Source organism: Capsicum annuum, chromosome 10, assembly GCF_002878395.1.
Source record: "Capsicum annuum cultivar UCD-10X-F1 chromosome 10, UCD10Xv1.1, whole genome shotgun sequence".
Lineage (NCBI taxonomy): Eukaryota > Viridiplantae > Streptophyta > Magnoliopsida > Solanales > Solanaceae > Capsicum > Capsicum annuum.
Genome location: NC_061120.1, coordinates 78,613,813 through 78,685,901, shown reverse-complemented (window position 1 = coordinate 78,685,901; position 72,089 = coordinate 78,613,813). Strand labels below are relative to the sequence as shown.

The window sequence follows — 72,089 nt, the reverse complement described above, 5'->3', positions numbered from 1 at the left end:
TTATGCATACTAGAAATGAATTGGTCTGTGTATATAGGTGTACCTATAGCACTAGCAACCTTGATAAGAGCTTCACAAGACTAATAACCTACTGGCAAACCCGGGAAGGTAACACAAAGAGGGATGGTAGTGATATAGTCTAGATTGAACTTAAAATCAATGTCCCAAGCCTAAACAATAAACGACTAATTGTGGAAGGTGTAAGGTCCCTCCGTCAACACCTTACTACACTCATCAGTCAAATCAAAATGAAAAATGAAATTCCCAGCATCAGGACTCAATATCTAGGGTTTCACAGCACAATTCCAAATATTTTAGAAGTAATTCTCCATTGATTTCAAGTAGGGAGTGTCACCAATTACATAACGTATCAATGCAAATTTCCAATAATCTGCTTGACTGCGGATATCATACCCAACAATACTCACAGAAACCTAACCTTATTTTATAGGCGGAGAAACATGGGAGAGAGATTTTCCTTTGCGAGTTGCTCGATTCTCACCATTCTCCATCTTCACTATAGGGGTCGTATGAGTAGAGGTTGCCACAGCAGAAAACTAAAGACAACGGTTTGCCAGAGGACCATCAGCCATAGTCCCGCAGATGCAACGAGTGTGGAGAGTCAGATTTAGTCCCCCTCAGGAATAAGTTGAAACATAGGAGGGAGAAAGTTAACCAACGTAGTCGAAGGTCGGTTATAGCTAAATCCATCTTGTGGTATCACTAATTTCGCCGGCGAACCAGCTGTTTTTCCCAATTTTCCCGATCGGATCATGGTTTCACAGCAGGTGCACGGTAGCAGCCTTGCTAAAATGCACCGAGAGTATTTTCATGACCTCCCTAGAGCACTCTTCCTCTCCCAAATTCATCTGTTATCGAGACAAAGCATGATCATTTCTGTGGCTAATAGTGTAATGGCATTTCAAAGGTATGATGGTTAACAGTACAATATGCATGACAATGTAAATCATTTCTGTGTGGATTCCACAAATTTCAACAATACATATTTCAGTAACAATTTCTCTATCTACACTTACCTCCTCTAAATAAAGGAATTTTAAAGAAATTTGAGGAAAGTTTACAGGCTACATCAGTTGAACAAAAATAATTCTACTATACCAACTTTTAAGTTTCCACGTGCGACCAACACTATAACTGTCTGTCCCGAATATCAAACTGCTGAGACTAAACACCAACAAGAATAGTCATCCGAAAGCTCCTTAAGAGAATTGAGCTTCAAGTAGAGATAGCTCACCACACCAACCGAGGATAGGTCATACAGTCTCTTTTGCGAAAGAAGGCCATGTTTTGCATCTCTAAACCAGCTGAAAAAGTGACTCATGAATAACTAACGTCAATGCAACTGAAATGTGAATGTATATTCATGGCCTTCAAGTAATTAAGAACTTCAGCGTCATCTGCATAACCTAATAAGTTGCATCAAGCAAAATTTACAAACAGCTCCAATTTCATTGTGACATCAAAATATCATAGTGCTATTATCAATCAAGTAATTTGAACCAAACACCAAGGAAGCTATGAAGAAGAATGCTATCATAGTTAATACTCCAGCAAAGCCAAGAGAGGACGGATATTTTAGACAGCAATGATATAATGGGTTGGCAAGTATGGTAAGGACGAAGGCGTCTCAAAAATGAAACTGTTGGTATAACCCACAAGTATTCTTCATGTTATCATTTATCATAGGTCTGTATAAAGTTCATAACTTTAATCATCTATAAATACAAGTTACATAATGTGAATTAACATAATAACATTTCACCTCATGCATAAGAATATTGAGCAGACGGATCGGACTAAATTGAATTGAAAAAGTGGTTTTCCAAATGGTTTGAATTTGCATACACAATTACATAATGCAATTAAGAAAAGGAGAAAACATATGAAAAGTTACCTTGAATACAGAGCTTAGATACCAACACTACGATCACAGATATTTTCTATATTAGAGATATCTAGAAGAGTTTGTTTGCTTAACATGTGGTAGTAATTAAAAAAGCATGTCCTAAAATTCCGAAGGACCATGAACCATCCAAATTGATGTTGGCATAAAGAGACTACTATACTTAAATTAACTAATTATGGAAAGATGCAGTCCGTCCTTACATGCATAGTGTGTCTATATATCTGATTCATATGCCCGTATATACAAACAATTGAAGGGGAGAACATTTTCGCTCGAATTAATCTCTGAATAATAACCTTGTGGAATACTTAGCTTGATCAGTCTCTTTTTTACCCAAGGTGTTTATTCATTCAGAAGTAAAAGAGTAAGCAATTCTTAAGATAACCATTTCATTTTAGCAAGTATTTCTTTCCCATATATCTTGTTATGGCCTAACATTACATCACTGTATGTACTTTATTTCTTGCAATAATTGCATGCCATCAAGGCATATTCATTAAGGAAAGGAAACTGAAGAAACAACAATTTAGTTTACAAACTAAAGAAACAGATAATAGCCCTGATATGGACATTCCTCTAAAGGACCTAAATCAAATAGTAATTGTAAGCAACTAATTGAAGACACTTCGACTGTTGAAGGAGATGACTGCCAAGACACATGATACAACCCCGAAAATGTATTCTTCTCATAACAATAAGAACAGTGGTCCTATAGTCTAGGCAGTGTTAATATATTTGTGAATTAATATTTCTTTCTACTATTTTCTGTATTTTCAAAATCCATCTACTTAATCCCTTTTATTAGAAATGTTGCTCCAATTTGAAAGCAGATATTAGATGTCTAAATCCTTATATTCAATTATTGTGAAATTGGAAACTTAAATAACAACAGCGGAAGTGAAAATCATCATACCTCTGCCAACTAGTAGATATCCTCAACATACTCCACAGCGGATAAATGAATGATCACCAACAATCATAACAACGAGAATCGGATTATCTGATTTTCTTGAAAGTCCACAAACAGCGTGAAAATAGAATATTCAATCTGACCACGTGCAGTTGAAATTACTCGGTATACCTTTCATTTAGGCAAGCAAAGGCATCATATCCTTACTTCCTTGGTACAATGAGGACATAAGTGAGTTTTTTCTCTTGAAAAGTTTTGACTTCCTCATTCAACCTTCTTTAACAAAGCTATAGATTTCTATAGTTGCATTGTGCTGTAGAATGTTTACGTTGTTCTTCTCTGCTACTGCTTGTGCATTAGGCACTAATTGCGCGAAAACGAGCTCATAAAAATAAAGTTATTAATTAGTTGGAGAGGCCCATATCAAATTTGTACAAAAAGGTTGACAAAGTAATTTGTTTTCATTATCAACTGAAGTAAGCATAAGGTTTCTATTGTTTGTGTTCCCACTCCTTCAGTTGTGGAGGCAATAGCTTGATTTGTCATGCCTCCAAGAGCCAGATTCGAGCATAGATGCGCACACACGATCTATTTCTATTTTTGAAAATGGAAATATATATATAACACAAGATACCTCCCAAGATCAGCAAGCAATTCAAGGTTCGTCACCCACTGATCGGTTTTTAACCACTTGGTGATTATATAACATAACGAATCATATTGTCCATCATTAACAGAAACAAATTAAAATCCTCAGAGCTTGCTTTGTCTTCCCAGAGACAAAGACTGTTAGTGCTTTTAGTGCTGTCTCCTGGAATTGGCACATCATATGCAACAACCTGTATGACCTCTCCACCAACCCATTTTCGCTTGTGATAAATTCCGCGAATAATTGAGTTTGAATTACAGAGTGTAAACTGACAAGACAATCTAGGGATTTTCTGTATGTCTTATTCCATGATGCAAAAGATATATATACACACACATTATGTTCTTTATAAGGAAAAATCATGTTAAAAACTACATAGATAATGGAAGAGGATGAACGGAAAGAAGAGAAAATTTTATTCTCATTATTGAAAAAACTGTCTACATAATGCTAAGAGCTAATATATATACACATCTGGAAAATGTGCAACTAACTACCCTATTGTGCCAACTGCCCTATCATTACTTTAAATTAGTTACAACTAACTATTAGCTGGCAGCTGGCAGCTCACGTGGCTAATTCCTTTCTCTCAACACTTCCCCTCAAGTTGAGATTTGAAAACATCGAACAACCTCAACTTGCTCATCAAATAACTATGTTGTTGTCCTCCCAATGCCTTGGTCAGTATATCAGCTTCTTGTTCAGTTCCTGCAACATGCATTGCATTGATTAATGTCTTCTGTATTTTCTCCCTCACAAAGTGGCAATCTATTTCTATGTGTTTGGTTAATAGCTGCTTTATTGTCACAAAATAAGTCCACTGGCATCTTCACTTTCACATTCATTTCTTCCAAAAGTCCTACCAACCATACAATCTCTGCCACAGCAGAAGCCATACTCCTATATTCAGCTTTTGCTGTGCTTCTGGAGATGGTTTCTTGTTTTTTGATTTCCATGAAATCAAGGATTGTCCCAGCTTTATGCAATATCCTGTTACTGACTTCCTTGTAACTGCACAAGATGCCCAATTAAAGTCACAAAATACCTTCAATGTGTCATCCATATCACTGCTTAAGAGAATACCCAAACCAGGTCTTCCTTTGAGATATCTTACTACATGAAGTGCAGTAACCAAGTGAGACTGTTTGGGATCATGCATGAACTGGCTTAAAGCTTGATAACTCAAGCTAAAATGAGCGTATTGAATCACATTTGCAAAGAAATGAGGGGAAACCCGAGAAGAAGGCATGGAATGTACATAGTCAACAACCAGATAGATGGTTTGGTAGCCCTGGTAAGTCTTCTAAGGGGTGAACAATGATGAGAAGGTGTGGGTTCTAGAGATGGAAAAGATGAAGAAGGAAAAGGACTTGCAGGTTATGATGGTGCAGTGTCATGCAACTATTGATGATGGAATGGATTTACATCATGAGAGGATGTAGGAGTATGATGAATTGGAATAGAACAGATTACATCATCTGTCTCTATCAAATAAGTAGGAGGAAAAGAAGTGGGAGTAGAATGACTAGGATGATGTTTAAAAGGAAAAATATGTTCTCTGAAGTGAACATCTCTACTAATAAAGAAAGTATGAGACTGTAGATTGTACAACCTTTAACCTTTCTGGGTTGGAGAGTATCCCATGAAAACTGCAGGAATAGCTCTAGGAGAGAACTTGTCATGTGGTGTGAGAGCAGTAGCATAACATAAACATCCTAAGGTTCTCATGTGACTTAAAGGAGGGGGTGCATTATGAAGCTTCTCATAAGGAGAAATCCCATTTAGGACTGGAATGGAGAGCCTATTAATGATGTAGGTGGCTGCAAGTATACATTCTCCCCAAAATTTGATAGGGATGTGACCTTGAAATCTCAATGCTCTAGCCACATCTAAAAGATGTTTCTGTTTTCTCTAAGCCACCCCATTTTGTTGTGGGGGTGTAGACACAAGTTCTCTGATGTATGATGCCAAGGGATTGAAACAAAGATGTACACTGTGAATTGAGAAATTCAAGCTCATTATCTGATCTAACAGTTTTGATAGTAGTATTGAATTGATTATCAATAAGTTGAATAAAGGTTCTTAAATGCAACAAACAATCATTTTTGAATTTGAGAAGAAAAAATCCATGTCATTCAACTAAAATCATCCACAAGAGTAAGAAAGTATCTGTTAAGTATCACACATCGGAAAAAGGATGGGTAATTGGTCTCCTTATATGAACTTGGGCAATCCTCCCCTCATGAGCTACCTTTTAAGGTTGAGTTAGGTCTAAGATCCACTCTTTACATGGTATCAGAGTCAGGCCCATCCCAAATCTTTGTTTACCGATGTTAGGCCCCCATATTATATTGTTCACGCTCCAGTTAACGAGGCCTGGGTATGCAGGGGAGTGTTAAGTATCCCACATCAGAAAAGGGATGGGTAATCGGTCTCCTTATAAGGACTTGGGCAATCCTCCCCTTATGAGCTAACTTTGGTTTGTTTAGCAACAAGGCAAATAGGACAATTACAAATCAAGGAACTATCTAGAGTATGCTTGATGGAAAGAATCTGATTGAGAACATGAACTAATGCATGTCCCAGTCTTTGATGCCACACAGAACTCTTAGAGTTGAGTTGGGAAGACAAGCAAATAGTTGAAGATTGTGATCCAACAGGTGATAGTGATTTGGTATAGAGAAGATAGAGGCTATCTTTTTCCTTACCAATCCCCTTCACCTTGCCAGTGTAGAGGTCCTAAAGAAGAAAGAAATCAGGATAAAATGAGACAAAACAATGAAAGTCTTTTGTGAGTTTGGAGACGGACAGTAAATTGAATTTGAAGAATGGGATGTAGAGAACGTCCTGAAGGAGTTAATCTTTGCCAAAAAGGCAAGTCCCTTTATAAGCGATTCTAGCTGAATCACCATTAGGTAAATGAACTTGATGTTTATCAAAAGATGAGAGTGGAAACTTAGATAACAACAGATCCATGGATGAAACCATGTGATTTGATGCTCCTATATCAGCAACCCAGAGATTAGTCATAAAACTAGCTGAGAAACAGTTAATTGTACCTGCCATATTAGCAACATTCTCAAGAAATTTCTCTTTATCAATCAGATTAAAAATCTTCTGAAATTGGTCTACTGTGAATGATTTGAAGGAGCTTGGTACCCATATTCATCATTATAATTCGCATTAGCAGTATGAGCACTATAGCCACCATTTCTTTGACTTGGTGCACTTCTAAAGTCTGAACTATTATAGTTACTTCCCCTGATGAATCCATGTTGTTCTCTCTCCCTATTCCTGGTGAATTTGAGGTCAAATGGATATCCAATGAGCTTGTAACACTGATCCTTAATGTGTCCTCTGAGATGACAAAAATCACATTGAACACTGGAATTTCTCTTCATTCGCAAGTTGTGAGTAGTGTTGCCTTTTGTAAAGTTTGCTACAACAGCTGGTGTGCCTAATGAGTCTCCCTCAAAATGAGAGGCCAGTGTGTATTTCCGTTTCAAGCTAGCCATGCCTCGTGAACTGGTGAACACATTCAAGGCTGAGGATCCACCATCTTCATAGTGTGAAACTGATGAATTTGTGTTTAAGAGTGCATGTTGACCTTCTTCATGAATAATCAGAGAATAAGATGGATTTACAGAAGGAGTGGGTGTTATCATTAAGATTTGGCTCCTAGACTGATTATAATGTTCATTCAACCTTACTAAAAACTGCACAAGTTTTTGCTGCTCCAAATTACTAATGAATTCACGAGATGAATCACATGTACATGTGGAAGGAGGTACTAGGGATTCATATTCTTCCCAAAGCTCGCTCAATTTCGAGAAATAGGCAAAAACAGTAGATGTACCTTGAACAAGTGTAGCAATTCCTCTGTGCGCGTGATAGATTTTGGTAGCATTCACCTTATCAAAATGCTCTTTGAGGTCCATCCACACATTGGAAGAATACACAATTCTATTCACTAAATCCTTCGAAACTGAACTCATAATCCAGGAAAGCACAATCGCATTCTCACGCTCCCACTAGTATGTCATTTGATCTTCATACATCTCATTTTTGCATGTACCATCCACAAAACCAATTTTGTTCTTTTCAAGCAAAGAAATGCGCATTGATTTGCTCCAGAGAATATAGTTCTCCATACCAGTGAGAATATAGTGAGCTTGATTAACACCAGAAATATTGGATAATTGTAAAAACAAAGGATCAAATGAAGCCAAAACTGCAAGTGATCGAGAATTTGCTGCTTGCCGTGATCCACTAGCATCAACACCATCATCAAAGGAGGAATTTTCATCAATTGCAATGAATGAACACCAATTTGATCAAGAAAAATGAATGAACACCAAATAGATCGAGAAAAAAACTGGAGAAACAGTGAATATAACCCAAAAAATGGAGAACTTGAGAACAACTTGGGCATGCAAAGAAACAAAGGCTGGAGAAAGGGGAATTTAATCGAAAGAGATGAAATCAACTTGAATCGCCATTGTTGGCTCCGATACCATGTTAAAAACTACACAGATAATGGAAGAGGATGAACTAAAAGAAGAGAATTTTATTCTCATTACTGAAAAAACTATCTACACAATGCTAAGAGCTAAGATATATACACGTGGAAAATGTGCAACTAACTACCCTATTGTGCCAATTACCCTATCATTACTTTAAGTTAGTTACAACTAACTATTAGCTAGCTGGCAGCTGCCAGCTCACCTAGCTAATTCCTTTCTCTCAAAAAATCATAAAGGAAGATATTCTCTGAATCTCTAGAGATAAAGGGAGATTCTATGAATCTCTACAGATTTCCTAGGCTATATACAAAACAGTAAATGTAGTCTCTATTTATTCTGTAATACTCCCCCTCAAGTTGGAGCATAGAAATTGATCATGCCTAACTTGTTACAAAAATAATCAACTCGAGTTCTACTCAACGCCTTTGTGAATAAATCAGCTAGTTGCTCTCCAATCTTGACGGAGTTGGTGAAAATCACGTTCTCCTGGATCTTCTGACGAATGAAATGATAGTCCACTTCTATGTGTTTAGTTCTTCCATGATACACTGGATTTGAGGCGATATGAAGAGCAGCTTGATTATCATACTAGAGAATTACTGTTATTGGATGCTCCAACCCAATTTCAGTCAAAAGATGATGTACCCACATAATCTCACATGTAGACTGTGATATAGATGTATACTTAGATTCAGCACTAGATTGAGATACAACATTTTGCTTCTTACTCCACAACATCAGGTTCCCTCCAACAAAGATAAAAAAGCTTGTACTAGATCTCCTTTCAATTTTGGATCCAGCCCAATCTGCATCTGCAAAACAGTCAACATGGGTATGGTTGTGAATACTTTACAATATGCCAAGTCCAGGAGCTCCTTTTAAGTAACATAGAATCTGTTCCAAGGCTATCCAATATTTGACCATTGGCGGAGACATGAACTGGATAACAACACTAACCGAATCACAGCAAGATAGTTTAATTTTCCAACTAACCTCTTGTATCTCTCTGAATCATCAAAAGGATCACCATAATATGCACATTAGGAACCATTAGAGTACTGTAGGGTTTGATTGCCAGCTTTCCAGTTTCTGCATGTAGATCACATATATACTTTCACTGAGATAGAAAAATTCCTTTCTTGCTTCTATTTACTTCTATTACCAAAAAGTATATCAACTGACCTAAGTACTTCTTACAAAACCTAGTATGCTGGAAAGACTTGAAGGTAGAGATCCCCACATAATCACTTCCTGTGATACAATGTCATCTACATATAAAACATAATGCAACCTGATGATTGCCTATAGAAGACGAGTGATCACATTTGCCTATTTTCAACCCAAATTGATAAACTACTTGGCTAAACTTGCCAAACCATGTCCGGGACTTTGCTTCACGCCATATAAGGACTTCTTCAAGTGACTAACTTTTCCATACTACCCCTGAGCAACAAAACTGGGTGGTTGCTTCATATACACTTCTTCGTGAAGATCACCAAGAAGGAAGACATTCTTGATATCCAACTGATAGACCAATTTCTTGAAGCAGCTAGAGAAATAAACAAGCGAACTGAAGTGAGTTTGGCAACTGTGGAGAAAGTATCTAAATAATCTACCCCATAAGCCTGAGCATACCCTAAAGCCACAAGTCTGACATTAAGTCTTGCCACGGAACCATCTGGATTAACTTTAACTGTGAAAACCCACTTACATCCCACTGATTTCTTTCCCTTGGGTAAATTGACCAAATCCCAGCAATCGAGCATTGCCTCAAACCATCCAAAATGATTCAAAGCCTCATTCACTGTTTTGGGTAGAGTGATGGAGTCTAGAGAAACAATCAAAGAACTAGACGTAGGGGATAACCAGTCATAGGAAACAAAATTAGCAACGGAATATGTGGACTTGCAAGTGCATGTACCTATGCGAAAAGCAGTAGGGAGGTCAAGATTTTCTGGAGGATCAGGTGGAGGAGGTTCTGATGGCCCAAGAACTGGTGTAGGACATATATCACTCCTATCTTGTCAGAACAATCAGCAGTCTTATAGGTGTAGATGGATCATGAACTGAAGGCACAATAGTCGAATGGTGCTCAATAGGAGAACTAATAGATGAAGGAACAACTTCATCCAATTCTTCTGTCAAGCACGATTTACCTAATAAATTAACCACTCATCTTCCTCTGCTTGACTAGGAGAAATGGGAGGTAAATAGAAGAATTGTTTAGTCTCTGAAAATACCACATCAGTTGACAACATATATTTTCCAAGTTCAGTAGAATAACACTAATATCCCCTCTGAAGGCGAGAATATCCCAAGAAAACACACTCCAACACCTTAGGATCCAATTTGGCAAGAATGGTCGGACATCTAGAACATAGTATGTGCTGCCAAACACCTTAGGTTCCAGCGGAAATAACGTCTTGGTTGGAAAAAGAACACTGGAAGGCACATTACCAATGAGCACAGTCAATGGCATATGATTAATCAGAAAACAAGTCGTAGAAACCGCATCAGCCCAAAATAGTTTAGGAACCTTCATTTGGAACAAACGGGCCCAAGCTGTCTCAAGTAGATGTCCATTCTTCCTCTCAACAACTCCATTTTGAGAGGGGGGTATCAATAAATCATGACTGATGAAGAATACCATGTTGTCTCATGTAGGATTGAAATAATTCATACATCTACTCTTTAGCGTTATCACTCCTTAGAATACGCAACGAAGCATTGAATTGAGTCTTGATTTCAGCATAAAAGGCACAAAAATGAGCAAACACTCCTGAGCGACTCTTCATAAAATATATTCAAGTAATCATCTACAAAAGTGACAAAGTACTTGCGAACAATTTTGGAAACAACTGGACATGGGCCCCAAACAACAGAATGAACTAACTAAAAGTCGACTCAGCTCACTTATTAACCCTTGGACTTAACGAGCTACGATGGTGTTTTGCAAATCGACATGACTCACACTCCAATGAAGAAATATTCTGAAACTGAGGACAAAGTTTGTCCAACATAGGTAGAGAAAGATATCTCAATCGACAATGTGCTTCTAATGGGGGACAAGACAGTAGAGCAGGCAATGGACCGAGGCTCCCATTCATCAAGGATATAGAGATCATCAGATACATGTCTCTTACCAATAACCTGATTCGTCACAAGATCACGACACAGAAAAAAATTCAGAAAGGGAGAGATATAACAATTAAGGTCTCTTATAAGTCCACTGACTGAAATCAAATTGGAAGCCAATTCGGTACACTTAGAACAGATGATAAGGTAATTGAAGAGGTTGGTTTAACTGTCCCAGATCACACACTATTATAGGTTGATCCATCAACTATAATAACTTCAAAAGCTGCTTCACGTGACCGAAAGCGAGAAAAAAATTTAGAATTGCCTGTTATATATGATGTGTGGCACCAGAAGCAATAACACATTTGGTTGAAGTGGAGATAAGACATGTTTTTCCTGAATCAACAAGGGTATTAACTAAAGTAGATTCCTACCGTGACTTTTGATGCTGAGAGAATTTAGCAAACTCAGCAAGGGTATTAATTGAAGAGGATTCTTTTAATAGTTTTTGATACTGAGAGAATTCATCAAACTCCTCAGCTGAAACCAGAATCATTTTATCAGAAGATGGACCACTACGATTACCCCCTTGAGTTCTCTGATTGCGACCTAGCAGTTTCTTAAAGTACCATTTCATATGTCCCGGTTTTTGGCAGTAATGATAGACAACACCAATAAAGTCATTGTTACGTGCAGCCTTTCCTCCTTTATTCATTTTCCAACAAATTGATCCTTTTCTTTTTTTGGGTGGGCAAAATTGCAACATCTTAAGACAATCAAAACACCAATAACCAACAAAGCAATGGCAACAAAGACCAACCGCTTAGCACCAAAGAGAAATTGAACAAACTTATAGATCCGAACAAATATAGACCACACTTATGAAGTTTTGCATGACCAAGAGTCAGAGTAATAAAAAAAACAGCTTTCTTTGATATTGGAAAAATTCCCAGCAAAAAATTTCAAAAAGCAACAGGATCAAACAATAACCGTAAAGTTTCCGACTCAATCAATAGCAGTTGTAACGCAATAGTATTCTCAAGAAAATCGGGAGACAGCAGGAAAAGCAGATTCAAAATTAAAACCTTTCAAGAAAGAACCTGGTTCGAACAACAGCAAAAGAACACGAATATGTTCAAGAATGAATCTGGTTCGTGGTGTTTAATCTTCAAAGCGTGGTTTGTTGATCATGAGACTACAACAAATATGCCACAAACTTCAGTGCAAAATCAGAGACAAAATATTAGATCAAAGTGGACATCCACGTGTCCACACGCAATTCACGGAATAATCCTGCTGGAGCTTTATGAATCTAAAATTTGGCCACCAAATTCTGGATAGATGTAGATCAGAAAAGGCCGCTCCAATACCATATAAACTGACAAGACAATGTAGGGATTTTTTGTATGTCTTATTCCATGAAGTAAAAGATATTGCCGAATGAGCTGGCAGATTGCAAATTCTGCTCCACAATGACTGATAAATTTCAATCAAATCTGCTCCACAAATAAACTAACAGATTGACGTAATCAGCTCTTGTAAATATGGGATAGCATGTATCTTAGGAAAATACATTATTTTAGGAAATAGATTAGGGAAAATACCTTGATTTAAGAATCTCCCAAGAATCAGGGATTGATTAATTCATTCTGATCTTACTTTTCTCTTATAAATACTATACAATTCTATGAATAAAAAAATATACTTTTGCAGTATCTAAACTTAGATGGTATCAGAGCAGGATGTTTTCCCCTAGTATCACATGGAAAAAAAACAGCTTTTCAAGGAGATCATCTTTCTGGAACATCAAAAGAAGACAAAAGTTCTTCTCTAGAAGTTCCGACTGAAAATATGATGACTCAAGGAGACAATGTTTCTCACATGTCCTTCCAATTAACTTCTCATTGATTTCATGGAAAACCACCGAACTGGAAGCAGAAGGGAGTGGATAATCGTGCTTTCAATATCAACATGGCCAAGCCCTCCAAACAATTCATTTCGAGCAGGAGCATCCTTCTCCTCCTCCAGATTCGTCTCCATTTACAAGGGAACAACTAGAGATTCTGCACAAACTCCTTCAATTTCCCCAGTTCTGTGCAAATGCACCAAATCCTTCTAATCCTTCTTGTTCTTTTGCTGAAACTACCGTACTATCTGTTTTTCTTAGTGCCAACTCCAACCGAAATAATTCTTGGATCATAGATTCAGGAGCTACTGATCACATGACTAAAAGTTCCCGTGCTTTCTCTACTTATACTCCTTGAGCAGGGAATAATGAAATCAAGATAGCTGATGGTTCCTTATCCGCAGTCGCTAGAAAAGGAACTATTAAACTATCACCATCCCTCACACTTAATGATATTCTTCATGTTCCAAAACTGTCTTGTAATCTGGTTTCTGTCAATAAATTAAACCGTTCTCTTAATTGTCGTGCTATTTTTTACTCTGATTTGTGTGAATATTAGGAAAAGGTCTCGGGGAAGATAATTGGCAGTGCTAGAGAATATGGAGGTCTTTATTTTCTTAACAATGGGGGCAACTCTCTACAACTGAATCCTACTTGTTTGAACTCTACTTCTGTTTTGAATAAAGTTATGCTTTCGCACTATAGGGTTGGACATCCAAGTTTTTATTATTTAAGACATTTATTACCTCAGTTATTTGAAAATAAAAATCCTTCCTTATTGCAGTGTAAATTTTGTGAATTGGCTAAGCATCACTGATCGTTATTTTCCTCTCAAAAGTATCAGGCTTCTAAACCTTTTATACCTTTTATGATGATTCATAATGATGTTTGGGGACCGTCTAGAATTTCAATAATGTCTGGAAAATGGTGGTTGTAACTTTTATAGACGATCATACTAGACTGAGTTGGGTTTTTTTATTGCAGGATAAATCTGAGGCTAAAATGTGTTTGAGACTTACTATGTAATGGTGGAAACACAGTTTAATGAGAAAATCAAGATTTTTCGAAGTGACAATGGTCGGGAATTTTTTAACGATCAATTAAGAAGTTTTTTCAGAAAAACTAGGGTAGTACACCAAAGTTCTTGTCCGAATACACCCCAACAAAATGACATCGCAGAAAGAAAGAATAGGCACCTGTTAGAGGTAACTAGGGCCTTAATGTTTACCAGTAAGGTTCCACAGTACCTTTGGGGAGAGGCTCTCTTGACTGCTACTTATCTTATTAATAGGATGTCATCTCGTCCTCTCAAATTTAAAACACCTTTAACATATTCAGAGAGAGTTTTCCTAGTTCTAGGTTAACTACAAATCTGTCATTGAAAGTTTTTGGGTGTACAACTTTTGTTCATGTTCATAATTGCAGTAAACTTGAACCAAGGGCTAAGAAGTGTGTTTTTGTAGGATATGCTTCAAATCAAAATGGATATAAGTGTTATGATCCTTAAACGAGGAGGATAATTGTCACAATAGATCTAACTTTCTTTGAATCCCAACTCTATTTTACTGCTCATCTTCAGGGGGAGTACCACATAGGTGAAGATTCATCTTTTTGGGATATTAAGGAAACTAGATATCAGGCAAATGATGGGCTAGATTTTACAATAAATACTGATGAATAGGTGTGATGCAAGAGATGAAAAGGACAGTGATTCGAGAGATGATAGGGACTTAAGTGACTTAAATGATAAAAACTTTGATATTGAACCTATAAAGCCTTCAAATGACAAAAATAAAAATGGGAACAAAGAATAAATAAAACAAATACAGGTGTATTCGAGAAGGAACCGAACTCAAGAAAAAAAGACCGACGATCCTCAACACTGTCGAAAGTCACCTCCGCAAGACCTTCCTGAAATTCAAGGTAATCTTTCAACTGATTCTATTTCTAATTCCTTATTAGATCTGGACCTACTTATTGCAAAATGCAAAGGTGTTAGAAATGTTTCTAAATATCCCATTTCTATGTTTGTTTCCTATAAAAAGTTGTCTCCTAGTTATTCAGCCTTTACTTCACAACTTTCTAGTGTGGAGATCTCAAAAAATGTGCAGGATGCTCTACGAGTTCCCGAGTGGAAGGAGGCTATTTTGGAGGAATTATGAGCTCTTCGAAAAAATGAGATATGGGAGATGGTAGATTTTCCTAAGGAAAAGAAACCAGTAGGCTGCAAATGGGTGTTCACTACCAAATTCAAGTCAGACGGATCCTTGGAGAAGTATAAAACCGTCTAGTAGCTAAGGGGTTCACGCAGACATATGGCACTGATTATCTTGAGACGTTTGCTCCAGTAGCTAAGCTAAACTCAATTAGAGTTTTGTTGACAGTTGCGATAAACCTTGATTGGTCTCTTCAACAGTTGGATGCGAAAAATGCTTTCTTAAATGGGCAACTAAAGGAAGAAGTCTATATAGATCCCCCACCAGAAGAAAAGTACAAGTCAAAGGTATGCAGACTTAGAAGATCTCTTTACGGTCTAAGACAGTCTCCAAGTGCTTGATTTGAAAGGTTTACTCAATTTGTCAAAAGACAAGGATATGTGCAAGGACAAGCAAATCACACAATCTTCACTCGGCATTCACTAGAAGGAAAAGTAGCAGCTCTTATAGTGTATGTTGATGATATCATCCTCACAGGCGATGATGTGGTTGAAATAAAAAACCTAAAGAAGTGTCTTGCCTCAGAATTTGAGATAAAAGACTTAGGCCCGCTGAAGTATTTTCTCGGCATGGAGGTTGCACAATCGAAACAAGGAATTACTATATCACAAAGGAAGTATGTTCTTGATCTGTTAAAAGAAACGGGAATGAGTGGCTGTAGACCAACTGAAACTCCAATTGACCCAAATCTAAAGTTTGCGATGGATGGGAAATCAATTAATAAGGGCCGATACCAGAGATTGGTAGGGAAGTTGATTTACCTGTCATATGCTAGGCTTGTTATTGCCTTTGTTGTGAGCCTAGTTAGTCAGTTTATGTATTCTCCACGAGAAGAACAACAAGAAGTTGTGTATCGAATCCTAAGGTATCTAAAGAGCTCTCCTGGAAAAGGAATGTTCTTTAAAAAGAATGAGCAAATAAGTGTTGAAGCTTATATAGATGCGGACTGGGCTAGTTCTTCTATTGATAGAAGGTCTACGTCCAGATATTATATATCTGTTTGAGGAAATTTAGTAACATGGAGGAGTAAGAAGCAAAATGTGGTGGCTCGAAATAGTGTTGAGGCGAGTATCGATCCATGGCACATGGAATTTGTGAAATGCTGTGGCTCAAGAGATTTTTGAAAGAACTAAGAACACCTATGAGTTTTCCAATAAAGTTGTACTGTGACAATAAAGCTGCCATAAGCATTGCTCATAATCCAGTTCAGCATGATAGAACAAAGCATGTTGAAGTGGACAGAAACTTCATTAAAGAGAAGATTGAAGATGGATGTGTGTGCATCCCTTTCGTTCCAACAACAGAACAAGTAGCAGATATTTTCACAAAAGGCCTCTTCAAAACTACCTTTGAGACATTAATTAGCAAGTTAGGCATGTTCGATTTTTACATGCCAACTTGAGGGGGAGTGTTGAATAAGCTGGCAGATTGCAAAATCTGCTCCACAATGACTGAAAACTTAGGCCTCATTTGTTTCATTAATATTAAAGACGTCTGAATCTGAATATGTATTTGAATGATTAAGATGTTGTCTCTAGATCTAAACACTGCATGACTAAGACCTTTTGTTTTTCAACACCTGAATGGACATAATTTATGTATTTGTAAACAGAATAATATACAATTCAAATAAAAAAGATTAAACATTAGGAAAATATATAAATTTAATAATATAAAAACATGTGATGAATAAAATGAAATATCTATGTTCACTAATGTTGGTGGAGATGGTTTGTAGTGGTGGTGGTGATGGCTAGTGTTAATAGCTAGTAATGGTGATGGTGACAGTTGTGATGGTAGAGGTGGTTGGAGTCGTATTGACAGGTGTGATAGTGGCAGCTGGTGCTGGTGGTATGTGAAGGTGAAGTTGATTGATGTTCGTAGTAGGTAGAGTCTATAATGGTGGCCGGAGAATGTGTGGTGGTACTTCATCGCAGTGCTAGTTGTGATGGTGGAGGTGGTTGGTAGTAGCTAGGGATTAACCATAATGATGTTAGTGGTTGATAGTGGTAGGGAAGGTGGCGTCGGTGGTGGTGGCAGTGGATATAATTATAATGGTGGAGGTGGTAGGTTTGGCAGCGACTAGCAGTAGTAGTTGGCTGTGGTAGTTGTGATGACAAAGGTGGTTGGTGGTTGTGCCTTGTGTTTGACAATGGTGGTGGTGTTTGTGATGACAAAGGTGGTGGTGGCTAGAGATAGTGGATAGAGTGGTAATAAAACTAATCCACATAAAAATGCATCTAAATGACATTAAGACTTTGTTCAAGATCTTAGTGATTAAGACCAATACATACCAAATAATTGGTTAAATCTTAATGTACACAAATGCACGAAATGGCCTAAGATCTGAACTACTCAGATTCAGACCTTCGTTAAGTGCAAACAAATGAGATCTTCGACTAGGACTTGAGGAAGAATCTTTTCACCCACTTCATCCATCCTTCATCTTGAAACCATTCTTAAGAAAACATGCGCATTAGATGATTTTGTAGCTTATATAGTAACAAAGTACATGTAACCTACTAACTTATCAAAAAAAAAAAAAGAAGGGTACACGTAACCCACTAGATATAAAAAGTAACAATTCAGCCTATTGATATAAAAAAGGAAGCTTTTGTCAGGCCCCCGGGGCCTAGATTCACTGGAATTCATGTAGCCTTCAAAATTAAAGAGAGACCTAAGAAACTAATTAATATCATAGCATACCAGTCAGCAGCTTCAAGGCAAAGAAAAAGTACAACTGTCCCAAAGAGTGAAGATAATTCAACTCAAACATATTCCACAATCTAATTGACAGCTTGACAAGCATGGATTTCGGGAAGGTCCACCGAGCTATTGTTGTTTTAATACGATAACAAACCATTGAAGAACACTAATTCATGCCAAAGATTCTAACGTTTTACTACCTGCTCAACGACCTCCTCAAGCTCATGACCCAGTATCTTTAAAGCATCGGCATATGCATTGTGGATGTCTAAGTTTCCAAATGCATTTGTCAAAGTTCGTCCTTGGAGATACTCCATTGATCAGTAGTATGTTTGCTTTGGATTAACTTTGTCAAAATGAAGATAGGTGCCATTGCATTGCTGCAAAAGAATGAAAAAACTAACGACATTGAGATTAGCAACAATGATTAATAGCACAAGAATGATGCTGAAATATTAGAAATAAAACTTCCATGCTCCCCATCAAACTCAATGTTACTGTTCTGTAGAGGGAAAAGCTTGTCACCGTACTTCTTAGAAGAAACAATACATCTAGGTTTCAAACATAGATCACTGAATGAAGAGTAAGGTTCTCAATTTCAAAACATAGGTAAGGTTCTCAATTTCAAAACATAGGTTGCTGAATGCATCTTGTATTTGATAGTGATCCTATATGCAACTGTACCTTGATATCCTAATGCCATTAAGTAGAAGTATTGGAATCTTAAAATGCAGACAGCCAAGCCAGCAGATTGGTGTCATCCAAGTAGGTTACAGTACTGCTTATCCCATTGGAAGTTCGACCTTCCTTGGTGAATAAATACAATCTAAAACTACACAGTAAGCTTCCATAAAAAATGGTGAAAGCAAGAGAATGAAAAATGTTTTGTTTCTATTTAAAAGGGTATAAGGAGATACGTAGTTTTGTTTCCCAAAAATAACGACTTAGTTGGCTTCAAAAATCCTATCCACACAGAACTGTGTACAACCATAAAACCTGGCAACTTATCTCCCATGCATATGTAGGGCTTTCATTCATCCTATATCAATTAGGACATACACACACATAGAGAATGCAAATTATTTACATTTGAGCACACCTACATTGGGAAATTTGCCTTTTAGAAAGCAATGGCTTTCCCTTCCCCTATCTACATCCACTTGTATAAGCATACTCCTTGTCATCCTGATATTCAAATTCCTTTAATAATGATCAAGCATCGCCTAAATTTTCAGTAGGGGAAGTAACATTCTAAAATCAAGAGACTTAAAATAAGGGTGTATGATGGATCAACTTTCCTCTCCTGCATAAAACCATGTTACATAAGGTACTGTACATTATTTAAAAAATTGCCTAGGATAAATAGATGACAAACTCAATATTAAAGATATTTATTGTCATGACCCGAACTAGGGCCTAGCCGTGACAGACATCCCGAACCATGAAGGCCTGGAACGCCCTTTTCTATCTGGTAATCATGCACAACATTCATATAATAAAAGAAGATGCGGAAACATAATCTGCTACGGAAACATGATCAATTTTGAATTCATCATAAGTATGGAAACTGTAAATCAACTACATCTAAATAACATCTGACTCAATCTGCGAAATCTGTACTACATGAAAATCTGACAACTGTCTGAAACTGGGATAAGGCCCCCAGTAGACCAAAACCATATCTAATAATAGTTGTCTGAAAGTAAACAGGCCTTCTGGAATAAAGAAGGCTCACCAACTGGGCACTGCAACTCTGTCTGATAAAATCTATTGCTTTTCCGGACCCCTAGACTGAGCCTCAGAACCTGGAGGTAGGAGGGGGGTCAATACAGATGTACTGGTACGCAAAGTAATCCAAAATAAAACTTTTATATAAGTGAAATAGTGGACAGCAATTTGTTAAAACATCATGCACAAACAGTTCTCAAAATACATGGGCACTTTCTGAAAATCATAAGTCATTCTTGTTGGCACTGTCTGTTCTTTGTATTACTTCTGAGTTACGTGGTACGCCCCTACAATTCTAAAATTCCACGGGCTATATGGAATCCGCCATTGACTCGGAGGAGAAGGCCCCAACTCGAGTGTGCCGCAAGGGTTGGAGTTTCTATTTCTGATACGCCACACGACACTAGGCCAGAGTAATATAATATACCCGGATCGGCAAATCACGGTTTCGGGCAATGAGTTGTCTGAACTCAAGCCTCCTTTGGGGAACCACCTAACGTCTCTTTATGCCCAGTTTTAACCACTTCTAAACATACATCATTCTGAATCTTAAAATCTGAAAGTCTGATTTCAAGCATGCATTCTATTCTGTTCTGAATTATCATGGCATAATCTGAATTGGTGTCGTCACACCAAGACTTGCAAGTCCTATTTCTGAGCCATATTATAATAAGCATGATATTTCATTAAAACATAGTTCAGACCACCCAAACATGCAAATAGTACAACAGATTTCATGTTCTGAAGCATAAATCAAAACTATGCAAAAATCCTTTAAACATATGGTGGTCATGTGCTTTTGGCAAAATCATGCACTCTTTCCTTATATGAATATTTTCAACATTTATCAACACAACTACCCTCTCTTTTGAAATCCAAATCTTAATCCAATCATAACACAATTCAAGACATTTTAAACCATGCTTTTCAAGGATGCATTCAAAACATCTATAGCATATGATAAGTAAAGGAAAATCAAAACAAGAGAGGGATTTTACATAAGTCATGCTCTCAATTAAATCATCAACCTTAAAACACAAGCATACATATATAGACAATTTCGAATCAATGTGGGGGAAGGTCAAAAGACCAAAACAATACCGTCAAGATTTCTAAAACATGAATGTATTCATAAATCTGAAAACCCCTTTCTTAAAATCATGATTTCTATGTCCATGAGATTTTAGAAAAACCCCGCATACCTCTATTTCGAAGAATAATGAATGATTCTTGAAGCTTACGGATTGGGGATTCCAAATCTCTAATTATCTTCAAAAACTCACGGTTGAATCTTGAGTTACGAGGATTTTTAGTTTGAAACTCTAATGGAATTTCTTGAGAGATTTTGATGAAAATAATCTTACTTTGGTGTTCTTGGGATTAAATCCCGTGTTAGAGATGATAAGGGGTTGGAGAAGTACCATTTTACCCTTAATGAGACGGAGTAAAAATATAACTAGTGCCCGATTTTATGGGCCACCACGACGCGTCACTATCGCGGTGGCTCACTGAAAATTGATGAATGCGAAATTAGGATCCTCCGCGACGCACCACTATCGCGAGGTTCTACTGAAATTTGACAATTGCAAATTAAACCGTCTCCGCGATGCGCTAAACACCAAAATGGTGATTTTTTACGACTAGCAAATAAAATAGCCATTACTTCTTCACCGAGTGTCCGTTTTGGACGAATCTTATATCGACGGAAAGCTTATTCAGTCATCTACGTAATGAAAAGTTGAAATTTACGGAATTCCACAGGAAAATAAGTGTAAATCATTCTAGAAGCCAAAGCTTGACACTTTAGGGACAAAATTTAGCTAGAAAAAGTTTGGGGGCGTTACAATATCACCCCCTTGGGAACATTCGTCCCTGAATGTTGACGCCGGACACAGACAAGACTAATTTCAAGCATATTAAGGCATAGAGAGAATAAGGCAAGGATTGAACCTTCCATTTCGTCATTCATTGGATCAAACAGGTTTGGGTATCTAGCTCTCATGTCAACTTCTGATTCCCAAGTTGCTTCTTCAATTTTCTGGTTTCTCCACAACAGTTTAACTAAGGCTATCTCTTTGTTTCTCAATCTTCTAACTTGGCGATCCAAAATTTCTACAGGCTCTTCTTCATAGGACAAGGAGTCTGTCACTTTGATTTCTTCGGTGGGCAATACTAAAGAATGGTCTCCAATACACTTCTTCAATATAGATATATGAAATACCGGATGGACAGACCTAAACTAGATGGCAATTCTAACTTATACGCAACTCCACCTATCCTTTTCACAATCTGATATGGTCCTATATAGCAAGGACTCAGCTTACCTTTCTTCCCGAATCGCATGACTCCCTTCATGGGAGAAACCTTGAGAAACACCCAATCTCCAACCTTAAACTCTAGATCTCTTCTCCTAACATCAGCGTAAGATTTCTAACGACTCTGAGCTGTCTTAAGTCGTTCTCTAATAACTTTCACGTCCTCCATTGCCTGATGAACAAGATCAGGCCCAAGTATCTGCATCTCACCTACTTCATACCATTCTATTGGAGACCTATATTTTCTCCCATACAATGCCTTAAATTGTGCCATCTTAATACTGGAATGGAAACTGTTATTATATGCGAACTCTATCAATGGGAAGTGCTCTACCCAACTACCTCTAAAATCAATCACCCAGGCCCTCAACATATCTTCAAGGGTCCGGATGGTGCGCTCGGCTTGCTTGTCTGTCCGAGGGTGGAAAGTCATGCTCAAATTCACTTGGGTACCTAAACCCTTATGAACGATCTCCAAAACTGTAAAGAAAACTGTGTACCTCGGTCAGATATGATGGACACAGGTGCCCCATGCAAACGAACTATTTCTGCAATGAAAAGCTTGGCATAATCCTCTCTCGAATAATTAGTCTTGACAGGTAGAAAGTGAGCTAACTTGGTCAGCCTATCTACAATCACCCAAATGGAATCATACTGGTTTCGGAACCTCGAAAGTCCTGTAATGAAGTCCATATTAATCATCTCCCACTTCCACAAGGGCAAGGCTATCTCTTGGGAAGAACCACCTGGCCTCATATGTTCCACTTTAACTTGCTGATAATTCAAACACTTGGCAACATAGTTAGCCACATCACGTTTCATATTATTCCACCAATACATAGATTTCAGATCATGGTACATCTTAGTAGAGCCTGGGTGAACAACATACCTTGAAGTGTGAGCTTTGTCAAGAATTCTCTTCTGCAAACCATCAGCATCTGGCACACACAACCTACCCTGATATCTCAAAATACCATCACCACCAATTTCAAAGGACATCACCTTCTGTTGACCCACATCTTTCTTGATCCGCATCAAGATGGGATCTTCAATCTATTTCTCCTTAACTTCTGTACAAAGGGAAGATTTAGCTATCTCATGAACAACCATTCCCCCATCTTCGGAGTCCAAAAGTCGCACTCCTAGATTTGCAAGTCGGTGAATATCCTTCACCATCTCCCTCTTTTCTTTCCCAACATGAGAAAGGCTACCCATTGACAACCTGCTAAGGGCGTCGACTACCACATTTTCCTTGCCCGGATGATAGTGCAGGCTCATGTCATAGTCTTTTAGCAATTCCATCCAGCGCCTCTGCCTGAGATTCAATTCTTTCTGCGAAAAAACATACTATAAACTCTTGTGGTCGGTGAAAATATTGTGTACCCCATACAAATAGTGCTGCCAGATCTTAAGTGCAAAAACCACAGCCGCTAACTCTAAGTCATGAGTAGGGTAGTTCCGCTCATGCACCTTCAACTACACCCAAGTCCCACTCGGCACGCATCATAATATACAACAAAACCTTCTATACCTTCCGGAAGAGTCAAACAGAAGCAGTAGTCAACTTGTCTTTTAACTTCTCAAAACTATTCTCACAAGAGTCAGACCACAAAAACTTCACCTTTTTCTGAGTCAACTTAGTAAGTGGTGCCGCTATGGAAGAAAAACTCTCTACGAACCTTCTGTAATAACCCGCCAAACCCAAGAAGCTCCACATGTCAGTTGGAGTCCTGGGTCTGGGCCATTTCCTCACTGCCTCAACCTTTTGGGGATCAACCTTTATCCCCTCACTAGACACAATATGCCCCAAGAAAGCAATAGTATTTAACCAGAATTCACACTTGGAGAACTTTGCATGCAACCTATGATTTTTGAGTCTAGAGGATAATTCGGAGGTGATTGGCATGGTCCTCACTTTTGGAATAAATCAAGATATCATCAATGAGGGGGCGAAGACTCGAGTAAGGACGGTGGGAGGAGATTCTGAGCACTTTTCGATCTTGACAGGGTTGCATCAGGGATCAGCTCTTAGTCCATTCTTATTTGCCGTGGTGATGGAGGTGCTGACGCGGAGTTTACAAGGCGAGGTGCCTTGGTGTATGCTTTTTACGGATGATGTAGTTTTGATTGATGAGTTGCGGCAAGGTGTTAATGATAAGCTGGAGGTTTGGAGACAAATTCTGGAGTCTAAAGGTTTCAGATTGAGTAGGACCAAGACGGAGTATTTGGAGTGCAAGTTTAGTGACTCGAGGCAAGAGAAGGAGATGGTGGTGAAGTTGGACTCTCGGGCAGTTTGCAAGAGGGATAGTTTAAGGTATCTTGGGTCTACGATCCAGGGAAATAGAGAGATAGATGAGGATGTCTCGCACTGTATTGGGGCAGGTTGGATGAAATAGAGGCTCGCTTTGGGAATTTTACGCGATAAGAAGGTGTCTCCCAAGCTTAAAGGCAAATTCTATAGAGTTGTAGTTCGTCCGACTATGTTGTACGGAGCGGAGTGTTGGCCAGTTAAGACTTCCCATATCCAAAAGTTGATGGTAGCGGAAATGAGGATGTTGCGTTGGATGTGTGGTCTTACAAGGGCTGATAAGGTTAGGAATGAGATTATTCGGGAGAAGGTGAGAGTGATATTGGTGGAGGAAAAAATATGGGAAGTGAGGTTGAGTTGGTTTGGTCATGTGATGAGGAGGGGCACGGATACCCCAGTTCATAGGTGTGAGAGACTAACGTTAGATGGTTTTAAGCGGGGTAGGGGTAGACTGAAGAAATACTGGAGAGAAGTGATTAGACGTGACAAGGAGCAGTTACGTCTTACTGAGGACATGACGCTGGATAGGAAGGTTTGGAGGAAAAGCACTAGGATAGAGCGATAAGGTGGGCGGATGAACATAGTCCGTAGTTAGGAGGGTTTTGGTATCTTTTATTTGGTATTGTACATTACTTTTGTGGATATTGTATCTATGTAAGTTTTATCATGTTTCATGCTTTGAATATTTTTGTATATTGTCCTGTGTCTTGAGCCGAGGGTCTATCGGAAACAGCCTCTCTAATTCTTTAGAGGTAGTGGTATGGACTGCGTACATTCTACCCTCCCCAGACCCCACTAGGTGGGAATATACTGGGTTTGTTGTTGTTGTTGTTGTTATCATCAATGAACACTATGACAAACAAGTCTAGAAACTGACGAAAGACCCTATTCATTAGGTCCATGAAAGCTGCAGAAACATTAGTCATCCCGAAGGACATGACTAAGAATTCATAATGACCATATCTAGTTCGGAAAGCTGTTTTAGGAGAATGTCTGACTCCCTAACTTTCAACTGATGATATCCCGAACGAAGGTCTATTTTAGAAAAACACATAGCACCCTGAAGTTGATCAAAGAGGTCATCACTCCTAGGAAGAGGATATTTATTCTTAACAGTGACCTTATTCAGCTGACGGTAATCTATGCACATACGCAGGGAACCATCTTTCTTTCGCGTGAAGAGTACAGGTGCACCCCAGGGCGAAACACTAGGTCTGATAAAACCTTTATCTAGGAGATCTGCTAGCTGTTCTTTCAACTCTTTTAGCTCTGCAGGAGACATTCTATATGGCGAAATAGAAATAGGATGGGTATCTGGCAACACATCAATGCCAAAATCTATCTCCCTATCAGGCGGTATTCTTGGGAAATCATCTGGAAAGACTTTCGAGAATTCATTTACTACAGGGATAGACTGAAGAGGAAGACTTTTGGCATTAGAATCTTTAACCCAAATAAGATGAAACAAGCAACCCTTGGAAATAAGTTTACGGGCTCTGAGGTAAGATATGAAGTGCCCTCTAGGTGCTAAAGAGTGCCCTTCCCACTCTATTGTTGGATCATTTGGAAAAGAAAAGGTAAACTTTTGGGTTCTACAATCTAGTGTGGCATAACATCGATGGAGCCAGTCCATCCCTATGATAGCATCAAAAACAACCATATCAAGTTCTATGAGGTCTGCCATAATATCCCTACTAAGATTAGACATAACACAATTTTTATACACCCTCCTAGCCACAACCGAATCACCCACTAGAGTGGAAACAGAGAGGTTCAGCAATCACATCGGGCCCAAACCCAAAACCAACAGTCATATATGGGGTCACATAAGATAAGATAGACTCGGGATCAAGCAACACATATACATCATGGGAAAAGATTCGTAACGTATCGGTGACAACATCTGGTGAGGCTTCCGCCTCCTGGCGGTTGGTCAAAGCATATAACCGATTGCACCGCTCCTGACAGCTGATGTGGCGCCCTTCTGAGGCAGTGGTGGTGCGGAGGAATTTGCCTGAGATTTTGTCCCACCAACATTCTTCCTAGCAGACGGACAATCCCTCTGGAAGTGACCCGTCTGACCACAAGAATAACAAAAATGCGCCTAGCTGACACCTTCCCGGATGATGCCTACCACAAGTTTCGCACCGCAGATAAGGGCGGTACTGCTGAGCCACACTGCCCTGTGAGTGGGTATCCTGAGCCCTAGGTTTGCGACTAGTCTGAAAACTCTGAGATCGTCTATCAACGGGGGGTCTGGGCACTGGGGCGCTAGCTGCAGACTGTGCGTTACTCCAAAACTTCTTCTTTTGCCACTTACTGCCCCAGTTACCGCTCTGTGGTTGACTGTGGTTCTGATCCGCTGTTCTGGCTCTCTTTGCCTGCCTGTCTTTTTCTCTAGATTTGGCAATTTTCTTTTTCTTCTCTTCTACCTGCTGCATGTGGACTGACAGCCTAGCAAAGTCCATATCCCTATTTAGCATCGCCCCTTGGCATTCAAGAGCTAGATCATCGAAAAGGCCGGATGCAAACTTCCTCATCCGAGCTCTCATATTACTTGTCATTTCTGGTCCATAACGAGCCAGTTGGTTAAACTTCAGAGTGTACTCCTGGACACTTATTTTCCCCTGTTTAAGATTCATAAATTCCTCTGCCTTGGCTTCCCTCAACTCTAGAGAAAAGAACCGATCAAGAAAAACTTCCACAAATTCACCCCAAACTCTGGGCTAAAACTCTTACCCTTTGCCTCATCCCACTCATTATACCATTGGTTCGCTACATCTTTAAGTTGGTACGCTGCTAACTCAACCCTTTCCACCTGATCCAAAGGCATTACTCTAAAAATCTTCTCTATTTCGTCCACGAACTCCTGTGGGTCCTCGTCTACCTTAGTGCCCGAAAATTTGGGCGGGTTCATCCTCATAAACTGGCCTACCCTACTAGCCTCCGAAGTAATAGATGCAGACCCAGTATCCTCTGACCTCTAAGTCTGTGCGGCTACCAGCTGTGCAAGCATGTGAATGAATTGCCTAAATTCTACATTCGATATGTCCCTCTGAGAAGACTGAGGACGGTTAACATTTGTCCTTAGAGCTTGAGGAGGACTGGTCGAGACTGGAGGCACTCCCGGAGTAGAAACAGGTTTTGCGATGTGTGCTCTATTTCGGGTCCGCATCCCAGGGTAGGGCGGACTTCATCATCCTGAGTATCCTGCTTGTTGGAACGACGAGGAGGCATAACTGCTTACTGAAATATGATAGATCACTGATTAGGGGACAATTCTATCTCAGACTCTAAAGCACGAACTAAATCACAAAGAGAGGAAACATTCCTAAACACCCAGTAGCCTCTTGCTTATAAGTGTGGCGCGCTACAAACCCATAAATAAGACTCTACCCGACACAATTTCGCAGACACCTTAGGACCATGAACCGTGCTCTGATACCAAGTTTGTCACGACCCGAATAGGGCCTGGCCGTGACGGACATCCCGAACCATGAAGGACCAAAACGCCCTTCTCTATCTGGTAATCATGCACAACATTCATATAATAAAAGAAAATGCGGAAACATAATCTGCTACGGAAACATGGTCAATTCTGAATTCATCATAAGTATGGAAACTGTAAATCAACTACATCTAAATAACATCTGACTCAATCTGCGAAATCTGTACTACATGAAAATCTGACAGTAAGGCCCCCAGTAGACCAAAACCATATCTAATAATAGTTGTCTGAAAGTAAACAGGCCTTCTGGAATAAAGAAGGCTCACCAACTGGGCACTGCAACTCTGTCTGATAAAATCTATTGCTTTTCCGGACCCCTAGACTGAGCCTCAGAACCTGGAGGTAGGAGGGGGGGTCAATACAGATGTACTGGTACGCAAAGTAATCCAAAATAAAACTTTTATATATGTGAAATAGTGGAGAGCAATTTGTTAAAACGTCATGCATAAACAGTTCTCAAAACACATGGGCACTTTCTGAAAATCATAAGTCATTCTTGTCAATACACTGTCTGTTCTTTGTATTACTTCTGAGTTAGGTGGTACGCCCCTACAATTTTAAAATCCCACGGGTTGTATGGAATCCGCCATTGAATCGGTGGGAAAGACCCCAACCCGAGTGTGCCGCAAAGGTTGGAGTTTCTATTTCTGATACGCCACAAGGCACTAGGCCAGCGTAATATAATATACCCGGATCGGCAAATCACGATTTGGGGCACTGAGTTGTCTGAACTCATGCCTCCTTCAGGGAACCACCTAACGTATCTTTATGCCCAGTTTTAACCACTTCTAAACATACATCATTCTAAATCTTAAAATCTGAAAGTCTGATTTCAAGCATGCATTCTATTCTGTTCTGAATTATCATGGCATAATCTGAATTGGTGTCGTCACACCAAGACTTGCAAGTCCTATTTCTGAGCCATATTATAATAAGCATGATCTTTCATTAAAACATAGTTCAGACCACCCAAACATGCAAATAGTCCAAGAGATTTCATGTTCTGAAGCATAAATCAAAACTATGAAAAATCCTTTAAACATATGGTGGTCATGTGCTTTTGGAAAAATCATACACTCTTTCCTTATATGAATATTTTCAACATTTATCAACACAACTAACCTCTCTTTTGAAATCCAAATCTTAATCCAATCATAGCACAATTCAAGACATTTTAAACCATGCTTTTCAAGGATGCATTCAAAACATCTATAGCATATGATAAGTAAAGAAAAATCGAAACAAGAGAGGGATTTTACATAAGTCATGCTCTCAATTAAATCATCAACCTTAAAACACAAGCATACATATATATACAATTTCGAATCAATGTAGGGAAGGTCAAAAGACCAAAACAATACCGTCAAGATTTCTAAAACATGAATGTATTCATAAATCTGAAAACCCCTTTCTTAAAATCATAATTTCTATGCCCATGAGATTTTAGGAAAACCCCGCATACCTCTATTTCGAAGAATAATAAATGATTCTTGAAGCTTACGGATTGGGGATTCCAAATCTCTAATTGTCTTCAAAAACTCACGGTTGAATCTTGAGTTACGAGGATATTTAGTTTGAAACCCTAATGGAGTTTCTTGAGAGATTTTGATGAAAATAATCTTACTTTGGTGTTCTTGGGATTAAATCCCGTGTTAGAGATGATAAGGGGTTGGAGAAGTACCATTTTACCCTTAATGAGACGGAGTAAAAATATAAATGGTGCCCGATTTTATGGGCCACTGCGACGCGCCACTATCGCGGTGGCTCACTGAAAATTGATGAATGCGAAAATGGGATCCTCCGCGATGCGCCACTATCGCGAGGTTCCACTGGAATTTGACAATTGCTAATTAAACCATCTCCGCGACGCGCTAAACACCAAAATAACGATGTTTTACGACTAGCACATAAAATAGCCATAACTTCACCGAGTGTCCATTTTGGATGAATTTTATATCGACGGAAAGCTTATTCAGTCATCTACCTAATGAAAAGTTGAAATCTACGGAATTCCACAGGAAAATAAGTGTAAATCATTCTAGAAGCCAAAGTTTGACACTTTAGGGACAAAATTTAGCTAGGAAAAGTTTGGGGGCGTTACATTTATTAAACACGATTAAACAATCCATAAATCAGTTGCGCAAAATAGAAAGAGACAAGACATAATGAAGTAGAAGTAGAGCTTCAAATCAATGAACTCACTTTGATCAAGCGATCACGAACACTGTCAGCAGTAGAATAGTTCAGGCTTAAACTTGAAAGGAGAGAAATGAGGACTAAAATGAGCATGATACTTGATGTTAGATGTAATCTCAGTAGGTTCTTCAGAAAGTGGTTGAGCAATAGCTGGAATGCTCTCTTCCAGTAGTACTATTGGATTTTGCACTAGTTTCCATCACTCAACTTGGAAAACAAACCTATACAGTGAATTATTCAAAATGTGAATTCAGTTATATTTTACTGTTCAAAATAAACTGAATAAACAGAAGCCACCATAGAATAACTGAATAAAAATAAAGCCAACAATCAACTAAAGAGATAACAAAGATACCAAACAGACAGTATACCTTTTATTCAAAAACGGAATATATTGAGTGCCAAATTGTTAGCTGATAATAAAAGTAATAATAATACACAATTTGCAAGAGTATTCAAGAATATCTGGTCCACAACTGGAAGTGGAAGGTATTTTTAAATAGGAGAGAAAATAGTGATATAGAATACGCAAGGACGATATTTATTGTCTGTCAATGAATGGTGCCAAAGTAGGCAAGGAAAGGAGAAAAATATCATAGGAGAAAGGACAAGGACAAAGACAAAAGAGTGCTCACCTTGATTTTGACATAAATAAATCATAACAGAGCAACACCACAAATAAAAAATACCAAAGCCACTTGTAAAACTTCTCTTCCTCTAAAAATAAAAAATAAAATATAAAATTAAGAGTGCTTATCTTTGGTACTATACTGGAACTAGAAAGTGGAACCACAACATTTCCAACTGAAAAATCTTCCATTGCAAATTTACAGCTACACTAACCCTTCCCCTTCTCTGCTACTATGACTGCGAAAACATTTCTTCTCTCCCACTACAGTTATTCTCCTCCCAAATATTCCAACTTCCGTCCAAGCAATTTCAGTTTTCATTCATTCTACTATACTAATGGTATGGGTCGTGGTCCATTTCGATATGGGGAAGGGTTAGTTAAGAGGAATAGTAATAGTAACAGTAATAGTTGGAAGGTGTGGGCTGATGTCAAGTCAAAGCCCTTCAAAATTACTGAATCGTTAAAGATTGATGATCCCATCTCCGATGTTTCATCGAAAAAGAAAGAAGATGATGAAGGAGATAACTTATTGATTGGTCTTCCTTGGTGGGAAGAGTTCCCAAAGCGTTGGATCATTGTGCTTCTTTGTTTCTCTGCTTTTCTTCTTTGCAATATGGATAGAGTAAGCTCTCCCTACTGCTTAATTTCTTCCTTTCATATCATTATTACTCGCTCAGTTTCTTTTTTTTTTCGGTTCTTTGGGATGTGATATTGTTCTGAATAAATACTACTATAAGTTTAAATTTTCATGAACAACTCTTTCTTCAGAATATATTTATTAGTAATTTATTTTATTAAATTAATTTTATTAATTATTCTTTAAAAAATATAAATTTAATTATATGTATTTTATATAGTCATTTAATAATACAATTAGTATTTAAAAATTTTATTTTCTTAGTTTTATAAATGAAATAGTTTAATTGAAATAATTATTTTTAGCAAAAAAAATCAAATAAAACGGAATGTAGGAAGTAGTAATTAATGTTAATTTGAAAAGAAAAGAAAATTTGATCAAAGATAAATTGTAAAATTATCTTTAATTTTATAAGTATGAGTAGTTTATTAAAGAAAGTGTTTTAAGTGAAAAAGCAACAGAACGGAGGGAGTACAAAGTTGATGTTCGAGTGGGTCCAGACTCTAGAGTTCACACTAAAAGCACCTGTAAAGTTCTAGAACAAACGAAGAGGTGCTACTGTACTATTAGTTGTTGTCCAGTCGTAGATAGAGATGTGAAAGGTATTTTTTTAGTTAGTAACTTTAAACAGATTGTGTTGTGTAGGTAAACATGAGTATTGCCATACTTCCCATGGCATCCGAATTTCATTGGAGTCCTACCACTGTTGGTTTAATACAATCTTCATTTTTCTGGGGTTATCTTCTCACTCAGGTAAGAATTCAACCTTTACTCATTGTTACTGATATTTTCCCTATTTATTAGGAGTTTTATCAAAATAAGTTTCTGACATTTTAGAGATAAAAGTTCTTTTTTAGTTCTTGCCTTTAGTATTTTAGATAATCAGGTTTCTTATTTAAGATTATCAGGCAACTCATAATGTTTATAGGCTTGAGGCCTCCTCTGTATTTTCTTTTTCTTCCTTAATAAATATGGTATTTAACCCAGATAGCAGGAGGTATATGGGCAGACACTGTTGGTGGGAAGGCTGTCTTAGGATTTGGAGTAGTGTGGTGGTCTGTTGCTACAGTTCTCACGCCCATTGCCGCAAAGCTTGGATTGCCCTTCTTATTTGTTGTTCGAGCTTTCATGGGAATTGGTGAGGTTGGTTTTGTTCACCTTAACTCATTTCTTTTGTTTTATTGCATTTTGTCTCATTAAATGGAGATCAAGCCTGATATAGTTTTGAGGTTGAATGTGTGGTCTTTTCGTTTGGAATATTCTGCCTTTATAACTCAACTCTTTGTTTCTCGATTAGCTTATTTGACACTGTCACATCCAGGGTGTTGCAATGCCAGCAATGAATAACATTCTCTCTAAATGGGTTCCTATATCAGAAAGAAGTAGATCTCTGGCACTGGTCTATAGTGGAATGTACCTTGGATCTGTGACTGGCCTAGCATTTTCACCATTGCTGATACATAAATTTGGCTGGCCTTCTGTCTTCTTTTCTTTTGGTTCTTTAGGCACTGTATGGTTTGCAGTGTGGCTCAGTAAGGTACATTTTAATCCTTAAATTTATATTATTAGTACGGGAAGAAATTTCGCCAATGATATGTTACCTGTAAACGAAACCTTTAATTAGACGTCTGGACAAACCATGAGGATCATCTAGATTGCGCAATATATTTGTCAAAAGCTCTGTGATGGAGTATATTTATTTCTTTGACCATCATTTGTAAAGCAGACACTCCGTTTGATCATAGACATACTCAAACAACAAACCACATCCCTGCAACTTCTTACCAACTCTCAAACTCAGAATTTCTTGGTAGGCTATTGGTAATGCTGCTTATCCATGTCATAAATTTTTTATGTAGGCATACAGTTCACCCCTGGATGATCCTATGCTACGGCCTGATGAAAAAAACTTTATTCTTAGTAGCAGTGTTTCCAAGGAACCTGTTAAATCAATCCCTTGGAAATTGATTCTATCAAAGCCGCCTGTGTGGGCCTTGATAGTGTCTCACTTCTGTCACAACTGGGGGACATTTATTCTTCTTACCTGGATGCCAACATATTATCACCAGGTAGAATTTTCCACTTCCATTATGTTGCTTCATTTCTTCTTTATACATGATTATGACTTACAATAATTGTTAAAAAATGTGGATTTGGTGTAAAACAAATATTTCTTAGTGTTAAATGAGACAAAAAAATCCCCCTTGAAGTCAAAGCTTCAACGTACCTCAATCTGAAGCTTTTTTAGCCTCCTCGAATTGCCTTACCCTTCCTTGAAATTGATTAATATGCTCAACCATGGAGTAGTTCTCTAACATCTGATGACATTACCCAGCTAACTCCACGAGTGCATAAAAAGGTGGACCAAATCTGCCATGAAAACCTACAGTGAAGTAGCAAGTGATCCACTGATTCCTTAGCATTCTCACAGAAAATGAGCTGCAAAGAATAAATTCTCTTCTGCAGCCTATCCTGCGTTAAGCAAGCTTCAAGGGCAGCAAGCCAGCCAAAGCAAGGCACTTTTGTTGTTACTTTAGACATCCATGTCAACTTCTAAGAGTTCTTTTTCGTATTCTACAAAAGCTTGCAGCTTGTCATGATATTTCTTAAAAGGAAATGCTCCATATTTACATGCCAGATATCATTGAGAATCTTCCTTGCAATCTAATGTCAAATTCTATATTTTCTTCAAAAAAGAGGCATCTTCTGTCATTTCCCAGTCAAGACTTCTTCTAAATTGGAACCTCCCAATTTCCCTCTTAAGAATCCATGATTTAGACATTAAATCCAATTGGGTAATCACGATACTTATGAAAACCTTGATAAAATCACTTAGCCCATGTTTTTAGAGAAAATCACTCGTAGATCCAAATTTTCCTGAGCTCCAAACCCAACAATGGGGAAATATACCAAAAATCTCGATTCTGCACTTTATACCTGGAGTAGTCATTTAGCCGAATTCCACTGTCTTGTGTGTGTTTGCGCTTGGGCTGCGCAATATTGCAAGCTTGGAAGTTCTCTTTTGCACAATGACTCTCTGCCAGAACGGTTGTGCTCGCACCAAAAAATATATAAAACCCTGCTTTGCCCAGATCTGATTTTTTCTACCCATACCTCAGTCAAACCCATCAGGTCCCAACCAAAACCATCCAAACAAGTCCTAAATGGTCAATATGACTTGTATAAAGTTCCTAAACATGAAATTGAGTGATTTAACAAAAAAGTAGTGTGTCGAGATGTCATAAGGAATAAGACTGTACAATTTTCTATAGAGGGGTAAAGGTATATTGTACTCACAATTTTTTTGTAGTTGATTCTTGTAACTGACAATCAGCATCTGCACTTAGTATTGAAAATGTAAACCATAGAGGTGAATGTGTTTCTGAACTTGTAATGTGTGATATATGTGGTATTCTTTTTTTTTTCATTTTTCTTTTGGTGCTTGTGGGGGTGGGGTTTGATTCAATTGGTATATTTATGCAGTAGATAGAGAGAGGTCTGATGATTGTAAAGTTGTAAACAACAGTATAAAGGCAGAGAAGGATAGTTTTATAGAGTTTGAGACAGTAGGGTCTGAGGGTAGGAATTCCTTTTTACAATTTTATCCATGTACCGATATAAAGAGACACATGGAATGCTCCTACTTACCTGTCACTGTAATATCTTGAATATGATCCGACTCTGGTCCTTCAATAAATCGTCAACTGTGATGCTTAATCTTCATGCCAAATTTAGTGGTTTCTAGTATTAAATTAGAATGTTTTGTACTTAGTTGTGGTAATAATTTTATTGACTTCTACTGTTGAATTAAATATTTTTATGCATTTCTACAACAGGTATTAAAGTTTAATCTTACGGAATCAGGACTTTTTGCCATCTTGCCATGGCTCACAATGGCAATATCTGCAAATATTGGTGGGTGGATTGCAGATTCCCTGGTGAGGAGAGGCATATCGGTGACCGTAGTCAGAAAGGTACTACTCAGTACTCACTTCTATTTATGTTATTGCACTTCCATATAAATCTAGAGATATTTGATATCAAGTTTTCTTTGTTTACTAAAGATCCCTATGGGAACAACTTTTCCTATAAAGAGTCGTGACACTTTAGTTTCTGCATGTTCAACATACGTGATTGCTTGCACACAAACAACAATAATAAAAACAACATGCTAGTGTATTCTTACAAAGTGGGGTTTGGGGAGGGTAAAGTGTACGCAGTCCATACCACTATCTGAGATGAAGTAGAGAGGTTGTTTCCGATAGACTCCCGACTCAGGACAGATAACAGTATAACAAACAAAAAAACATAAAAATAAATAATAAAATGTGATAACACACTGCTAGATAATAAAAGAAACAAGACATCGACAGAGTAACAACATGAAACTATCTATCCGAGATGCTATAAACTATCTATCCGAAATCACAAACATCATCAGAACACTAACAACAAGAAACTACGGGCACAGATACAAACAAAACACCCCTTACTATTACGGATGCACTCTTCCCACTAACCCTCTACCCTAATGCGTGTCCGCCACACCTTCCTATCATGGGTCATGTCCTCCCTAAGCTATAACCATTTCATATCATGCCTAATCACCTCTCTCCAATATTTCTTCGGCCTACCTCTACCCCGCCTAAAAGCATCCATGTAATGACTGCTTGCACACAGAGAAGGTAATTTTGACTCCAATGGTTTATTTTATTTGCATGGCTTCCTTAATTCCTAGTTGTAAAATCCCGCCATATTTACTAGATCCCCATCCTATGCTGAAGTCAATGTATTTTCTCATTACAGGTTTTTTGAAATAGCATTGGTTGTATTCTTAAAGAAAATGCACCTATCTATAATATCTATCTATAATATTAAGAACACCTTTTATGAATTCATTTTGTCATTGTTGCAGGTTATGCAAACAATAGGGTTTCTTGGACCTGCTTTCTTTTTAACCCAGTTGAGCCATGTTAACTCTCCTGCAATGGCAGTTCTATGTATGGCATGCAGTCAGGTTTGTCTTGTTATATTGAACAAGAATTTTCAAGTCCTGCATAGCCTTTTAATTGATAGTTTTCAGCTATGAAAATTATGAAGTATCATTCATACAGAATTGTCAAACCGCGCGTGCACTATTTCTCTTACCTTGCTTATGAGTTTAACAATGTGGAATGTACAGTTTCGTGTGAATAGATAGTGTAGGGCCAAGAAGATGGAACTACTGAAGAAGTTGAATTAATAATAAGGATAAAACATAAATACCCCCAAACTCCGAACTTGTCGTCACAACTTACTTTGAGATAAACATCATGTACTCCCCACGAACTTTGACCAAAGTTGGTATGACACACTCCAACTTTACAAAAGTCCTATTACCTCTGAAATCAATTTTAGCATATTCTTGTCACCCTTTTGTGCTGATATAACACCTTTATTCTATAAAATAGGGCCCATGTCAAAAGTGTCAGGTCAGCTAAAAAGGCTGACAAAAGGTAACACGTTAATTAAAAAGGATGACAAAAATACGCTAAAATTTAGTTTAGGGGTAATAGGACCCCCGTGAAGTTCGAGTGTGTCGTAACAAATTTGGTCATAGTTTAGGAGATACTAGATATTTTACTCACTTACTTTAGCACTTTAACTTTATAGGCAATTATTTACCCCCTAAACAACTTTCGCGTGAATTATATTTCCCTCCATCACCTCTTTCTCTTCTCCTTCCTCTATTTCTTTTTTTCCCCACTCTTAACCATCAACAATCTCCAATCAAATACATGTCAAAATATTTTCTTGTGGATTTCTACAATAATATTATCTTCATACACAAAAATCTTTAAGAAAACTCAATTAATTTTTCTCTATAGCTAAATTAACTTCATAATTGTCAAATTCTAGTTTTGATTGAACAAATTGAAAATACCCATATAAAAATACTATAAATTCATATTTGAATTGAATCGGACAAGAAAATCGGAAGTAAGGAAGAAGAAAATTGCAAGAAAAATGAAGGGGGTCGGGTGGGGTGGGGTTGAAGAAGAAAGGATTTGGGGGTGCTACAGGGTTGTAGATTAATACCTCACATTACCATTTTTTCTAATTTCAATTCAATACTCCATACGCAATTCTTTCTTGTTAGAATAGTAATAGAAATAGCATATAGAATTCTACTTGGAAAGGGATTGTAATGTAGTGTCCTATTAGGATTAGAATTGGAATGTAGTGTCTATAAATAGGGTCTCAATATATTAATTTAGAGACAACAATTTCAATAATATTTTCTCCATTAATTCTAACATGGTATCAGAGCAAGGTTCGTGAGGAAAATATCGTTCCAATGTCACTGCCTGGTGGCAGAAGCTGCTGTCCAAACAAATATATTTTACGGCGATGCATTTCAAAACAAACTAACACCGCCATCATGATCGGAATTTCTCGGCGAGTAAACCCCAGTCAGACTAACCGACAGTAGGCCTCTCACGTGCCCTTACGCCAGCAAAAAATACCGGCGAGCGCGTCAACCCACGCACCGGCGCGTGCAGTATTTTCCGGCGACTTTTTCACCAGTTTCTTTTTTCCAGTAGCCTCACTTCTTTATTCCAAGGCTACTCATATGATTATTTTCTGATTTTGAGCAACTCCCGGACATCAGATCTTATATTCGATGAGTTTTCTTTTCTCGGGCCAAATTCCGATTGCATTTCTTTTTCATGATAAAATCTGAATCTTATTGAGGAGGTCAGAAACTCAGATGTCACAGTTTATTAAGAATCGAAGAGAGGAAGGTCGATTTGGAAGGTCTCGACCTAGGTGTAGTTATTGTAAAAGATTTAGACATACTCGTGGCGTATACTATTCTCGACCTGAGTGTATTTATTGTAATAGGGTTGGATATACTCGTGGAATATGATATTCTTTACACGGTCGACCACCTAAAAGTGCTCATATTGCTTAGTCTAACACCACATGTGATCAACGGGTGTACTTATCTGGCAAGGAATATAATGAGTATCTTCAGTATCAAGCCAGTAAGCATATATTTCAACCAATAGCCTTAACTGCACAATCTCCCACCTTTAGATCATGGGTTGTGGATTCAGGTGTTTCTGATCATATTTCTAGTGATAAATCATTTATGTCTAATATTGTTTATTCACAATCTCTTCCTGCTATTACTTTAGCTAATGGAATTCGAACAGAGCCAAAAGGATTTGGACAAGCCAAATCTCTATGTTGTGTCACTCTAGACTCTGTTCTTTATGTCCCTGGTTGTCCTTTTAATCTTGCATCTGTTAGTCATTTGACACATTCCCTTGATTGTAGTATATCTTTTTTTATGATTCTTTTCTAATGCAGGACTGCAAAATGGGACCGACAATTGGCATAGAACATGCATCACAAGGCCTTTACCATCTTACCTCTTCAAATTCCTTCACAGCACGCTCTACTACAGATCTTCCCAACCTTATTCACAAACGTTTAGGACATCCTAGTCTATCCAAGCTATAAAAAATGGCGCCTAGTTTGTCTAGTCTATCCACATTAGATTTTGAGTCGTGTCAACTTGGGAAACACACCCGTGCTACATTTTCACGTAGTATTGAGAGTCGCTCAGAGTTTATTTTTTCATTAGTTCATTCCGATATTTGCGGTCCTAGTAGAGTCAATTCACCTTTAGGATTTCGTTACTTTGTTACTTTCATCGATGATTTTTCAAGATGTACTTGGGTTTACTTAATGAAAGATCATTTCGAGTTATTCTTTATATTCAAAAGCTTTTGTGCTGAAATACAAAATTAATTTGGTATTTCTATTCGTGTTTTTCGGAGTGATAATGCCTTAAAATACTTATCGTCCCAGTTTCAGGAATTCATGACTCATCAAGGAATCATTCACCAAATATCATGTCCATACATACCTCAGCAGAACGGTATAGCAGAAATAAAAAATAGGCATCTCACTGAGACTGCTCGTACTCGATTCCACTACATTTTTGGGGCGATGCGGTTCTAGCATCTTGCTATCTCATTAACAGAATACCATCATCTTCGATCTAGAATAAGGTTTCCCATTCCATACTATTTCATCAGTCACATATCTACTCTATCCCCCTCATGTTTTTAGCAGCACATGTTTTTTTCATAACTTAGCCCCAGGAAAAGATAAATTAGCCCCTCGTGCTCTCAAATGTGTCTTTCTTGGTTAGTCTCGAGTTCAAAAAGGGTATCAATATTATTCACCTGATCTGGGTTGCTACCTTATGTCCATTGATGTCACATTCTTTGAATCTCAACCTTATTATACATCTTCTGATCATCTTAATAAATCTGAGGTTTTACCCATACCTTCAGTCTTACATACACTAATCTTTGAGGAATCTATGGTTACTTTTCTATCTCCAGCTACAGTGCCACCACTTTTGACTTATCACCGCCGCCCACGTCCAGTATTAGTCCCAGATGATTCATGTCCTGCGCCTAACTCTTCCCCTACTGCGGACCTGCCTCTTCCTAGTCATTCAGTTACACTTCAAAAAGGTATAATATCCACTCGTAATGCTAACCCACATTATACTTTCTTGAGTTATCATCATTTGTCATCACCCCATTATGCTTTTGTATCATCTTTGTCCTTTATTTTCATTCCTAAGACTATAAGTGAAGCACTTTCCCATTCAGGATGGAAACAGGCTGTGATTGATGAGATGTCTATTTTACATACGAGTGGTACTTGGGAGCTTATTTCCCTTCCAGTTGGTAAATCTACTGTTGGTTGTTGTTGGGTTTATACAGTCAAAGTTGGTCTAGATGGTCAGGTTGATCGGCTGAAGGCTCGCCTTGTTGCCAAAGGATATACATAGATATTTGGGCTTGATTATAGTGCCACTTTCTCTCTCGTGGCTAAAATAGCATTAGTTCATCTTTTTCTCTCTATGGCTGTCATTTGTCATTGGCCTCTTTATTAGTTGGATATTAAGAATGTATTTCTGCATGGTTATCTTGAGGAAGAAGTTTATATGGAGCAACCACCTAATTTTGTTGCTCAGGGGGAGTCTAGTAGCCTTGTATATCGATTGCGCAAGTCACTCTATGGTTTGAAACAATCTTCTCGAGCTTGGTTTGGAAATTTTAAAACAGTTATTCAAGAGTTTGACATGATTCATAGTGGAGCTGATCATTTAGTGTTTTATCGCCATTCTGAACCAAATCTGTGTATTTATTTGGTGGTTTATGTTGACGATATTGTTATCATTGGCAATGATCTAGATGGTATCACTAACTTGAAACAACATCTCTTTCAGTATTTCCAGACTAAAGACCTTGGCAGATTCAAATACTTTCTAGGTATTGAGGTTGCTCAGTCCAGCTCAGGTATTGTTATTTCTCAACGCAAGTATGCTTTAGACATTTTTGAGGAAACAAAAATGATGGGATGTTGACCCATTGATACTCCTATGGATCCAAATGCTAAACTTTTGCCAGGACAGGGGGAGCCACTCAGTGATCCTGGAAGGCATAGGCGATTGGTTGGAAATTTGAATTATCTCACAGTGACTAGACCTGACATCTCTTTTCCTGTGAGTGTTGTAAGTCAATTTATGACTTCCCCTTATGATAGTCATTGGGATGTAATTGTTTGGATTTTGCGATATATAAATTCATCTCCAAGTAAAGGACTACTTTTCGAAGATCGGGGTCATGAGCATATCATTGGATATATAGATGCTGATTGGGCAGGATCACCCTCTGATAGACGTCCTACATATGGATACTGTGTTTTATTAGGAGGTAATTTGGTGTCCTGGAAGAGTGAGAAACAGTGTCTGGTTGCTCGATCTAGAGTCGAGGCAGAATATCGAGCAATGGCTATAGCAACTTGCGAGCTGGTTTGGATCAAGCAATTGCTGAGAGAATTAAAATTTGGAGAAACTGGTAAGATGGAACTTGTACGTGATAATCAGGCAGCCCTTTATATTACATCTAATCCAGTGATCCATGAGAGGACCAAGCACATAGAGATTGATTGTTACTTTGTTAGAGAAAAGATACTGTCGAGAGATATTGTTACAAAATTTATGAAAAGTGATCAACTTGCAGATATCTTCACCAAGTCCCTCATCAGTCCTCGTATTAATTACATTTGTAACAAGCTTGGTACATATGATTTGTATGCACCAGCTTAAAGGGGAGTGTTAGAATATGAATTGGAATAACATATAGAATTTTACTTGGAAAGGGATTGTAATGTAGTTTCCTATTAGGAATAGAATTGGAATGTAGTATCTATAAATAGGGTCTCAATGTAATAATTTAGATACAAAAATTTTAATAATATTTTCTCCATTAATTCTCACATTTCTACTGTATTTTCTAGTTTTTTTTTTTCTCAAAAAACAACACAGGAGGGGAGGGGGGAGTTGTAGATTATTGGGGGGGGGGGAGGGGAGGGGTTTGAGATAAAAGTATAAGTATATATATATATATATATATATATATATATATATATATATTCTTTACCAACCATACCCCCTTGTAATTGCCCACCCCTGCCTCTTCTTCTCACCTGCAACAGCCCACCCGCCCTCACATAATATCATATATATATATATATATGTATATATATATATTTGAATTGAAACTTCTAAATATTACTAAGATCACTCTAGAAGTACAGGTGTGGCTACAAAGACCTTTTGAGGAGGATGAAATTTTGGTGTGTTTAAATCTATGTGCAAAAGAGAAAGCTCCTGGATCGGATAGCTACCCAATGGTGTTTTTTTTAGACTTTCTGAAATGTGTTGAAGGAGGATTTGATCAGAACTATTCAGTTTTTTCACTTCAATCAAGCCTTTGAAAAGAGCTTTAATGCAACTTTTATTGCATTAATTCCAAAAAGCTAGGAGCCTCAAACTTGAAAGATTTCAGACCAATTAGTCTAGTTGATGGTGTCTATAAGATAATTGCTTGATTATTGTTTAAAAGACTAAAAAAAACGATAGATAAATTAATCAGCAAACATCAAATGACCTTTGTGAAGGGGAGGCAAAGCATGGATGCAACACTTATAGTTAATAAGTGTATTGATACAAAAATGAAGAATGGAGATTCGAGACTAATGTGTAAGTTGTGTAAAGAATGGATCTTAAGCCTAACTCAACTTCAAAAGCTAATACTTGAGGGGAGGATTGCCCAAGTCACCAACTACCCATCCCTTTTTCGATTTGGGATAGGTCCCAAAATCAGTGAACAAAGATTTGGGATGGGTCTGGCTCTGATACTATGTAAAGAATGGATCTTGGGCCTAAATCAACCTCAAAAGCTAGCTCATGGGGGAAGGATTGCCCAAGTCTATATAAGGAAACCAATTACTCATTCCTTTTCTGATATGGGATACTTAACAAGTTGGATATTCAAAGAGCTTATGATTATGTAAATTGGTTATTCCTTTTTAACACTCTTAGACAAATAGGATTTGAATGCAGATGGTTAAAGTGGATTGAGGCTTGCATTAAAAATATCAAGTTTTCTGTTCTAGTTAATGGAGAACTTATGGGTTTTTTTGAGTCAAAAAGGGGATTAAGACTGGGGGATCCTCTTTCCCCTTTCTTGTTCATTTTGGCAATGAAAGGTTTCGACTATATAATGAAGATTGCAGCTCAAAATAGATGGATCACAGGCTTTCAAGTGGGAGGGAGTGGGAGAGAAGCAAGACTAGTGTGTCATATGCTGTATGCGGATGATACTATCATCTTCTGTGAGCCTGTAGCAGAACAAATTAGTTATATCAGGGCAATTTTGGTTTATTTTGAGACAGTCTCTGGATTGAGAGTTAATTGAGGAAAAAATAGCCTTTTCCCTGTTAACGAAGTTCCTCAAATTCAGCAATTGGCAAGCATACTGGGATGCAATATTGAGTTATTGCCCACCACTTACCTGGGCATGACCCTAGGCAACAACCACAAGTCTCTAGATATTTGGGATAATATCTTGGTGAAGACTGAAAAAAACTATCAAGATGGAAGGCTTAGTATCTCTCTCTGGGAGGAAGATTGATTCTCATCAACCCTATTCTTGACTCATTACCAACTTATGTGATGTCTTTATTTCCAATCCCAGTTAAAGTGGTTGAAAACTAGACAAGTTAAGGAGAAAGTTTTTATGGCAAGGCAATAAGGAAGAAAAAGGTTATAGTCTAGTGAACTGAAAAACTGTGCTTCTTGGCAAAGAAAGAGGGGAGTTGGGTATTAGAAATTTGAGTCTTCATAATGAAAGTCTATTAATGAAGTGGTTGTGGAGATACAATAAGGTGGGAGAAGCTCTTTGGAAGGAGGCAATTATAGCAAAATATAGAGAGATGAGTCCTTGGTGTACAAAGAGCACTAATGAACAAATATGGTGTAGGAGTTTAGAGAACAATTAGAAATCTATGGCCTAAAATAAAAGAAAACTTGTTCATCAAGGTGGGAAGTGAAAATAAAACCAAATTTTAGAATGATGTCTGGATAGACCAATCCCCTCTCAGGGAACTCTTTCCAGATTTGTTCCAAATCTGTGACAATCCTGATGCTAATGTAGGTAATTGTTGATCAGAACAGGGCTAGGACATCTCTTTTAGAAGACCCCTTAATGATCTGGAGATAGCGATGCGCCAGAGCTACTAGGGAACTAGGGAGCATCAACATAGATACCTATATCAGGGACAAAATTCAATGAAAGCACAGTAAAAATGGTCTTTTTTCAGTCAACAGTGCATACAAGGGACGATTGCAGGTTATGGATGGATGCCCTAAATAGTACTAGAACTATTTCTGAAAAGGGGATATACCTACAAAAGCAAAATGCTTCACTTGGCTAGTAATAAAGAAGGCTTGCTTAACTCAGGAAGTACTTCAAAAAAAAAAGGTAGATAATGATTCCCAAGTGTTTTTTGTACAATCTAATAGGGGAAACAAACAACTATCTATTTCTGCACTATAAGTTCACTGTTTAACTCTTAAATTTATCTCTCAACATGACAACTTTGAACTAGATAATGCCAGAACATACTGCAGAAGCATTGAGTTGCTGGATCAGGAGAGGAGGTAGCAAGGGTAAAAAAAAATAGCGGAGGTTAATACCAGCATGTATATGGTGGTCAGTTTGGATGGAAAGAAATGGAGATGTTTTGAAGATAAATCAAATTTCATTCACAAGGTTGAATGGAATTGCTTAGTATCTTTACTTTTTGGTTGTAAACAACTTTGTATAAAAGAAGTAGATCAGATTGTAGAATTAATAGGAAATTTGTAACTGACATTTTTTGGAGGTGGCCAACATACCCTTAATGCTGAGTAATACAACTTTACCAGTTTCAATATATATATATAGAGAGAGAGAGAGAGAGAGAATTGTTTTTAATTTCCTTTTTCTTTGTGTGGCTTGCGTGGCTCCGACGTAGCATTGACATGGCGTTGATGTGTAGGCGCGTATAATACACTCTTCGTTGTGAGAGTGATATTATATCTTTAGGGTGGTATTTAATTCACACGAAAGTTGTTTAGGGTGTAAATAAATGCCTATAAAGTTAAAATGCTAAATTAAGTTGTGACGACAAGTTCATGGGGTTATTTATGCTTTTTTCCTTAATAATATTGCTTTTGTTCAGACATCCATCAAATTAGTTCATTGTTGATGGCATGTAATCTCTTCTTGCTTCAGCTAATATGGTGCTGCCTTTGAGATATTCTTCGTTCTTGAAACAGGGAAGTGATGCCTTTTCACAATCTGGTTTGTATTCAAACCATCAGGACATTGCTCCACGGTATTCAGTGAGTATTACTTTACCGTCTTTTCGCCTATTTGTGTTGGTGTTTCTGGGAAAAAAATTTACAATGCTCTCAAGTCTTCAATTAATTAAAAGTGACAAATGAGTTTCACAATATTATTAAGTTAAAAAGATAAAATCTCTCAAACAACTGAAGATACTTGTTTGTCACCTGCATTAGTTGTCTCACCAACTATTCAATTATCCAATAGCTTTGCATATTTGTCGAACAACTTTGCACAGTTGTTGAACAACTTTAATAGTTGTTGGAACAACTTCTATAATTATTGAAACAACTTTTATAGTTGTTGGAGAAAAAATGCTAACATAAAAAACTAAAAAAAATTGTCATTTTTATGTGATTTTTAAAATTTGAAGAATCTTCACTTAATTGACAAACTTATTTGTTACTTTTAATTGTGGTGTTTCTTAGTGTATAATGAGCTTCAAATAATATCTTTGAGTAACCATTGTGAATTACCTTGTGTTCTCAAGACGGAAATTGTTTATGATGTATTATTGCTGCATGTTAATATAAATTAGTATTCTTGCCCTTGCCATACACGAAATATTAAAGAATATTGATCAAAGGAAATTATAGTTTGACTCGTCGAAGGTATAAGATTATATTTATTTAATAATATCTCAAAACATTATCTCATTGTTAGATTTGCCATCCAAATCTATCAAATAGTAATATGTAGAATTGATTTGATGTCTTTACCCACCTTTAACACACATATACATACTTTGATTGATTTGGTATAAATGTTAAATATGAGTAAAAAAATCTCTAATTGTGTTATCTCCTCCCTCTTTCAAGCTTTTACCGTATTATTCATAATTGGAAGATTTATCATCCAATTTTTTTCAAAGAAATTCCATTTTTAGTTTCTAATTAATTATCTTAATTTTTTTTAAATAATAATTTATTTTTTATTTTTAATTAATCACACAATTCTTAAATTTCTCTTTTTTTATATTTCAATTCTTCTTTCTTTTTCCTATAATAATATTTTCGCACATTGTAATAAAGAGAATATTCAATAATATCTCAAAATAAATTATTCAATATAATATAAACCTTTGCTTATTCTTATATTCCCTTCTTTTCCTCTTTATAACAAAATATGATTTTTAATGGAATGTTTATTCTTTTCTCAATACATACTTTTTAAAAAAATTCTACTTCAATCAAATCTTAGTAGCTTAGTTGGTTACTTACTTGAACTTCCACCTTGTTGGTGAAGGTTCGATTCCCCACATTATAATCTCCTCCCATATTCCCTTCCCCTACCCCCAATTTTTTTTTTTTAAAAAAAGTATTTCATATATTTAGTTTTTAGCCTGCATTATTTCTTCTTGTCATATTTGTACATATTTTATGCAGTTTATTTTCATATTTAGAATTAATTAAAATAATTTTATCGCTTTAGTGTTTAACTTTTTTTATAATGCAAATGATGTCATAATCTAGGTTAAATTGTAATTTTTAAATTATTTACTGAATAATATTTTATAATAAATTTATTACAAAACATTGACTTATGCTTTTAATAATACGTATTTGAGTAGTTAAAATTTACTTTTCTTTTACTTTATCTAAATATTTTTTACTCTTGGAATAAAATTCTCTTTTTTTATAATATTGATCGTTGTTTAATCTTATAAATAATATATGTAAGTGTTATTTATCTATGCTATTTTTATAAATTAATTCAAAATATGAAAACCCTCACACTATCTTTATTTTTATTTTTATTTCATTACTCAATTTTAGATTTTATTTAAGCTATTAAGATTTTCGTTAAATGATCTTATAATCTTTGTCTACATTCAGGCTTTTCTTATAAGAAATTAAAATCTTCCCTATCAAATTTAAATGAGTCCTTTTCACATTAAAATGGAATAGTAAGTTTAGATATTTGTTAAAAATAAAAAGTAGAAAAAATTCTATGAAGAAAGAAAAAGTAAAATGTTGCGGCTTATTATTTTAAAATAAAAAGATAAGAAAGTATAATCCCAACAACAACAACAATAACATACTCAGTGTATTCCTACCTAGTGGGTTCTGGGGAGGGTAGAGTGTATGCAAACTGTACCACTATTTCAGGTGAAGTATAGAGGCTATTTCCGTTAGACCCCCGGCTTAGAACTAAATAACAATATAACAAACACAAAACATAAATGCTTATAAATTTGTACAGTATGCAAAATAAACTGTCAAAGCTAACTACAAGATAATACTAGAGTCAGAAACTAATACTAAAAACTATATATCTGAAACCATAGACATCACTCAACATCACGAACAAGAAACTTCAAACACAAATAAAGAACGCTCCCCTACTTTTACCGATGCACTCTCACCCTCTAACCTTCTACCCTAATCCGTATCCTCCACACCTTCCTATCAAGGGTCATATCCTCCATAAGTTGCAACTGCTCCATATCATGTCTAATCACTTTTTTTCAATATTTCTTTGGTCTACCTCTACCCGCGCCTAAAATTATCCATAGTTAGTGTCTCACACCTCTGCACTGGAGCATCATAACCCTTCTTCATCACATTTTCGAACCAACGGAACATCGCTTTTTGCATTTTGTCCTCCACCGAATCCACTCCCAGTTTTTCCCGAATAATCTCATTCCTCACCTTATTTTTTCCAGTGTTACCACATATCTATCACAACATCCTCATCTCCGTCACCTTTAATTTTTGGGTGTGGGAGTTCTTAACTGGCCAACACTCCGCTCCATACAAATTAGTCGGTCGGACACCACTCTGTAGAATTACCTTTAAGCTTCAGGGGTACCTTCTTATCACATAAAACTCCCAAACTGAGCCTCTATTTCAACTACCTTGCCCCAATACGATGTGTGACATCCTCGTTAATCTCACCACTGCCCTGAATCATAGACCCCAGATACTTGAAATTCTGCCTCTTTTGAATGGCCTAAGAGTCCAGCTTCACAACCACGTCAGCCTCCTGCGACACATCGCTAAACTTGTACTCCAAGTACTCCATCTTGGTCCTGCTCAACCGAAATCCTTAGATTCAAGGGTCTATCTCCAAATCTCCAACTTATAATTAACTCCTTCCCGAGTCTCGTCAATCAATACCATATCATTAGAAAATAACATACACCAAGGCACCCCTTTGAATATGTCACATCAAAACATCTATCACCAAGGCATATAAAAAAAGGGCTAAGAGTCGATCCCTAGTGCAACCCTATCAAAATCGAAAAGTGCCCCGAATCTCCAACTACCGTCCTCACACGAGTCATCGCTATCATACATGTCCTGAATCGACCTAATGTACGCCACGAGCACACTTCTAGCCTCCAAGCACCTCCACAGAATCTCATTGGGAACTCTGTCATATGCCTTCTTAAGATCAATAAACACCATGTGCAAGTCCTTCTCCCTCTCCCAAAACTGCTTCACTAATCTCCTCACAAGGTGAATGGCCTTAATAGTCGAGCGACCTGACATGAAACTGAACTGATTCTCAGAGATAGTCACGAACCATTTCAGTCTCAACTCTACCACCCTTTCCCAAACCTTCATAGTATGACTCAACAACTTAATACCTCTATAGTTGTTGCAACTCTAGAATATATCCATTGTTCTTATATAATGGAATCATCATACTCCACCTCCAGCTTTAGGCATCTTCGCTGCCCTCTTCAGTGCTCTTCCAAAAATCCACTGGGATCTCATCTGGCCCCGTCGTCCTACCCCGACGCATCCTGCAAATAGCCCTCCTGACCTCCTCAACCTTAATATGCCTACAATAACCATAATCGCGACACTCCTCAGACTTTTCCAAGTCCCCTAACACGAAATCATTGTCCCCCTTATCATTCAAAAGTTTATGAAAATAGGACTGCTACCTCTTCCTAATGAGGGTATCCTCAATGCACTTCACTTGGTCAAAGTTACGAGCCCTCCGCTCCCTTTTCTTCTTCAACCCATTTTGCTCCACATTACGATTACAAAATCAAAAACCTCAGCTACAGCAAAGCAAAAATTGCAACATAAAATGGATATAGACCAAAACAATTAAGTAAATTGCAGTGACAATGTGGTACCATTAGCATAGACATTAATATTTTTCAACCCCAAACAGCCTTTTTATGCAGCCCAATTTCAAGGAGTCATTGAGTATCTTTCAAAATCGACGGAAATGACATTCCATTCCTCGATTCCATTACCGGAGGTGAATTATCATCTAGAGAAACACAACCCTATAAAGGCGACGAATGATTCTTGTTAGGTGAGAAATTGGAAAGTAGAAAATTCTTAGCACTTTCCAAAAACGGATTTTTGGAGCTTTGAGTTATGACAATTTGTGTTTTAACTTTTAGTAGTGTTGAAGGCAAGAATTTTATCTTCTAGGCTTTGTGTCATGATTCACGATATGATTTTGCAGTCATAGATACCAAAGTTTGTAGCTATAAGAGTTCTAAATTCTTTTTTGGAAATTTATATGGCATTGCGGGTTATGTTTGAATTATATATGGCATTGCGGGTTATGTTTGAATTATATATGGCATTGTGGAAATTCAAAGTTTTGAGCTTGCCATTAATGGCGGATCTTGAGCAAAAATAGAGAAAATCGGAGAAATGGGTTGAAAATTATATATGGCATTGTGGGTTATGTTGGAATTTATATATGACATTGTGGAAATTCAGAGTTTTGAGCTCGCCATTAATGGCGAATTTTGAGCAAAAAGAGAGAAAATCGGAATTCTTGAATTTTTTTAAGTTTTTTTAATCGGAGTTCCTCATCTTCCTCATTCAAGAATTTATTAATCGGAGAAATCTTCTTGTTTCCCTAGTTCAAGTGTTTCTTGTTTTCAGTAATAACATTTTTTAAATTATCAAAAAACACCATTAATGAGTCTTCACCATTAATGAGTTCAAGAAAGATGAGAAAATGAAATTGGAGATGAGGAAGATGAGGAACTCCATTAATGAGTTCTTATATTTTTGTTCTAAAAAAGAGAAGAAGAAGACACGAGAAAATGAATAAGAAAAAGTAATAATTAAAATTATTTGTATAAAAATATTAAAAATAATCTTTTAATAAAAAAATTCGTTCTCACTCTCTTTAAAGAGAGTGAAACACACTCTCTTGCCATATCAGCGTTCAGGAGGTAATAATTCCACTTTAAAATAGTTCAGTTTAAGTATGTAGTTGGGATTTGGGGTAAAGATTGGGGGCGCTTTTGACCATTTTCTCTATATAGTAATAAATTTAGTTTAATAAAAATATCAATCAAATTTTTTTTCTATAAAAATAGTCTTCACTAGGTAACCTAATCTATTAAGAAATTAGTATTTTTTTTTAATATAATCCATAAAGAAAATTGGGTTAGGCACATATAAAAAGGGTCAAGATATGAGTATAAATTATATTCTCTTAAATTAAGATTAAGAACTAATTAAAGTTGTCACATCATTTTTTCGGTGGGATTATTGTAAAATTCGGTCATAGTGACTTTTGTGATAACCAGAATAAAGTAAAATAACTTTTATGTAATGAATGATAGAAAAGTGACTTTTGTTTAATAGACGCAAAACTAAGCGATCATGGATGAAATTTACTCATTAAAAAGGGGAAGTTACAATTTTACAATTCAAGAATATGAGTTTCGTGATTGTATATAATTATATAGAATAACTGCTATATATAACTGCTCCACCAAAAAAAAAAAGTAGTAGTTGCAATTAAAAAGAAATAGTTGCTACAAAAGAGGAGTTAAAAAACTTGACTTAATTTGGAGAAATTAGACTGGGATTTTGATTTTAAATAGGCAGTTAATCTTTTTTACAAAGTTATTTTAATTTTTAATACTATATAATACTTTTTGTGGTGCTGACATGTGCAAGCTTTTACCTTTATTATTCGATATAGATAGATAGTTTATGATATTGTGGTAACATGATTGAGTGAATGATACTTTTGCAGGGAGTACTCCTTGGACTATCCAATACTGCTGGGGTCCTTGCTGGTGTATTTGGAACAGCAGCAACTGGTTACATCTTGCAACATGGTATTTCATCCTTCACATTTTTATCTAAACAGGTGTCTAGTGTATCCTACGATTTGACATTAAAAAATTAAACATCAAAATAAAATAAGATTTTAACTATATATAGTGCATATATATTATATATTACACACAACAAGAATTTATTTCGTTTCTTATCTAAGTCAGAAGTATTATCATTTTTAGGGAGTTATCACATTCATTCGCAGAGCCGAAATCTCACTATGAGAATTTAATATAAAAAAGTAAACGCACAAAGAAGTCGAAATGATTCTAACATATAGGTTATATACTTTAAATAAATTACCTATTTACACTATTTTCCGGTGAAAGGAGTGTTAGTTATGTCCCCTCTAACGTAGTGTACTACTAAAATATTGCTATTACAAATGCAAAACAGAAAAGAAAATAAAAGAAAACTTAAGCCAAGAGATACGGAATGGATCAAAAACAGAGCTAGTGAGGTTAAATTTTTGTTGATCGTAAGACCTTATCCTCTCTGCCTTGCCCCATTCCACTTCATTTATCATCTCTATGTGCAAAGAGTAACTATCTATCTTAAATCTTCAATATTAAATGGAAATTTTGCTAATTCAATTTTTCAAGTTAGGGTCTTCTCATTTTTAGAATAGTATGATAGTGTGTTCTGCCTGTGCTGCAAAATTGAGAGCCCATATTTTAAATTTATTGCGGTAGTGCTATTGGGAATGCCATAATGATAGTTCGACTTCTCTGTCCATTGTACTATAGAACTTCAAGACGTTGCTAACAGTGTCGAGTAAACAGATTAAGGGCTTGTCTGTTTTTAATTTCACCTGATTTCATATGTTTGCTCTTAGTAAAATATATGTTCTTAAATAATTATCGTGGAAGTTTTAGCACTCACTTTGCAACTAATAACCATAAATTAATTCGTTAAGACTGATTATTCTTTAAAATATGGTGTCAATAATCAGTTATTCAGGTGATTATAATATTTTTTAAAACCAGGTCACATAATATATTCATGGTCACATACTCACATACTTAGCTATGCTTTGTGAAAATTAGATTATATTAATTAGAACTATTCTTTTAATAGTGCGGAGAGTCGCTTTCAGCTGATCAAGAGACTAGCAACCACTGTCCTGTAAACATAGTTTGCTAAAGCATTAGCATTGCAATTTAGGAGATACCAAATTGGTCTTAATTGTCTTGAGATCAAATAATGACATCACATTCCTTCAAAAGCAGGTGTCTGTTTAACGAATTATTATTTTATGTTCTCTGGCTCCTCAGGTTCCTGGGATGATGTCTTTAAGGTTTCTGTTGGGCTTTACTTGGTTGGAACTGCCATTTGGAATGCCTTTTCGACTGGTGAGAAGATCATTGATTGAAAGTTTTAACTTCTAAGGGATTTTGGAGGAGACAACAACTTAAACCCTTCACGTTATGCTGGACATGCACTGCAATTACGAAGGCTTGATTGGTTAAGAATTGGCGACGAATAGAGTTTTAGGTCGATTTAGTTAAGAACAGGGGGGGTATTTTTGACCCGTGTACCAGAAGACAATGGAACAATTTTTTGACACTAGGTTGATTTAAACCAGGATACTCCAAGATTTCCACGAAAATACCAGACTATATTGGACTTTGATTGAACGACCAAATGAGGAAGGTTGCATGAATGACATAGCTTGCAAATCTGTCTAAATTTACTAATCAAACGCCGTAGTAATATTTTTTTTTCCTTCTCTGTTATTACAGAAGAGAGGGTTTTGACATCAGTAGGCTGCTTGCTTTGTGATTTTATTATATCATTCCTATTGCTTCGTGATTTTATTATACAATTCCTAACTAATTATTATAAGGTTCTATTATACAAATCTGACACTGTTTGCTCCGTGATTTTATTATATCATTTTTAATTAATTATTATAAGTCATTTATATATTAAAAATTAATAATATTTAATCAAAAAAATAAAATACACTTATGGCATGTCAACTTGAGCTGCTTCAAACATGATTTTATTATATCACCCCTAATTAATTATTATAAATCATTTATGTATTGAAAAATTAATTATATTCAATCTGTGATTTTACTATATCGCTCACAATTAATTTCTATAAGTCATTATGTATTAAAAAAATTAATAATATTTAATAAAAAAAGATAAAATAAATATTTATAAAATGTCTGCTTCAATTGTGATTTTACTATATCACTCCTAATTGATTATTATAAGTCATTTATGAATTAAAAAATTAGTAATATTTAATTTAGAAAAAGTAAAAATAGTCATTTATAACATGTCTGTTTCAGTTGCTTCAACCATAGTTCTACTAAATATCTCCCCTAATTAATTATTTTAAGTCATTTAAGTAATAAAAAATTAATAATATTTAAAAAAAATGATAAAATAGATATAAAAATGATAAATTAACTCTTGATGTTTTGAATTAATTTGACGTCTTATATGAGGTCTACTTAAATTTTTTTTCACAAGTATATTTTTTATAGTAATTTTGCTATGTTATTTCTAATTAGTTGTTGTAAGTCATTTAAGATATTTATGCTCCTCTGCTTCAATCATGATTTTACTATATCACCCCTAATTAATTGTTATTATCATCTAAGCATTGTGCCACTTACACTGGAATAGAAAAAATATTATAAATTAGAATAATTAAAAATTTAAATTATTTTAAAAATATAATTGGCTATCGATGACACAACTCTGGACATAGAGAGTAATATATATTATTCAAAAATTACATAAAAATATTATAAATTACAATATATAACAACTTAAAATGTCTAAAAATAATTTAATTTGTTATATATTTTTAAAAAAATACGTAAAAAATACTATAAATCACAATAATTAACTACTTAAAAAATTTTAAAAAGATATAAAATTTGGTTGACTCTTGAAATTATATTAGTGTCACTTAAATTAGAATAGAATAAAAGTATTATAAATCACAATAATGAAAAACTTAAATTATTTTAAAATATAATTTGCTATCAGTGCCACAAAAATTTGGACAAGAAAAGTAACGTATACTATTTGAAAATTACATAAAAAATATTATAAATTACAATAGTTAACAACTTAAATTATCTAAATACATATTAAAAATATGATTGATTATCTAAATTCTACTTGTATTACATAAATTGAGAAAAAAAATCTATATTAAACTCGTGCTAGATTTCGGATGAATCTTAGAATGTATATGCAATCCTTTTTTAAAAAACTTTGTTTAAATATATCAAGATTGAAAAGGCAAGTTCTAATGCAGCACACCAAACAGTGTATAAGAAATAATGTTAGCTTAAATAATACTACGAGTATTACTAATACAAGCATTATTAATGCAAATATTACTAATACATTCTATTCAGAATTATTTTTATACACTTTAACTAACGACTCCTAAGTTTCAATGTAAGGAACATATACAAAAGTAAAGTTCGATAAAACATTTACAAAAGTATGTTTTATCGTGTTCTCAAGATCAAATAACTTAAATTAATATGACAGATGGTAACTTATAGCTTTTTTTATATATATAATTCTTGAAACACATAAAATTTAAAATATTAATTTTATTTAACTTCAAATAACAAGTTGACAAATAAAAGAGAAGGAGAAATGAAAGCAAAGGATGTTTATAACGACTTAGTATGGGAATACGATGCAATTTTGGTTATTAATTGCAACCCACAAGTGATGTAATATGCAGTGACTAGATAACCTTTATCTTTTTTAGCAATTATTCTCTATTTTATACAACATGTGTCAAGTTTTATGTATCAATTTTAATCTCATATTTTATACTTAATGTAGCAAATCTCAGTCATATGATTAAAGATCTAAACTTCAAAATGCATCGAATTTTGTTATTTATACGAGTAAGTTATACATAATTATCTTGAGAGATAATTTGGCTCCTTGAAAAATACTATCAAGCGATTAATATATTTTGTGTATTCATAATTTATAATTCATAATTCGAATTGACATTAATCTAACTTATCGTACATAGTCAAAATATCTTAATGTTGGTCCTCTAGTACCTAAAATAGTTTCAACATTCTCTTGTGTTTTATAAGAATTAAGGTTATTGTAGTAATATACCTAAAATATTTTGTTGTTGTTGTCGACAAAAATTGAAATTAAGGCAACCAATATTATATTATAGACTTTCTTGATTGTTCAAGATATACACCTAAACCTTGAAAGCAAGCCGCAACAAATGGATCTAATAGGCACCAAGGCTATACAAAAACCACGACCTCCTCATTAAGAACACCAAACAAGCACTAATACTACAGAAATACCCTCTGGAGGAATGATTTCCTTAAGAAAGCAATCTCATCAACATTGAATAGCAATAAAGGTCATAATCTCAACTCTCACAAGAGTTCCACCCATAATCTCAATAATAAAAAAAAACTAAAACTGACGTACTCTCCATTATTTATAGACTACATTAAAAATTATAAAAATACCTTTCATGAATTAAGGTCTTCTAAGCATGAGGGTTGCATGTTAAGGATAGTCACTTAACTTTGCATCTATAGCCTTTTTTTACCTTTTTGGAGTAATCTTTCACGTGGAGCCTTGTATTTTCACTTTAGCACCTTCATAAGCTTCAAGACCTCGTTCTACTATTCATTTTGTAGAATCACAAATTCATGCTAGGAAGTGTTGATTTATAGTCTAGAAGCAATTCTAGGTGATTTCAGATCTACCCGTATTTTTTTCCATAATTTCAATACTTAGGCTTCTAACCCATAATTCCACCATTTACAATCATTATAACAATATTGAGATATTAGTTGATTACTAGATGAAGAAAGTGACGAAAAAACTAACCTCAATGAAGAAATTTCACCGTAGCCTTGGGAAAGTCACCTTTCTACGTCTCTGGGATGATGTTTTTGAGTTTATAAAATAAAACTCGACAAAATCAACATAAATGCTGCCCCCCATTGTTGTACCGGTGCCATGAAGGCTATAGCTTACCTCATTTGCAATAACTTTTAAGCATTGACATCTTTTAGTAAATGACCATAACTTTTCTACTCTAGAATCGAACTAACGAATGATTGGTGGTGTTGAAAAAGTAGACTCATGATATTAGGCATATTTATATGCCCAAAGGATATGTTATGCCCATACTTTATCCTAGTTTGGAGGACAAATTGTCTTGGATAAGTGGGTTTTGTTAGATATTTGATGTAAATGAGCAAACTTATGTGATTGGTACTATTTCAAGAGTGAATGAGGCATATGGAGACATAAGATGACTATGGATTACAAAGACAATAGATGTAAGAAAAATAGTGGGCAAACAAAGGCTGCCAAATAGGCCTGTGTCGCACCCCTTGGGTCTGCGTGACAGGCCATGCACCACACCCCTTGGGGTGCATGCTAGGTTGTGCGGCAAAGGGATGGTTCTTTTTTCATCCTACTCCTTTAAATCAGGACATGTTCAAGGGCTTGAGGGTAATTTCACCATACCTTTATAAATACCCCAAACACATTTTCTAGAAGACTTGCGCATTATTATGGAGCAGTTTAGAAAGGCTAAGGGTTTTCCATTAGGGTTCATCTTCTATAAACTCTTCTACACTTAATTCTTTATTGTGAAAAAGATTAATTTTGTAAGTTTGTTTCAAAGAATGAGTGGCTAAAAACCCTTGTTCTAGGTTTGAGGTCAAACACATGATTGTATTTCGTATTCTCGGTATGGTTAAACGTTGAGTTATCTCATGAGCTGTTCTTTAACTCTTGTTTTTACTATTTTGCTACTTGACGAGTATTAAAATACATTTTTAATCCTCTTGTGAACCCAAAAGAAGAATCATTAGGATAGAATAAGGACTTTAAGGAACAAGTTCTCATCCTTTATAAAGTAAGAATTTGATCCGTGCTTAGGATAGGACTATACTTAGAACACCTTGTTTGGTTTAAATATAGGAAGATAGTTAAATGCATCCAAGTTGGATTATTGTATTCCCTCCCAATGATGTAGATGCGATATCCTTTTAGGTAGATGATTAGAGGCTCGAAAGACCATAATTATAGTATCAACATTGTGAATCAATAACCCTATATACAACATAACCAATGAGAGAGTAACGATATACATGATTGCAACGAGCGCCTTAACCCTAGAATGTTCCCTCGTGTAGATCAAAACCTCACTCAAATTACAGTAGTTATATTTTATCAGTTGTGCTTACTAGTAGTTTGCTAGAATTTCCCAAGTCAAATTGATATATGATGACATCCAAGAAACACCTCATTTTAGATGATGATGCAATTACTGTCAAGATATAGTAACCTAACTAAGGTTGGGATCGAATTCCAAGGAAATATGTGGAATTGCAGTTATCAGTAGTTGTATTCTACGGGCAGTACTAGAAAGTAAATGGGGGGTTTTGTTTATAGTAACCTCGAGCAAATAACAATATTAACTTTGGTTGTAATAAGTTGGAGGTGAACACTAGGATTGCGTCCCCCCGGCTTCTCAACTCTGTAGGTTTATTATATCATGTTGAACCATCCCAGTACCTTTCATGCAGAATCGATAAGTTATATACCTTCTACAATCTTTTGGTCGAGTAGAAGGATTTCACCCTTTACCTTTTGAGTCTCAAGATGTCAAATTACTAACCCTTATCTTGATCCCAGTTAACTATTACCTTTTGAGTCTCTAGTTATTAGATGAAAGCTAACCATCTTACTTAGATATTACCTAGTAGCATAGATAGACAGTTAGGCCTCAAATTACTGTTGTCATTATCTTTTCCTAGTAACTACTCCTCTTTTAGAGTAAGTAGCAAAATGTAGAGGGATCGTAACGTTTGCAACCGCTAAGAAAAATATTATATTGAAGATAATGCAATGCATGCCATGGGTAATAGTTTCGTTCAACAATCACACTTCCTCTACTTTCTCAATCAGCCAGGGTTTGCACAACCCTAGCTATGGGGTTTGAGCCGCTCATGATTGTGAAGAAATCAAATACATTTATAATTGAAAGCCTAGATGATATCATAATGATAAGATGAATAAAAACCCAAAATTGTAACTTGATTAATCAACTAGAGTTAATACAAGGGAATTCTAAGATCAATGACGGATCTTGGAATGAAAATATATTTCTGAGTATCAAAAGTGTGTAACTCCTACTAAAAAGTACATAAGGGGTATTTATAGTACATGAGAAAACCCTAAAAACAAAGTCCGAACGAAATAGGAGAAAACAAGATTAGTGGCCACCTGCAGTTTGGTTACATGTACAGGTTGTACTTGCGGTCTGGCTCTAGGAGCAGGTACGGACCGTAAGTACCAGATGTGAAAAAATCCTCCAAGTCAACTCTTAGGATTTTGGATTTCTGGTACCTACTTTGTCTACCTGCGGTCCGTGGGTTAACTTAGTAAGTGCCCGGTGTTGGTTTTTCAGTTCTTCTTTGATTCTCGAATATGCTTTGATTACGATCATGCCAAAAAAACATCCTAATCATCCATAATGCTTCAAAAAGTAGTCAAAAACACCTTTTTCACCCTCTTCACGAACTTAGCATCCAAAATATGATTTCTTGCAAAACATACCCAAAACGGATCATAACTAACAAAAAAGCCTCAGAAACTTGCATCTATTCCTCATTTTAAATGTCGAAAGTGCTATACTTTTATAGCACATCAACACCCTTAACTTATAATGATTGCATGCTCCCAGGCAACAAAAACACAACAAAAACCAAAGCCATGCTTAACTAAGAGAATCTAAGCTATTCAAGGCAGTCAGTCATCACATTAAGTTCAAATCACAATCTCCCCCTCCAATCTCAATTTTCAAAACCAAATGTGTATGAACATGCAGCACAATAGTGTGACATAATGGGATCAAGGTATGGAAATTACATTAGCAACAGACAACCACTCATATGTACAAATTACAGCTATTACCAGTCAAATAGCTGGTAATATGACTCAAGTGAACTCACAACAAAGATGTCCCTCTCACTTATATGAAATAATATATGTCAATGAAGGGATGATGTCACGACCCAAGCCAGGGCCCTCGCCGTGACAAACATCTCGAACCGTGGGGGCCTAAGCACCCTTCTGTCTCTGGTAATCATGTACAATACTCAAATAATAAAGAAAGGAATTCGAAAATGAAATAAACAGAATCATGGCCATACTCTGAATTCAATTTAACAAATACTGGAAAGGAATCCATCAATATCTAAACAACATCTATTCCAGTCTGCTAAATCTCTAATATATACCAAAATTTACAACTGTCTGCAACTGGGACAAGACCCCCAGTGGACCTAAACCAAATTAAATAGAAAATGTCTGAAGGAAATATGCCTTTCGGAATAAAGAAGGCTCACCAAATGCACACTCCTGATTGTCAACTCTGCGATTTAACAGGACCTCTAGACTGAGCCTTAGACCCTGAAAAATAGGGGGTCAATACAAAACTACTAGTACATAGAGCAATTCCAAAATAACTATTTTTATTCAACATAGGTGAGAGCAGTTTAGAAACAGTTCTATATAAGATATACATAAGCAAGAAAAAAACATATGTGCATATTTAAAAGACTCCGAACAATTATCTGAAATTCCATGACACACTCTTTGTTTTACTTTTGTGCTAGGTGGTATACCCTACAACTCTGAAATTCCATGGGCTATATGGAATCTGCCCTTAACTCGGCAACCTATCCCCCCAACCCGAGTTTGCTGTAAGGGTTAGAGTCTCTGTCTTTACTACGCCACAGGGTACTAGGCCATGGTAAAATAATAATATACCCATATTGGGAAAACACGGTATTAGACTAAGAGTTACTTGAACTCAAGCCTTCTTCAGGAAACCACCTAACCCTCTTTAAGCCCGTTTTTAGCTCTTTAGATATGTTCTCTTTGAGAAATTAAGTTTGAAACTCTTGCTCTGTTATGGCATAAATTTATATGGTATCGTCATACCATTGACTTGAAAGTCGAATTCTAAGCCATAAAATCATTCACAGTTTTCTCTTTCAAAACATAATGTTTAGACCACCATACCTCAACCAATTCAAGAAAATTCATTCTTCAACACATTTATCAAAAATATACAGAATCATTCCTTTAAATCATTTCAACAAATATGTGGTGCTCTTGTATTTCTTTGCAAACTATGCAATGTTTTTATTATATGTTCAACAATTATCAATATGCAAGAACCCTCTCCTCAATTTAAAGATCAATCTTAAATCATGGAACAATAATAAAGAGCATTGAAATCATGCTTCTAAGTAATGTTTAAAAGTCAAGTAGTGTCACACATGAGAGGGAGTGTTAATAGTCATGCTCTCAATTCAACGTCAACTTAAACCACATACATATACATAAGATTTCAAATAAATTCGGGGAAAAGGTCGAAAGACCAAAACAATAAAGTCTAATAAGAATACATAATGTGATTTCAATGTAAATTTCAAAACCCCGTTGAGAATTAATGATTTCACATGGTGAAAAAGTTGTTGAGACACTTTTATTATGCCCAAGTGGTTTTAGGAAAAACCCCATATACCTTATATCCCTTATGAGGAAGAGTAGAATCTGAATCACACCATAGTTCTAGGAATTTTTGACTTGCAATGATGAACTCCTGCTCTTAGATGAAGGGACTAGGGTTTTGATTTGAGAGATTCTAAGTAGTTTCTGATGATATGAGCCCTCAATACTTAATAATTTTGTGTTATGGCAGAAATAGGACGACAAAAAAGACTAATATGTTCTTCCTAAAGCCGATTATTACTTTAAATGACGCAAACTGGGCATGGATGTGCCAACCATTGCGATGCGTCAATATCGCATCAGTTCACTGCTTCATCGATGCGACCATCAACGCGGCGCGCCGACTTCACATTAATTCACTGATTCCAATATCCAAACACACCTCTAACGTCATCGAAAAAATCTGAAACTTCCCTGACACATCCCTATTACTCCCCCGAACATGAAACAACTTAAAAATTAACTCTCCGAAGCTGAGAAGGTTGAAAATAAAATCAACAAAGGCTAGGGGTTCAAAATGTGACTAAGTCCTTTTGATACTTAGAAAATTTTTTAGAAGATTGACCCTTTCAAGTATACTATGGTGTGCTATTAAGTTGAGAAAACCACGGGGTGTTATATTATCACCCCTTGGGATCATTCGTCCCCGAATGATGGCTTAGAGCACAGACAAGCACGATTCCAAATACACCAGGGAACTAAAAAATGGGAAATAAGGAGAGTAAATAAATATTACCTTATGCAAAAAAGAATCAATTTCTTTTTTACAAAATTCTAAATATTCAGAATTTATTTGGCAAGATCTTGCTTTAGTCGGGATATTACCCTCCTAAAAATTGTCTTCATAAGGAAGACTAACCACATGCTTCTTTCTTTGCCAAAAAGTATATGGATGATATCTGCATATTGTTAGAGAAAACTGATTTTTTAGAAAATATTTTTTTTCAATCAGTTTTGGATTTTGAAGAGTTTGTTTTATTGTTAAACTACAAATTTCATTTTTTAGAAATTCCACATGTTTATTTTTAGAAATTATTTCTTTCTTTATCAGATTTATGTATCTGGTGTAAGGAGGTTCACACCATTGAAATTTAATTTCTTTATTTTTGACAATGTCTATTACACCATTTTCATCCCACCTAATAATGGGGTAAATATGAACAAACCATTGTTTTCCCAGAATGATTTTTTCACTGATATTTTTTACCAGTACGAAAGTTTCCGGCATGCAGATCTTATCTTGGAAAATATATGCCTTGGAGATTTTTTATTCTACCCCCGTTTTGTGACCACAAGCATTTCTTAAGACGAGTGGTTTTTTCAAAATATTTTGAAGGTATTAGACCTTCTTGAATGCAATTACAGCCTACCTCGCTATCAATGAGAGCTGTAAACTCTTTTTTATAATTATATTCAATTATAAGAGTTACTTTAGCATAAAAATGTTGTTGGGTAACAACTTCTAGAGTTTGAAGAAATCCTTATTCTGGTAAGGTAGTATTATGACTTACCTCTATAGGTGTGACAATTGGGTTTTCTAAGATAGAAACCGTTTTGTCCAAAGCCATATTATTGTCCTTAAGGAAATATATTTCTTTCTTGAGATTATTAATATCAACCTGTAGATCTTGGGTTGTTGTTGGGGCTTCATCCACCTTTTTTCTTTCTCTGAGAAGTCTGCGGACTTCTGCCATAGTATATGGACCTTTTTGGAAGGGAATTTCTTCCTGTTCTTTAGAAAAACTAGTAGAGGGTTGATCTTCCTCATGGTTTAAATTGTTTAGCATTTCTAAAAGAGCCGCTAATTTATCTTCTTTTAAGACATTAATTTCTAAATCTTGGAATTAAGAGTAGATGTTATAAAAAACATCTTCTTCTTTCTTGTTACTATAAAGTTGTCCTTGTTGGCACGGAATACATTCGTCTTCTGAAGATATCTAATCATCATTATGAAGGACTCAAAGGTCTTCATCCATGGATGAATGTTCTTCCTCATTATCGCTATGGTAAGAACCCAAACTTTTTGAAGAGGAATTAAGCAATATTTTGCAGAAAGAGTCTTTAATCTTGTCATCTAATGTGTGACTCTTAATTTTTTGATTTACTTAGCAATATTTTTCAAAACGGCCTATAAGGCTCTTTAGAATTCTTAGGAATATCTATAGAGAATTGCTCACAGAATTCCCCTAATTGTTGTCTCTCATTAAGACGATACTTCTTTACTTACTGATTTAGCCTAATTTCATTACATAAGGCTAGACCTTCTTGGGTACAAATATTTATCAGTCTACCATATGTGTACTCATCATATTTAATGCTTAAGGAAGGTCCCCTAAGAGTCTTTTTAACTTTTTTAACAAACAATACTGGAAGGCCATATATGAATTTGAACTTTCAGTGAGATTTATTACTCTCAGGTAATTCCATGACTCTTGACAGAAATACATCTTTATACTATCTGAAAGATGTAAGAGTTTTGCACCTTAGGTTTTGGAGCATAGTTCTTATAGTCTCAGTATTATTGGGCCATCTTCCTAAAAAAATGCTCAATAATATTAAGAACCAAGGTGTAAACCGTATTTAGAACAGGTTGGACCTCTTCTATTTTAACCGCCTGCACAATTTTGGTGTGTTGGTCTAAAGTTAGATAATTATCCCACTAGCCTTTTAGCTGACTAGTAAATCCTGCAGTAATTATTTCTGCAATGGTCTTATCATTATTGTCCGTATGGGCCTTGCCAATCGTACTGTACATCAACATTTGATGTTCTACAATAGAAATTTGTCTAACAGTGAAGCCATTTATATTCCATTCATAGATTTTATTTCCCCTAAAACTATTAGGAATGAGCAATTCTTGTTCTTCTAAAAGAACATCCTGGGGAGTTGGTCTATGATAATAAAACATCCTTTTGACTAGCTTCCTTGCAAACTTTTCTGAGATTTTATTAACCTCACTAGGACCTAATTTGTCCTTTATATTTTTCTCGTTGTGGACAGGATTAATCTTCAATCCACTGAACTTTTCTTCTAACAAGTTTTGTATATTATCTAAGTTGCTACTTAGCTTAAAATCTCTAATATCAGGGGAAGGCTGAATACTAGCAGTAGCAATAGTAACTTGACCTCTTTGGTCTTTTTGCTTAGTATTACTAAGCTTTATCTTCTTCAATTCAGATAGAATTTTATCAACTCTATTATACAGAGAAATTATTTGTTCTCCTAATATGCTCATACAAATATTAACATAATTATATTGTTTCAACATCATATTGACATGTTGAGAAGTAATAAGAGTAGTATCATTCTCAATCAATTTTGCAAATGCAGTAAAATATACTACTTTGTTATCCCTTTCAATAGATGGCATACTTGGTATCAGAGCCATGGCATAATTTTAGCAATAGATGTTATATGTTCAACACATCATTTTATCATGAATATCATGAGGAAACAAACTACTGTTAAAAATAGTAGAAAAGAAGAAAATGATATAATACAACAATTGGATCTACTTAATAAGTTGACTATCCCAAAAGTTCAACCCAAAATGATATACCAAATGGGTACTTTTGAAAAATTGTGTCTCAAAAAAATTGTTAAAACAACTAAAGAGACTCTTACTGTTGATAATGATTATGCTACTTTCAGATTATTATCTAAAAATGATTTAGCTCCATTCAGAGAATCTTATAGATTCATGCATATTAGTTTAATTCAAGTTGCTTTTAAACCACTCACCTTGAGAGGTCTACCTGAGAGCTTTATAGCAGTTTTCCGAGATGGTAGAAATCAAGACTGGAAAAAGTCTCTCATATGGACTGTCCAAATAAGCTTAGCCTATGACCCTATTTATTTTAATGCATATCCTAATTTGCAGATATCTCTAAGTGATGAGAATTCTTTGAATGCTTTAATATCAAGCATTAAATTGCATAGTTATAATTATATGCCAAGCACTGAGGTTATATGTATCTGTTATTGATTTACTATAAACCTCTTTATACTTTAAATCCTATGTGTAAAATGATAGATTTCAAGAATGAAACCATTCTGATAGAAACCAACTATGGTAGGTCTAAAGTTATCACTAGACGACCTATTAAATGAGATGAAATTAATTTCCCCAAAGAATGGATTCTTGAGGTTGTAGCTCCTTAATTGAATATCGAAATTACAGAGGTAGAACAGATTGTTGATAGTACTATTAAAATCAAATTTTGTAATTTTTTTACCTCTAAAAAATAGAGGTGATAATTTATGTGTTGAATTTGCATCAAGATTAACTAGATCAACATCCTCATACATCTGTCCTATTGACTATATTGTTAACTCTCCATCTAGAGCTTCTACTTCTCAAATTAGAGAAAGTTCTAGAATAAATACTATTAGAATTGATAGAGATAATATTATTGATATGGATGGATTTTTCCACAGGTTTAAAATGAATCAAAACAAAATTGATTTTACCCCGAGGTCACCGGAAAGAGAAAATATCTCAGATGATTTCTTTCAACCTAGATGGGAACTATTTAGAAAATGGTTATTTTCAAAGCTTTAATAAAGAAGAAAAAACTGCTTTTCAGGAAGAATTTTATAAAGATCTTTTTGTTCATAATGTAATAATTGCTTTTGTTCCTTGGTTTATGGTCAAATATGTAGATAACTATATTTTCATACTTACGAAAGACTTTAATTTAAGTAATGGTGAAATCACCATATCAGTCTCCCCCCTAACAATCTTTTCAAATTGAAAAGGATAATAAAGTAGTATATTTTACTGTATTTGCTAAATTGATTGAGAATGATAAAACTCTTATTACTTCTCAACATTTCAATATGATGTTGAATAACATAATTATACTTATATTTATATGAGCATATTAGGAGAACAAATAATTTCTCTGCATGATAGAGTTGATAAAATTCTATTTGAATTGAAGAAGATAGAGCTTAGTAATACTAAGCAAAAAAACCAAAGAGGTCAAGTTTCTATTGCTACTGCTAGTATTTACCCTCCCCCAAATATTAGAGATTTTAAGCTAAGTAGCGATTTAGATGATATACAAAAAATTTTAGAATAATAATAATAATATTCCGTGGGCTGGCGGTAATCCGCGCGACCATCCAAACCTATACGATTGGAAGAACTAAAATATACGAGAATTTCTCAGAGCTTATTGACTGTATGGAAGTATTAATATTTTACCCGAGCAAAGGTCCTGTCAGAATTTAATACTTACTTGAGTTGAGCCCATGTGTCTAGCGATTCTAACCGTTAAAAAGGACACCCTTTTCTTCTACTTCAACGGGCTTAAGAGTCACGGCTTGCTAGACATAGTCACTAAGACAAAGCCAACAAGAGCAGTACTAACTTTGACTGTACCATCATCTTGGAACCAATCCAAGAAACTAGAGAAATTCCTTTATATTTTGATAGAGTCTAGATCTTTCATAGTTATTATGTAAGAGAAGTTAGATCTCCAGCATAGAGGTGAAAACTATTTAGCCGGACATAGTCACGGTCGGAGAGAGAGAGAGTAAGTAAATAACTTAAAATAAAAGAACAAATACGTTTAATGGCCAAAAGAAAGGCCGAAATAGTATTTAACAGTGATCTTTATTCACACTCCAAAATAAGAGAGCAACTTATAAGTAGAGAGGAAATTCTAAAAAAAAAACTTTTTCTTCTGCCTCCCCTAACAAATGAAGGCTTCTATATATAGGAAAAGAAAAGAATCTATGAACAGTAGTATGGGTCACACATTCGGGTCCTGTGCACAGTGTAATTACTGTGTAAATAGTATGAACAGTAATATGAGTCCCACATCCGAGTCTCATGCACAGTGTAACTACTGTGCAAATAGTATAACTTATAATTTATCTTTCCTTTTAATTTCCTAAGAAATTCTTCTGATCGTCTAATGGCATCGTCCGATAGTGTCTTATCTAAGGGAATAAGCTGACAGTCCTGAATATCTTCTTCCGTGATATCATCGCTGGTGTCACTCTTCATTGAAGTGTCTTGCTTATCATATTTGTTAAAAGTTTGAAGTAGATTTCTTTTAACTTCTTTCAAGTATTTTTCTATCATTTAAATTCTATCTCCGTCTTGCACGAAAATCCTTCTATCAATATGCTTAATCGCACTGTCCTCAATAATATCCTTTTGAGGGGCTACTGTATATTCCTGAACTTTAATTTTAATAGAGTCTAGAAGTTCCTGTCCATGTAAATTTTTTGTTTTGGGATCTGTCCTTATTAGTTTGTCCCAAAAATTATTATAAAATACCCTGTATAGACAAGGGATCTACTCTTCTATGAATCCCTATTTTGGAGCCCATTTGTGTATCCATGGAATTGAAAATTCAATAAAAAAGTAGATTTGATCTATTTTTTGAAGATTGTAGATATGATCTACGTAATATAGCTCGTTTAACTTTGGAGAAACTTGGGTCCATTCTTTGTATAACTTAAGAAATTAATCCGACAATATCTTGGTAGTTGAACAGTGGTATGACCACCAGTTCAAAAACCAGTTAGCAATTAGTTCAGCAAATATCTTTGCACATATTTTCATAAATCAAGTATGTTTACGTCGATCATTATTATAATAAAGATCTTTATCAAAGGCCTGGATATAATCCTAATAAGTAAAATTTATACGAGATCCTTTAAGACTGATCCGTCTTTCGATCATTGTGGTCATCGCCCAATCTTCAATGGATATAATCCGTTTAATAATAAGTTTGAGAAGTTATAAACACTCTTCTGTATTATACCCAGTAAAGTACTCAAAATTTGCACTACCTATAGAAGTGAGAATAGTCTCATATAAGTACGGGTTTTGTATGACTCACCCGGGAAATATAAGTTCATCAAATATTTCTGGAGTATCTTCCATGGTTCATCTCTCCTCTGAATCTCAGAGTTTTCAACAAGAAATATCATCTCTTTGTTTTCTATTTTTTCGTAGGACTTAATATCATCATTGTCTTTTTTTTAGCTATAGGAGCAAATGTATCACTTTGCTTTTGCGAGGCTAGGTATGTCTGCAACTGTCCGTATAACGGGCTGTCTTATGAAATATTTTCCAGATGAATTGAAGGAGATGACGATGATTCGCCTTTCTGCATTATTTTAGAGTTTACCAAACTTTTGTTTCCCATTTGTATAACTGGAGAATAATAGGAGGATCCGTATGTCGATCCTTGAAAATATGATCTTCCTGGGGATGATCTTCCCCCAGAGGATTTTCTTCCTCTTCCTCTGTCCAATTGCCATTGAGGATCCATACTGTAAATAAAAAAATTAGTTTTAGGTAGATAAATCAAACCCATGCAGATCAAACATTTCTCCGATCTCTTCATAATCATAGACATAAAATTCTTCTTCAACCATATCATGGATAATTTTTTCAATTATAAGATTTTGTAAATCTCTGTATAACGGTATTACCTTTAAGGTGGTGATCATGGTATTTTCAGTTAGAAAAGAAGTATAAAAATTCCTTTTTAATTTAGATATTCCCTAGATAGGAAATTAGGGAGGGAATTATCAATTCCTTTTTTGTAATAAATTTTGAAGTCAAAAGGGACTAGTTGAGCTTGCCACCTTGCAAATATCAATTTTGAAGCATCATGTTTAAAATCTTTATCAAACATGTATTTTAAAGATTGAGCATCAGTTTTTATGAAAAACTTGTAATTGTATAAATCGTCTTGAAATTTCAAAACACACTTAAAAATTGTAAGCATTTCATAAGCCACAGTAGCATATTTTTTCTGGGTTTCAGTCCATTTTCCTGAATGAAATATTATCAAGTATTCAAATTTTTCATGGGAATTAACCTATTTCAGTATTCCTTCGTAACCTATATTAGACGCATTTGTCTCAATAATTTTTTTCCACGTAGGATTGGCTAAAGTCAAGCAGGGCAAAGTTTTAACACTCTGTTTAATAGGTTTAACAAGATCTGGGTCACTATCAGTCCAAGAACCTTTATGATCCTTTTTTATCCTGTCATATAAAAGGGATAAGTCACGCGATGAATTTTTATAAAAAGGGGAAATATAATTCAAGATTCCCAAGAATCTCTGTAATTGAGTTCTGTCTGTAATAATATCAAGAAATTTAGATGCAAAATTAATGGATCGTTGTATGGGAGTAATCTTTCCTGGGAAAATGTTATGTCCCTAAAATCAAACATCTGTTTGAAATAAACTCATTTTGGGTTTAGATATCACCAAACCATTTTGTATCACAATTTTCTTTAAAATATCTAAATGCTTAATATGCAATTCAAATGTCGTGGAAAATACTAATACATCATCAATATAAACTATGATAAAATTCATATAAGGATTAAAAATATCATTCATGATCTTCTGAAATATTCATGCAAAGAAGTTCAAACTGTAAAGAATCAACATGTTTTTACTTCATATCAAGTAAAGCATATATATCTCTAGTTACAGGATCTGTAACAAAATAATAATATATCTCTTTATTCTTGTATATAGCAGTAAATCCTTTACAATCAAGACGAGTAAAAGGATATATAGCAGTAGTAAAAGGAATTCCAAGTATAATTGAAGGGTATAACTAATTTTTCACCAAAAAGAAGAAATGCGGAATGGATACTTTATTTTCGCAAATATGAGCATTTGGTAAATTATATTCTATATTAAGAGCATGTCCAGATGCAGTTTTAACCATATGAGTAGTCTTTTAAAAATATTTAGTAGGGATTATCCCTTCTTGAATGCAACTAACATTCGCTTCACTGTCAATCATAGCAATATTAATTAAAGAAAACTGGTTATTAATTAAAATAGTCCATTTAATGTACCATTTATGAACAATAACAATTTGCATCAAACCTAGAAAGTAATCATTCTTTAAAGGCAAAATGACCTTCTGGACCCTTGTACTATCTCAGTTTTGTAAGTTGGACACTTCTACTTGCATGTTTGTCATCTGGACCCTTGAACCCATAAAAAACCAACATTTTGCAGCCTTTGACCATTGACCTTGCCTATGTGGCAAGGTCATGGTGACTAGGCAAAGAGAGTGTAGCCACTCGCTTGGGGGTGCGAGTGGTGGTCAATTTTTGACTAATTTTACATTAAAATAATTAAAAAAATATTAAAATTTTAAAAAAATTTAAAAAGGGTCCTTTTTTCCCTCCATCTTTAAAATTTAAAAATATTTTTAAAAATTTAAAAATAATTTAAAAATATTTTTAAAAATTTTAAAAAAATAAAAAAGGGTCCCTTTTTCCCTCCATCTTTTTTTTATTTAAAAATATTTTTAAAAATTTAAAAATAATTTTAAAATATTTTTAAAGATTTAAAAAAAATTTAAAAAATAAAAATATATTTTTCCCTTCCTACCCCAGCCCGTCCTCACCCCCACACCCCACCCAGCCCTATCTCACCTCACCTCCAACCCCCTTACCCCACCCTCACACCCTTTTAGCCCTTTCTCATCCCTACCTCAGCCCGTCCCCACCCCCCACACCCTACCCAGCCCCATCCCACCCTACCCACAACATCTCCACCCTACCCAGCCCCGTTCCTACCCCCTCACACCTCACCATCCCCATCCATCCCCCCCACCCCATCCCAGCCCCATCCACACCCACCCCCACTCTTCCAGCCCCCCCCACACACGTTCACTTTTTAGTTTTTATTTTATTTTTTCCTCTCAATTTAATTCTTTTCATTTTTTAATTAAAATTTAAATTTGAAATATTTTTATTTTTTGGGGGACTAAAATTTAAATTTAAATTGAAAGTGAGTGATAGTGAATATTGAGAAAAATTAGAGAATTTCGCTTGAAAAAAATTAAATTTTTTGTGAATTTGTTAAAAATATTCAAATTTAAAAATAAAAAATTATTATGTTTGTATATATGAGTTTGTAGTTAAAAATTTAAATTAGTTGGATAAGAATTTTAATTATTTGGAATGGATTTGATGTTTAATTTGTGAGAAAAAATAAAAACATGATTATTTAAATTTTTCTACAATTTATAAATTTTTCTTATTTAATTAAATTAATTTTAATATTTGATTTGTTATATAGCATTTTAAAAATGACTTGGAATTTAATGTAATATTTTCTATTTTTACTTTTTTTTTTTATTTTTTAAAATGTCGTGGCAGATGACGTGGTAGACGTGGCAGGCGTGGCAGCTGACATGGCAGCTGACGTGGGGGAAAGTGTGTTACACTCACCAAAAAATGTTTAAATGTTGCATTTTAGTGGGTTCAGGGGTCTAGATGACAAACATGTAAGTAGAAGTGTCCAACTTACAAAAGTACATGGGTCTAGAAGGTCATTTTGCCTTCTTTAAATCAAGTGATTTTTGAAGAATATCATCTTCCTCTTTTTAAGTAGTAATTTTTTCTTTTCCTTTGGAAATTTTAGTAGGAGAAAACTCTTCCTCAATTTGCGAAATCCTGTGATCATAAATCATTTAATTTTATTTAAGAGATTTAATCTCTCTTTTCAAGTTTTCAACTTCAGTTTTTAAATCATCAAGAGAAGTAGCTTTACCAGGGGCAGAACTCATTGCAAAATACTTATTAACCACTGTTAATGAATAGGGCATAAAATAAGTAGAATTTTTCACTGGTTCAAGAAAATTGCCATCAGCAGTTTTAGACGTACTAGGTTTTGAACTAATAGAAAAATTAATTATTTTTTCACGTAGTTTCTCATCCAAAACTTCTTTAATAGTTCCAAAACATTATCAGAAGTAATGATTTTGATATTCAAATCTTGAAAATTAGGATTGCAAGTTATAAAATTCATCATCACAAGTGGAGGTATGTCATTTACAATTAGAACAAGTAGTATCAACATTTTTATCACTATAAGATAAATCAAGCAAATCGACTTCATTGTCTGATTCAGATTCAGAATTATAATTAGGTTCTGATCCTGAGGTGTATAATAATCCATAAACTTTATCATAAAGGTCTTTATAAAGTGCTATTCAACTTTTTAAGTTTACAGTTAGGAGCAATATGCCCAAACTTACCACATTTGTAACATTTAATTTTAGCAAGATCTCGGCTAGATCTATTTTTTCGTAAATCTAGTAGATTTGCGATAATATTTCCTAGCTTCACTCTCTTCTTTGGATCTATATCTAGGCCTCCTCTTTCTATAAGTTTTTTCATCCTTAGAATATCTATGATTCCTTTTATTAGAAAAGGTTGGTTCGGGTACACCAAACTGAGTACAGAAATCTCCTAATTGAGATCGCTCCTTTAGCTTAGCAATCATAAGCTGTCTCGATAGCTTTAATTCATTGAACAAATTCAATCCTTCTTCTGTGCACACTCCTATCAATTTACCATAGGTATATTGGAATTTCACCAAAAGAACCTC

The 72,089-nt window shown here is 35.6% G+C and overlaps 1 protein-coding gene and 1 long non-coding RNA gene across 8 annotated transcripts; one reads left to right on the top strand and one right to left on the bottom strand.

Moving 5' to 3' along the window:
* Positions 1-27,860: 27,860 nt before the first annotated feature.
* LOC107845205 lies at positions 27,861-30,484 on the bottom strand. Its single transcript, XR_001666740.2, has 3 exons — positions 30,342-30,484; positions 29,977-30,191; positions 27,861-28,110 (listed from the first exon to the last, which is right to left on the bottom strand). It is a non-coding gene; the product is annotated as an uncharacterized LOC107845205 (long non-coding RNA).
* Positions 30,485-30,601: 117 nt separating this feature from the next.
* On the top strand, positions 30,602-52,969 carry LOC107845204 (sodium-dependent phosphate transport protein 1, chloroplastic). 7 transcript variants are annotated; one of them, XM_016689449.2, is made up of 10 exons: positions 30,602-31,223; positions 31,884-31,991; positions 32,226-32,381; positions 32,560-32,775; positions 33,098-33,307; positions 35,075-35,212; positions 36,154-36,255; positions 44,980-45,045; positions 51,023-51,107; positions 52,383-52,969. In XM_016689449.2, exons 1-10 carry the CDS (start codon positions 30,834-30,836, stop codon positions 52,478-52,480), a joined length of 1,569 nt encoding a protein of 522 aa, XP_016544935.1. In that variant the 5' UTR covers positions 30,602-30,833; the 3' UTR covers positions 52,481-52,969. The 7 variants fall into 7 exon arrangements, 6 of the variants coding, with proteins under 6 accessions (XP_016544935.1, XP_047253985.1, XP_047253983.1 ...); XR_007045740.1 differs by lacking the exon at positions 52,383-52,969 and adding an exon at positions 40,540-40,609 and having other exon boundaries at positions 30,663-31,223; XM_047398029.1 differs by lacking the exon at positions 44,980-45,045 and having other exon boundaries at positions 30,663-31,223.
* The last annotated feature ends 19,120 nt before the right edge of the window (positions 52,970-72,089 follow it).

Coding starts and splice junctions, on each gene's coding strand:
- LOC107845204 (XM_047398027.1), top strand. CDS start 30,834: ATGACTGCGAAAACATTTCTTCTCTCCCACTACAGTTATTCTCCTCCC. Junction 31,992..32,225: donor GGGGTTATCTTCTCACTCAG/GTAAGAATTCAA, acceptor TATTTAACCCAG/ATAGCAGGAGGTATATGGGC. Junction 35,213..36,153: donor CGGTGACCGTAGTCAGAAAG/GTACTACTCAGT, acceptor TCATTGTTGCAG/GTTATGCAAACAATAGGGTT.